The sequence below is a fragment of the Paramacrobiotus metropolitanus genome, unplaced genomic scaffold, assembly GCF_019649055.1.
Source record: "Paramacrobiotus metropolitanus isolate TYO unplaced genomic scaffold, Prichtersi_v1.0 Parri_scaffold0000065, whole genome shotgun sequence".
NCBI classification, from domain to species: Eukaryota; Metazoa; Tardigrada; class Eutardigrada; order Parachela; family Macrobiotidae; genus Paramacrobiotus; species Paramacrobiotus metropolitanus.
Window position 1 is genome coordinate 200,815 of NW_026570285.1, and position 60,948 is coordinate 261,762.

The following is a 60,948-nucleotide window of genomic DNA, read 5'->3' on the forward strand; positions in this document are numbered from 1 at the left end:
TTGTCCTGTCAGTTACTACTGAACATGAAACTGGAACTTGGGTACAGATTAATACGGTACTATACCCAAACGGTGGCCATCCAGCTCATGCAGTCTCAATACCGCAGCGTTCTCTTGCAAACTAACCACTCCGGTGTTTTCTGGTTCTACTGAGTGTTTTTGTTGTGTTGGTACTGGCGTATTCATTTTGCCTTCAAATATAACGTTTCCGATATCGTTTTCCTCCTCCTGTAAATTGTGGAAACAAAGTGACCAATAATTATCTAAATTATTTTTAAGAAGGTACCCGGTACCGTCACATTGTATTTATTAAACTTTAACCCTCATTATGTAAAGAGTTTGTTCGCTGTCGAAAGAACAATTCATTTAAAAGTAAAGTTACCGATGTGCTAGACTCGTCTGGCGCTGCATTGGACGAACGGGCACCGGCTTTCCTTCCATCAGCCTTAACGGAAGAACGTGTACTTGGTTTGGGAGGCTGAACAGGTTTTTGCAGGGACGATTCGGTAGCTGGAACAGCGTTTGCTGCTTTGAGGACAGTCTTCTGCTCAGCATAATGCTTTTGCAGTTCTTCTGTCAGGTATTCGTCGCAGTCGGGATGGTTCATGTTGATATAAGCAATTTCCATATCGATGAGTATACCAACCTGCAAACCGTTTTCCGGCGTTGCGTTTGTATGAATTATTGTATGAAATAAAAGCAGGTCAAGCGCGGCTTCACCATTCGTTTTGTTTCGTCCTGTCGGTCCTGTAAGAACTTGGTAGCGTCCTGATCCAATCGTCGCATCAAATTGGGAAACCGTCCCTGCTTAGCCTGTCATCGTACACCTTCGTTATTAGCTGGGTCAGAGGAGTTTTAACTACATGCTGACCTTTAGATCCTTGCTAGCGTCCTCGGCAAATCGAAGCATCTGCCCCGTGGGGCAGGGGATAAAAGGTGGCAGTGGCACCTGCCAGTGGCAACTGCCACCGGCAGTGGCAGCTGCCACGTTTTATCGCTTGCCAGAACGCGTAGTGGCAACTGCCACCTTTTATCCCCTGCCCTTTCCAGTATGCTATGTAGCGAACTGAAAAATTCATTTGTTCCTTTTTTACTTTACAATGCAACTCGCGCCACATCCAATTCCATCCCACCCGTTTTTAAACCGAACATGATTTAGCTTGTACAGAAAGCTAGATTTGCATTAATATGTATCAGACGTTGTTTAATCCGAACACGTCGAACATGCGAAGCAACGAAGCATAATATGCGAAGCAAACAGTTTGCTGTTCTTCGAAGAAAATCTTAAATATTCCAGGTTGTCCCGTTTGCCTTTCTCGAACAACACCTTGCCTTACTGTATGTATTGAAAAGGAAAACGTACCAAATGTGGCTGTTCTGCAAGAAAGGCAATCGCGCCCGCCCGGAAGGGCACTTTACAACTCAATGTTAATCTCCCTAACTGCGACGCAAGGAGGTCCGAAAGTGTGTGGGCTATCTGAGCGGAGGCTGAAGGGGCACCCGTTGTAGTTAAGCGAAAACTACATAAACCACTGCGGGGCTCAGGTACGTTCTTAAAATTAGACTTTAGAACCGTCCCACAGTTGCAGAATCTTCGCGGTCATTTTGTTTTCTTCTTTCGTTTTACTTTCTTTCTCAAAACTAAAATTTGAAGATAAATTAAGACGATGGAATATTATCTGATATGGAACGTAAAGTTCCACCCAGCTGCAGCGAAACTTTCAAAAAAGCGTGTTGGCTGTTAAGACAGTGAGGGGGTAGTCGGTTTAGCAGTGGTGGGTTCTCAGCTTTTCCCATACACTTTGTATGTTAAAGTTTTTGAAAGTTTTCTTTTAAACTTATTTTTTTCTTCAAAAACTGATTTGTGATGGCTGATCTACACGTTAAGGGCTATGGAATGCTACATAGTCATGGCAGTTTGGTCCAGTGCATCGAGCTGGCGAACTCAACAAAGATTAAGGCTTATGCGATTATTATATAGAGATAGTCTACCTCAAAGATAATTTCAAATTTTTTTAAACAGTCAACCGTGGATGGTTGCATTTCCAACAACTGAACAGCAGTCAGCCGTGGGGGGTTGCACTGTTTACGTACCTATATGCATACAGCACTTATTACTTACGCATACAGACTTTACAGTGCATATGCATATCATTGTATACAGAAGTACACGTTTACTCTATGCATTTCGATGACGTTTTCGACTCCAAACGTTCAGGCTTTTGTTTGCTTGCAACTGAAATACGAGGATGGTTTTTCTTAACGTGTACAAAATCTTATTTGCATTCTGTATATTTATATTATGTATAATTATAAAAAAACGTTCTTATATTATAAATTTATAATTATGTATAATTATAAATTATATCTATTTTAATGCGGAATGCAGACTATCTACAATCTCGACAATCTACAATCTGCGTTTATGGGATTCCACTTAAAAAGTCTGCGTTTATGAGATCTCCCAATTTCGGCGTTCAATTTCCCTACGCCGACCAAATCGGGGTAGGAACCCTCTTGGTCTGAAGGGTGGCTTGGAGGATATAAACGTGCTCGGGGGCTGCGCCGCAGAAGGGGACCCGTTCGCACGCTTCGGGTTTCGCTGCTTGCAGCGGCCCGGTCCTTCAGGCATCCTGCCCGCTCTCCGCCTATTCAGGTTAGTCGCTCTCCGTTTGGCCATTTTCTATGATGAGTAACGTCAAGGACCCCTGCTCGTACTGTAAGAAGCTATATTGCAGAGGAGGAGGGCTCAAAAGGCACATGAACAAGTGCCCGTCGCGCCCAGCCAGTTCCTCGCCTTTGCCTACTACACCAGGTACCGCGGGCAATTCTGCGGGCGCCGCTCCGACGCCACCACCGACGGAATGCTTCAAGCCGTCCACAGAGCGTGTAATGCGTCGTATTCCTCATGGGGCACGTGCCACAGCAAGGGATTCATTGAGAACGGTCTTGCAACAGGTCGCGAGCAAAAACGACAAGCCTTCGTGGTTGAATCTGTTTTCCTTCGCCCCCAACGCACTCCGTGTTCCGCCCAAGTCAAAATCTGAACGAACGGAATCCTTGGCTACGGTAGTGAAGAAAAACGTAGGGCTCAATGACCGTGGGACCGAACAGCCCCCAACACCACCCCCGCCCGCCCCCAAGAAGAAAACCGTGCAGGAAGAGCTAGTGCGCCGCGTCGGACAAAAATCGACGACGGTAGCATCTCTGGAGCCATGCGTCTGATCCTGTCAACTGACGCCGTTATAGCGCCGTCTCCAGGTGTTCTGCAAGAGCTTCGGGAGAAGCATCCAGAATGTCCTCTGCCTCAAGCCACGGCTCGACTCGCCCCGCCCGCACACGCAGCGCCACTTATGACAGCGGCCGAAGTTTTCTCTGCTATCCAGACGTTTCCTCGTGGTTCCGCAGCCGGCCCTGATGGCTTGCGTCCGCAACATCTCCTTGATATGGTCGGCCACAAATTTGATGAACAGTGCCGTCCATTTTGCGAAGCGCTTGCAAGTGTTTTGAATCTGGCCCTAAGTGGAAGTATCCCAGCTGAAATTCGGCCAGTATTTTTTGGTGGTAAGCTGCTCGCATTGAGGAAAAAAGATGGTGGTCTCCGACCCATAGCGGTTGGACTAACCCTTCGCCGCCTCGCAGCCAAAATTATATGCCACCGAGTAGCAGAGCGCATGGCACCCATCTTGTCGCCTCAGCAGCTAGGATTTAACGTACGTGGTGGTGCAGAGGCAATAGTGCACGCGGCAAGAACGTTTATTGAATCATCAGTAGCGGAGCTAACGGTTATCTTGAAAGTGGACTTCAAGAACGCCTTTAACACCGTTTCAAGAGAGGCCGTTTTAGCTGCTGCGGAACGCCATTTACCCGAATACACAGCGTTTCTACGAAGTGCATACGGGGATCATTCTTCGCTTTTCATCGAGCAGCTGATCATGTCGTCGGAATCTGGAGTACAACAAGGCGACCCACTGGGCCCGTTACTGTTCTGCCTTGCACTCCAGCCGCTTGTAGCATCTTTAAAGGCGAATTTAAACGCCTGGTTTTTGGACGACGGAACCTTGGGCGGTAAGCCAGCGACTGTAGCGCACGCTTTTGGCCAGATTATACTGAAAGCCCGCGAAATCGGTCTAGTGGTGAACGAAGCAAAGTGCGAGCTTCACATCTCCGGAGGAACCCAGCAAGAACGAGATGATGTCGTTGCAGATTTTCTGGAGATGTACCCGCGGCTTCGCATTCTCACAGATGCCGACCTTTTACTGTTAGGTGCACCGGTTTTGGACGATGCTATTGGCCCAGCCGTGGCCGAAAAGTGCTCGACCGTGAAAACGGCATGTGAGCGGTTGGAGCTCTTGCCACGTCACCACGCTCTTTTCCTCTTGAAAAACTGCCTAGGCGCCCCGAAAATTATTTACATGCTGCGTTGCTGCAATGCCTGGAAGCAACCAGCTTTATCAGCTGGATGAAACCACGCGGCTATGCTTCCAAACTTTGTGCAACGTACGCACGGCTCACAACGACTACCCGTGCTGGCGGCAGGCGACGCTACCAGTAAGCAGAGGCGGTATTGGCATACGTCGGTCGGAAGAATTAGCGCTACCAGCCTTTCTGGCTTCGATTCATTCCGTATCCGGCATAGTGTCGCTACTGCTCCCTGACCATCCTTCGGTAGATGTCCTGGCCGCCTCCGAGTTGTGGAAGTCAAAAGCGCGCCTTGATGAACTACCTGAGCAAAACTTCCGTAAGACACAACGAGCATGGGACCTTCCGCTGTGCAACGCATCACTGTCTTTACTTTTGGAGATCTTTCGCGACGACGATGTCAACCGGGCCCCCAAAACTCAGTCGACGCCAGAATGGGACCTTCCGCTGTGCAACGCATCACTGTCTTTAAGATCTTTCGCACGACGATGTGGGCCCGCCTCCTGGCAGTCGACGCCAGAAGCTGGCTTGTGGCTGAATGCTTGCCTTTGGCAATCATGACGACACGGTAAAAATTTCAGTCGGTTTGAGACTAGGCGTTTCCATCTGTGAGCCGCATTCATGCGCCAAGTGTCACAAGCCCGTTGATGCATATGGCCACCACGGCTTATCCTGTTCCTTCTCTGCTGGAAGACATCCGCGTCAAGGCGGCCTGAACAGTATCGTCTGCAGAGCGCTGGTGTCAGCGGGCATCCCTGCCAAACTGGAGCCGCGCGGAACATCCCACACGCCGGATCGTCGCCCGGATGGGTGCACGACCTTCGCCTGGAAACGCGGTATGTGCTTGGCGTGGGACGTCACCTGTGTCGATACCGTCGCCTTGTCTCACTTAAAATCCACGTCAGCTTCTGCTGGATCCGCCGCAGCACAGGCCGAAGATAAAAAAGTGCGACTGTACTTGTATCTGTTGGGAAGATACATCTTCGCGCCTTTAGCCTTCGAAACTCTCGGACCGTGGGGAAAGTCGGCCATCGCTCTAATTAAAGAAATTGGGAAACGACTCCAGCTCCAAACAGGTGAACCTCGTTCCCATGAGTTCCTGCGCCAGCGAATATCGTTGGAAATTCAGCGAGGCAACGCCACTTGTGTACTTGGAACAATGGAAGGAGCATTAAATGAGATTCTGTTGCTGTGAATTCGTGACTAACTATTTTCGATATGTAATGTACCCGTATTTATGAAATAAAACTGGAATTATAAAAAAGTACAGTATAATTATAAAGTTTTTCTTCTTCAACGATGTTACGAAACATTGCTGTCCGTAAAATATGTGGCTGGCTTTCGTTAGTCTGTGGAATTTCCACCTACCCTTCAAATTCTAAACTACTGCAGCAAAAATTTTGAAAAAAATAGTTTAAGCTCATTATATTATTGTTATTCTACGATATGAATTCCAACTCCGGCAAAAAATTCCTTGATACCTCGGGCATTGCCGGGTTAATATTACGCACGCAGCCAAAATCCAACTTCGGGTTTACCGAAGTTTTTTGAGAAAGTTTGAAAGCCAAACCGTTACACAGTTTACACCGTAAAGGTCGGCCGCGTCTGTGGCTGATCAGAACTACATATTGCCACATTCTACGCACGCATGCACCATGCCTACTTTTGCGGTGTGACAAATTAATGAGATTTTACTTCAATTTGGTTGATGCCTGTACTGTCACGTAACTACAGGTGCTGATCGACTCGGTGGATATGACCTTTCTACTACCGCTACAACAACGTTAAACAACCGCGGCTGATCCGACCCGATGACCTTTTACTTAAATTAGCAGACACAAACAACTCGAATGCTAACAGAATGCATGCAATGATAAAAAGGCAGATATTCCAAGGGAAGTTGGTCCGAGGCTGGCTGGTGATGTACTAAGGTCTCGTCCCGAATTCAAAGCGAATCTCGTTGCGATACAGCAACTCCACCTCGCGAGGTGGCTTCGCGTACCGTATCTGTAGGCGTGGCCACTGCACACAGCCACCTCGTGCGGTTGAGCAACCGCACCATAGCGAGATTCGCTTTGAATTCGGGACAAGGCCTAAATCATTTGACCACTTTATCGCACACTACTTTTTTAGCCAGGCACTTAATACATGTTACGAGAGATAAAACATTGCAGACAACAAAGACACACTATTGGTTTGCACAATGATTCATTCCTTTCTTCACGCTCAATCATTTGCCTGTTATCGTTCAAGCCACAACCTCTGGCTTGCTTACCACAACAAGCTATTGTGCATCAAACCGCATCCATAAATGTATACAATGTAAGCAAGCCCGTTATGGCTATGAATATGTACGTGATTCATGATGCATGCTGCTCATAACCAACAGAACACGCTTGCGCTATAGATTTGCGCAACAGTACGTAAAATCCCGATTCTCGCGTCCACTGGATGGGACAGCGAACTGAGCAGTGTAGCCATAAAAAATAAAGTAGCATAGAAAACATCGCATCTCAGCATTCATATAATGAAACAATTAGCAACCACCTGGCAAGCTGATAGATAAAATTATTCATCCCATTCACTAGGCCATTCCTCTGTACCGGAATTCTCACCCGACTCGGTCCGGAAATCCGCATCTTCTTCATCCGACGAATCGGAAGTTGCTCCGTAAGCATAGCAAAACTTTGTCCCAGTGTACAGATACGGCGGCGGCGGGTTGTAGTTAAGCTGCAGACCGAACGTACGCTGTTCGTACTCTCCGCCGGCTATCTCCGCTGCCAGCTCCTTCGAACTCGACACTTCCGTCACCGTCCACGTATTGTCGGCTTCATCGTACACTTCCAAACTCAGCACAGCGACGGTCTTCCTACAATCACCACTCGGTGTGGTCGTACCTCCGTAAACACACAGTTGACCGTTTTTAATGAACGCGCAGTGATGGTAGCGCGCCACGTTCAGATCACCAATCCGCTCCGGCCGCGAATGCGGCGTTTGCAGCGACACTCGATAACACGCCGCCATTGCCTTGTTGGCGCCTTCTATACGACCTGGATATTCCTCGTTGGCGATGCCGCCGAGGGTGTACACGTGCGTTGAAGACGATCATTTCACACAACAGACTGAAGTCCTCTTCATCGCCCCATTCAGCCTGCTTGGTCCACTTTCCCTCGCGGATATCGTAGATTTCAATCATACTTCGCGCAAAACCGTCATGTTTGCATTCAAAGTACCCCACCGAACAAAAGATGAGGTTGCCGGTCGCAGTGACGAAGCCCATCACGGACTCCCTGCAAAAAGTAAATTAAGGTTAACAATACTAATTAATAATTTAAAGGGGTGGCAATAAACAAGTACTAGAGAAGCACGCACGCATCCAGGCTGTCGTGCATCAAACGATTTATGCTTACCGGTGGTAGTGATAATCAAATTCCGGGTATCTTCCCTCCACGGTATAGTTCGGCATCTGTGATATGTGACTCAGCTGGTGTGTCTCAATATTGAACCCGAACAAACGGCCGGACGCCAAACAGTACGCCGTTTTCCCGGCAGTAATCATGCAGTCACACCACACAAAGGGTGACTGCGTGGCAATCAACGTACGGCAACGGCCGGTTATACAGTCCATGGCGACCACTTCATACTTCCGGTCTTTTCCGCCTATCGTGTCCGTAGTAACGACCAGCTCGCTCCCTATACCGACGGCATGACTCCATCCGCCAATGTACTTCTCACGCGACAAGAATGGTTCCCAGACTGGCGAATCCAACTTTGTCAGCTCGTTGCGCGCAAAATCGTACCGCAGGAGCAAATGAGGGTGCCCCTCTCGCCGATGGTAGAAGACCATCTCCGTTGTAACAGCACGTTTCAGCATGGCTCCACTGCCCAGGTGGCCATGCTGTCGACTTTCCATAATCTGCATCAAGACCTCCCGCACACGCCCCGTGGCGGTCACCATCAGAGACTCGAGATCCAGACGATCCCACACGATACATCTGTCCAACAAAACATTGTTACCCGCCCAGCGGCCACTGACCATATAACCGGCACACTGTGCCAGCGGTCGTCCAAGGACGTAATAATCGTATATATTTTACTGTTACAATTTGTATTTTTGTGTTTGTGCTTGACTGCGTCTTAACGATTGTGTTTTATGGTGTTATTTGGCGGATGTGCTTAAATGTGTTGGCATAAGCGTTTGTTGCGCGTTTTATTGCATTGCTTTGATGTGCCGATTGCATGGTAGACTGCACTTTCGAATATTTGCTGCAGTTTCTAACTTTGGAAGTTTTTATTGGTCAAATCGAACTGAAATTAATGAGAGAAAAATGAGTAATTAGAGATTAGGAATCACTGAGCATCCTTGAGCATCCTTGCTGCAGTCGTGTTTTCCATCAAATATACGCGTTTGCCTTTTCCTGTTACATTAACTAACTTTTCATTCGTTTTCCCTTTCTGTCAGTTTGTTGAGTGTTATTAAAAGCATAACGATAACGTATCGTTGATCGGATCCGTACCGGCACACAGCATAGGTTTTATTCGCTTTACGTACACACGTGCGGCACTGAGGTTTCAACATGCAAATGCTCCAGTCGCTTGGTGTCTTGCGTACACCAGCGCATCACCGCCAAAAACCAACGCCGTTAAAATTTGGAATTAGTTTGGCAGTTATCAATCCAAATAATCTCGAACAGAAAGCTAACTTTTAAGCAAGTAAATTAGTCTTACTGAAACAGTTTCCGAAAAAAAAGTTAAACCGTTACGCTATCACTACCGTTTCAGTGCCTCGCCGAAGACCTTGAGCAACCATTTCAAATTTTTTGCGCTTGCGTATGGCACAGTTGCTAGCCACATAATCAACGCTTAAATAATTATAAAATACCAGACCGTTGCTAAAGTTCTCGTAACTAAATATTAAAGCAGAGACCTGATAAACCGTGGCTTCCGAATCTGGGGCGAAGTTATCATGGGTCAGCAGATCGATGATTTCTTCCACACCACACTGCATAAACTCGTTCGACTTGGCACTGCGAATGAATTTCTTGAAAATCTTCTTGGCCAACCGGGTTTCCAGCTCGAGCAGTCTGTTTTTGCGGGCCACACGCCACAGACGAAATGCATTTTTCGGCCGCTCCGCCAGACGTAGCAAGAAACCCATCGCTTTTTCCTCAACTTGCTCCATCTGAAGGTATCTCGCTGCATTAAAATACTTCACGGTGTCCTTGGGGTCCCACGTTGGCATTTTATCCGGATGGGATAAACTGCGAATCAGGATAATCATAGTTTCCTGGTCGACGTTCTCGGGAAGATGCAGAGTGATGGAAGTCGAGTGACCTTCCTGGAAGGATCCCTTGAGCATGGCAGCAAAGAACGGTGATCCTCGGCTCAGCGCGCCGCGGTTCACAGTTATAACGGTGTCCCCGATAATCACGTCCACTTCACCACGATTCGCTTTCTGCCGCATCGCGTAATGGGCGCGATTCACTCGACGCGAGGCCATTGTGGCAACGATCACATTAGAATCTGAGAATTCCCAGCAGACAGTTGATTTGATTAGATACAAAAATTATGGAAGAAATTTAATTCCATACGCGTACACATACACCAGCGGTCCGAATCTAGAATGACTGGCATTTCATTATTAGCAGCATGGAACGTTTTCCAACCGGCCGGAACGCCAGAATACCAAAGATGGCGGCATTTTTTCCTCACATCAATCACACACCAATGAAAGCTGACCGTGAGCAGTAAAGCCCCTTTCCAATCAGGAACACAAACATAACAGCCGAAATCTTTGGTTTCGGAAAGACAGCTGTGCTTAAACTTGATGCAGAATAGTATTACGTCCATCCAGCTAGCTGTTGCCAACAAGAAAACAAGGGCAAACTGCCAATCTGCTGCCGCAATTGCGCATGCAGAAAATGCTCATCCCTTAATTCCAGTATACCAGGAAAATGCACGTTTGTGTGCATTGGTAAAAGTGCTGCAGTTTTTCTAAGCTTTAAATGAAAGTGTGCATGTAAATGGTCGGAGATTCAGGAAAAAATTTGTAACGCGGCTTTTTTACACAACGTTTCATTTCGGATTTTGCAAATAAAATTGCCACGGGTGAATTTAGTACTTTGCCTGTATTCCTTTAACATTTGGTCGTTAATTTATAAAATACGAATAACACGTACCTGTATAACTGCCCTTGTCATTTTCTTCATGTGAAGACGTACCAACTTTATCTTACTATCATTTATATATGCCAGTGATCTTTTTTGTGTGTTAGTTTAGTTTATGAATGATGGCTAGTAAAACAGCAACATGCTCAACGGTTCTAACTTCTACGATGTGGCACGTTACTTCGGTAGCCATTTCCTACAAAGCGAGAACTACGAATCGTTACGCTCTCGATCTTCCTATACACCGCTCATGATGAGCGGAATCCAGATTCCAGATGTATTTCTGTGCAGGAAGTAAATCCCGGATGACCAGTGTGAAAGCGACAAAACAATCTTACCTTCGCAAATCGATCAATGCAATTTTGCACGTGAAAAACGTTCCTAATAACCTGGTGATATCCACTGTGTTAACATGTTAAATATGACATTTGCGGAGTTGCTTCGCGGTAGTGTTCGAGATTGTTCTTGTTACTGGAAGACCACGCGTTCCGCAATGAAGAAAGGGAGCAAGATTAAGCCGAAAGCTTCGTGCATCACATGTCCACTTATAGACATTCCTAGTTCATCATGTGCCACACATGTGCGTGTACAGGAACGTCTCCTTACGCCATGTTCGCCTACAACTGCCAGCCGTTGTTTTGACAGTTGCGTGCATTCCCGTAAACAACGCTATCGGCCCGGCGCGTGTTTTGTCCAGCAAAAGCAGGCGCATCCGCTCATCGTAAACTGCACGCAGATATCGGGAATATATTATGATGGATGCGCGCGTACCGGCAGTTTATTTGGCCGGCAGTTAACCTCCAGCTGATCGGGTATCGAGCGGATATACTGGGCGCACACAAGTCTCCCTGGAGTCAGCAAAATACATTGTAGCGTGTGTTTTCCCTCCGTTTCCTGTTGACATTAATTTTCTCCGACCTTTAACGCAACCAGCCAACCCACCATTCCCGGCGTCCTGACGCGTAAGCAAAAGCCGCTGAGAAATGTACGGAAACACTGACATCTGGATGCTGTGTGTTTGAATTGTGCATCCTGTGTTATGTTCTCCCATCACAAAAGCCGGTGCGATGTGTACGCAGTACCGGCAACACGGTACGTCGATATACAACGGCCTCTCGCTCAGATTAAAGTAATCCGCCTTAATCTGCCCCGCTCTGTCTTCCATCTGCCGGTATTGCCAGGATTGATTAATAGGCTCGCCGATTACAATTACCTGTGTTGTATATCTGTGAGCCCAGCAGCGCGATACACGGAAGGCAGCTGAAAAAGATGTTACCACTGTCGCAGCTGTGGCAGCGCTCACAGCATTTCTCCATTTTCTAATATGGACGCGGTAAAGATGTCTTTATGGACTGTGGCATGATTAAACAATGTGCAGCGCGAGCGCTCTCCTGTTCTACCTGATATTAATTTATTTCCACGGACCGACGGCGTGTTCTGGCCTGAATCTGACGGTGTGCTCGGTGATTGAATCGGGGAATGATATGCTGGTGTATAACTATCAGCGGGCGGCTGCCGCTATTGACCTGGCCATTGAGTATGCCAACGAGGTGATCTTACCTGCTGATCTCCGCTTGATTCTGCGGTATAAAAACGGGGGAACGGTGTGCGGCGCCAACAATGTGGCGGTACGGCGGGCCTTGGAGTGGATGAAAGAGGATGTCCAGTGTCATGTGTACATTGGCCCAGGTAAACGCTGCCCACGTTCGGATTACGCAGACAATACCGCCTTTTCAGTATTACAGATATTTATAGCACGTAGAAACAATGCACTCAACATCGAACATTTCTTTAGTGCGTAATACAACTTTGCCCGAGGCTTTCTCAGTTTTTTTAAAAATAATTTAAATGCTCTTTTTTAAAAATAATTTTAATTTTTTAAATAATTTAAATAATTTTTAATAATTTAAATGTTAACGAAACAGCAATTACTGCTGTTTCGCTATTTTGAGCAGGATTTATGTAGCTGCATTATTACTGAAAATAAATATGCCTGCCTTTTTACCGGTTGTTTTTTTAACTGATCTATGCACACATATCCTGAGCATTGATGTTACTGGAAAATGTTTGTTACAGTATGTTTGTCTTTTTATCGGCTTTTTTGGCCTTGTTTTTCGAATCAGCAGTTTTTGCATCGGCGATTAGTATCATCAACGTAATCATCAGGAGAATTAAATATAGCACATCCAGCATCCAACAGAATTGACGCAGTTAATAGCGCGTGGCTGGCTGGTTTCTCCAGCGAACGTGATTACCGTTGTCATACTTCATTACACCATCGACATCACCGGGGATTTCCTCACGATTACTGTTTATTTGCCGATTGCACATTAATCAGTCCTATTTCCTGTACCGTCCAAACTGTGCGCGAATTCTCATGATGCTTTGGCCGTAGGTTGTGACCGTGCCGTGGCCGATCTGTACAGCATCGCCACCTACCAGAACATCCCCATCATAGGCGTACCCGCCGGCAACGTGGTGGGCATCACGAAACTGGCCCGCCAGCAACTGCCGCTCCTCATTCGCACCGCATACTCCTTCACGGACATCTCCCGCCTGCTCATCACCTTCCTGGACTTCTTCAACTACACCCACACCGCCGCCCTGGTGGACGAGTCCAACAGTTTCTTTGCGGAGATGGGCGACATGGTCAGTTTGCAGTTCCGCACTGTCCGGTCGGATCTGCACGCGCGGACGAAATTCGAATCGTTTAAGAGCGACGAGACGACGACGGATGGCTACGCGGCGCTGCTGCGGGCGGCCAGTTTGTCGTCGCGGGTGGTACTGCTGTTCGGGAATGCGTCGGTGGTCCGGCAGATCATGGTATATCCCAAACGATCTGTTTTCTACCCGATATATTGGCTAGACGCTTCCGTTGTATTGTACGGGGGTATCTATTGCAACATAATGATTGATTTTTCAGCTAACCGCCCGCAAGCTGAGCATGACTACCGGTGATTACGTAAGTGCACAGTTTATGTATGGACGTATTGATTTAAGGGAATGTAGCACACCAATAAGTTTAGCATAAATTTTAATGTACCTCCTTTCCACAAATTTCAATTTTACTAATGTCATTGTCTCCAGTCACGCATAAATTAAGTTTTAATGTCATGTGCATAACGTATCGATTAATTTCCTGTTATTTGTTCGGTATCTATCCCTCGCGTGTAAAGCGTTCTCTTCTGTAAATGCTTCCCGTCGGATAAATTCAAAGTTTTCAAATTAAAAGAGCCGGAAATATTATGTAGAATGACAGAATGCACTTTACAATAAGTATAAGCGTCAAGGCTGTATTTTCAATAATAATTAGCTGTTTTACGATGCTTCTTCAATATGTTTAGCATAACACAGTAGACCAGTCTGTCAATACAGCCCTAAGGCAACCGTTTTACTGTAAAACCACATGATTAAAATTGTATTAGTACCGAGTCTATATTGACAATGGTGGTGATCCGTTGTGTGTACATGGAATGTCAACAGTGACAAGAGGAAGACGTCCTATATTATTGACACTAACCGGCGCGCACGCATAATCACAGGTCTACATCGCCGTGGAGCTCTTCAAAAGCAATTTCTGGGGGGACTTTACGTGGAAATTTGATGATGCCATGGACCGAGTGGGTTTATTAATTCCCCTTTGATCCACTTTCTACCAATTAGAATTTGCCGGTGTTGTGCCATTTTGATAATATTTTTCTCCAGGAAAGCCAGCTAGCCTACCGATCCCTGGCCATCATCGGCCTGTACGAGGAGACCAATCTGGAGTTTGCGGAGTTTGAAAGACAAGTCCGCCAGCGCGCACGCGTGAATTACCACTATAATTACGGTGCATTCGAGCAGGTGCATTAATCCAAAGCTGCTTATTGACCAGGCAAATACGGGATGTTGCTCTTTCTTTCGCAGATCGATCCGGTTGTTGTCAGTTTCTACGACTCCTTCATTTTATACGCCACCGTGGCCGGTCGTATCTATCAGCAAGGCGGGAATCTGACCGATGGCCTGGCGGTGGCCAATGCCATGAAGAACGTCTCCATACCCAGTCCGTTAAAATACAACATCAATATTAATCCCAACGGGGATCGGTCGCGGCCCTGCGCGATTAAGGATCTCAGCCGGGAGACGGAAAAGTTTGAGGTAGACGATCGAAGTAATTTCGATCTTCATTACTAAGTAGCGGAATTAATCCATAGTATTGAGGTGGTAATGTATTTGGCACATTTAAAACTACCGCAATTTGCGTCACACAGAGCAATTAGATAATCGCTCGATAACAAGTGACCCGATATGTTGTGTATTTTGAGTGGATTTGCAGACGATTCTGCGGATTGATTATCTGAGTAAGGAGGAAGTGTGGTATGGGAATTTCACGTGGCCTGGTCGAACGGGACTGCCGCCTGATGTGCCACGGTGCGGATTTGATGGCAAGGCAGCCGTTTGTCAAGAAGGTGTGGCTTTCCATCCACCTGCTTCCTAATCTGGGCAACTGCTTCCATTGGGATAACATTAGTTGTTCTGTTACAGTGGTTGTTTTGCCAAGCGGTGCAGTTGCCGGTATCGTTATAGCCTGTACCGTATTCTTCGGTTTAGTTATCGGCGGATTCGTCTTCGTCGTACGGTAAATACATAACTGCGAAAAAAAGGTTTCCTGGCTACAAAATCCGATTATTTTGTATCCCGTGTGCAGAAAGCATCAAGCCGAATACGATCCGTATTGGTGGCGGATCCGTACCAGCGACGTGCGTATCTTCGACGCCAACCATCCCAGCGTGTCGCACGCTAGCTTAAAGGTTAAGCGTAATTTGTTAGCACTTTGTGCGGTGTAAGTTACCGTGTATCTGTAATTAGAAGGAACATTCCACGAGTATCAATTTGTCGACAACGAAGACGGTGAAAACCGTCATGACCCAGCGCGCCTATGGTGTACCGGCGTCCTACAACGGCAATGTGATCTCCCTCACTGAGCTTCCAAAGAAAATGTACAAACCAACCAGTGCCTTAATACAGGAAATGAATCAGGTTGGTGACCTTGTATACACAGGAGAATGAGGAAGCGTTTTTCGGTGAAAATCCACCAGGGATCGATTACACTTTAGTTTATTAAACGCCAGTTTTGGCCTACATTCAAAATAAATCATCCAGGAAAGCGAATACCGTAGTTGCGTTACAAAATAATTATTTTGTTATTGGGTGGAATTTATTTTCATACTAGGTTAGATTTATTCGTATCATACATATTACGCAGATCGGAAATCGAAACGTACATACAGTATCTTAGCGTTACTGATATCGTTATTCACCATCACGGAGAAGCTGCTCGCAATACGAAGGGACTATAACCTGTCTGTTATGTAATACGATTACATCGCTAATCGCCTTGATAACTTTTTCCAACAGGTGCGCTTGTTGTCGCATCAGAATCTCCACCGTGTCGTCGGTATCTGTCTGGATGAGCAGAGCTTTTGCGAATACATAGCCGGTGAGCTGTGCACCAAAGGAACACTGGAGGATGTCTTGGAGGATGAGCATATTAAGCTCGATTGGTCTTTCAAGAATTCTCTTGTCAAAGACATCACAGAAGTAAGCAACTTAAAGCGATGTAACGTATCGATTGCACCGCTTATGCGCACAATCCTTCCAAAACGTTTTCCCTAATTTCTTTTGACTGCATTTTCCAAAGCATTCATTCACAAGGGATGCGAAGCCTTTCTTAAGATCATACTATTTTTTCCCCATAAATGTTTCAAAATATGAAACTTAGAAACAAATTTACCCGGTATTAATTAATTTTACTGTGAAAAATACGGAACTTGCGGTACCGTAAAGTTCTAAAGTTAGATAATATATTTATCCAAACCAGGGAATGAATTACCTTCACTCCTCTCAAGTTGTCTCCCATGGCCGGCTGACCTCACACGCCTGCGTCATCGACAGCCGGTTTATGGTGAAAATAACGGACTACGGCCTGACGGCCTTCATCGACTCCAAGACACTCCTTCCGCCCAACAGCAGCGAGGAGACACGGGATTATCGGGAATTACTGTGGCGCGCACCGGAACTCCTGCGGCAAGTTATGCCGGTGCGCGGCACACAGGTAATAGGCGTCCTAAGCCCTTTATCTGCTTTATTACGTTTACTAGTCGGAGAATAACTTCCTCACCCTCTTTGCAGAAAGGTACACAAGGACGGGACCTGTCGGAAACATTTTTCCAGTAAATCAGCCATCCCTTTGTAGGCGATGTGTACAGCTACGCCATCATCCTGCAGCAGATCATTCTACGCAGTAATCCCTTCTCCAGCGGAATTTCCGAGAATCACTCGCTGATTGAGATGTCGTTTTCGGACAAGGATATTGTCATGGAGGTGCGGCTGTCACCGTAATAAACCCCTGATTATTGTCACAACTTTAATCCCGTAATGCGTTATGTAAAGGTCAAGCAAGGCAATATCCCTCCGTTCCGGCCCAACGTACCCAAATCCGCGTGCTCCAGCGAGATTTATCAGTTGATGGAGCACTGTTGGGCGGAGCGGCCCATTGAGCGGCCGCAGTTTAATAAAGTCCGCGATTTAGTCAAGAAGACTATCGGCGGCGGGAGTGAGAATATCGTGGAACATCTGCTCAACCGGATGGAACAGTATGCGAATAATTTGGAGGCGCAGGTGGCGGAGAAGACGCAGCAGTTTATGGAGGAGAAACGCCGATCGGAAGAGCTCCTCAGTCAACTGCTACCCAAGTATGTTTATCCGGTGATGCTGATAGAATTTTTACGTAGGACGATGGTAATGAGTATTTCGTGCAGGAGTGTCGCAGCAGCGCTGACCAAAGGCGAGAGCATCGGTCCCGAGTCTTTTGAGAGCGTCACCATATACTTCAGCGATATTGTCGAGTTTACTACATTGTCGGCAGCCATTTCGCCGATGGACGTGGTTACATTGTTGAATAGCCTGTACACGTTGTTCGACGGGATTCTGGAGCATTTTGACGTGTATAAAGTGGAGACCATCGGTGATGCCTACATGGTACGCAGTCCCTACGAAAGCAAAAGTATATCGGATGAAAAACACTTTTTGCACCTTAAAGCTGTGATATAACAAATTAGCATTTTGAGGTGACGAAAAAAATTTATGAATTAGATGTCTGTTCAAAACTAAACCGAATAATCAATTCACCGGGATTTCTCAAAGTCATGAGCATTTTTGTCGAAGAAAACAGCTCTACAAGCCGACAGCCACTAGACTACGACATTAGTGTACTGCAAAGCTTTAGCAGTCGGGAAAGAGTGCACGTTTTCAAAACGCCAGAAAAATCTCTCATTATTCATCGTACAAACATTCAAAACGTCGTTTTGAATGTTTGTGCGATGAATAATGAGAGATTTTTCTGGCTCTGGTAAAGCGAATAAATCAACCGACCTCTACTTTTTTTACTACTCTTGTTGTTTTATGTGGCTTCCATGAATTTTGGAAGGTTTCTGTAGAGTCAGATTACGGTCGCACGCAACGGTTGAGTGACCTTATGCGCCATCATACAGATGAACTTAAGCGGCCTACAGGTTTAACGTTCCCGTAGGTAGCTAGCGGCCTCCCGATCCGCAATGGTAACCGGCACGCCAGCGAGATCGCCAATGTCTCCCTACGGATCCGAGCGGATATTAGCAACTTCACCATAACCAGCCGGCCCCAGGAGAAATTACGCATCCGTATTGGCATGCACTCAGGTAGGCAGATTAACCTTTCCCTTATTACTGACCATGGCATGCACCCGGAACTCTTGAAGGCTCCTGTGTGGCGGGGATCGTCGGATTAAAAATGCCGCGGTATTGTCTGTAAGTAACCTTTACTAGGAAAATTCTGGTTGCTGTTAATCATGTTATAAACCGGGTTGTTTGCTGAGTCAGATTTGGAGATACAGTTAATACGGCGTCCCGGATGGAGTCGACCGGCGAACGTAAGCAACACCCTTAACAATTGTGGTATCTGAATTTGTTAATCATGCGCGTGTGCTGCTACCATTCACAATATTTAACGATGGTTATTTTCCATTATCGCAATTGTTCATTTCGTAGCGATGAAAATTCAGATTTCGGAAGAGTGCAATCGTCTCTTAATGAGCGTCGGAGGTTTCCTGACCACGGAACGGGGTCAAATAATCGTTAAGGTATTAACAGTTGCAAACTCTAGATTATCTGCAAAACTGCATGAATAGTAGAATACGCCATCAATTGAATACGCAGGTTATCCAAAATAAAGAAAAAGAGTAACTGCTTTACGTTAATTTTTTTATTAACAATTTTGACGCTATTTTTGACGAAATTTTTAAATTCCTTACAAAATTTTCCGAATTCCTACAAAATTTTACTTGTAGGAATTTCGTACTTGTTTCTAAACATTTACCTCTTTTAAAACTTTTACTAAATTATACTTATTTATTAGATTAACTTAGATTACGGATTTCGTTCTTTGCGTTTTGCAGGGGAAGGGTACATTAGTAACTTACTGGCTGCTGGACAATGTGAAACGTGATCGACTACAGTCCTTTACCTCCCGAGACAGGCTGTACTCGACGACATCCGAAGTTGCCCATTCGACCACATCCGCGGAAGCGAAAAAATAACTGTGATTCTACATATACATATTGCAATTATTCTATTATTTTAACGTTGCATTACTGGGTGGACCGTTAGCCGTGTGGCACACGTTTGACTTCCATATTTTTTAGAATGAGCGATTATGATTATTGATTACGGTGCATTACTGTCGACTGTCAAAACGCTGGTTATCACATGCACCGGCACTGCTATAAAAATCCGCTTGAGGAAATATCGATGACTTTAAGATTTCTGTGCTTTTGCAAATGCTCTTGTAAAAGTACGTATCTACGGTTGGAACAGCAAAAGACGTATCATTACAGCAAGATAACAGACGTACCAGTCTTATATACACGTACAACATCTGTCCATCACGAAACACAGTTTGGAAAGAGTTTCTAAAAATTTTTACCTGAGGCAGCAGCAAGGTACTATTTTGCAGATCAAACTGTACATGTAATGTGCATTGTTGACACCAAACACCGCTCGATTTTTTACAGGTCTTAACATTCCAATTTCGTTTCACATTCTTGACTTAATTTTTCACATTTTAAGTTAGCAAACCAGTGCAATGGAGACGCAACCGTTGTAAATACGTTATATCGCATTCGTATTTAACAAGTTATTGGCATACCGTTTTTTTCGGTTTCTTTTCGAAATGTCTCATAAAGAACAGGAAAAGTCAGCCACAACAGATGAAACAAATTCTCCACCGACATCCGCTGGCAAGTACAAGTTGGGCGATGAAGGGTATCTGTAAGTCACCTGTCGGTTGGCCAAATAGTGCATACACTAACAATTTAAGGCGATGCCTTAACTACGTAGACTGGACTATCATGGTACCAGAGTGCCATATCCGTTGTACGAAAGTCTTCCCGTTGTGGAGCAATTCAAAGCGGATCCCAAGGATATTTGCATAGCCACATTCGCAAAAGCAGGTACAAATATAATATTATAATCACCCATGCGCGGCAACGAAAAAGCTGCTACTTCAAGTTTTTTAGCACCCGTGACACTCTGCTTGTTATAACTGGCTTGCGTGTGTTAGCGAATTTTTGCGCAATATGCGTTGTTTTACTCCTACACTACTCTTTACGCACAGCCGCTGTATTCTGGACTTGTGATCATAGGGACCAAATTCATGTCCGCTGTAGTTTGGATGATTATGCACGACGGTGATCCGGCTTCGCTGCTAAAGGGTGACAATCTAGACGGCAAAGTTCCGCATCTAGAGTTTGCCCTGTCGGGAATGCCAGCGGAAGCCATGCCGGCGTATTGGCTCAATCAACAAACGCCGCCGCGCATCTTCTTTACCCATCTGAGCTTCGAAGCGTTACCCGAGAGTATCAGAACGAAGGCAAAAGTTAGTAATCAGCCATCTACGTCAAGGGATACTTTCACAAGGTCGGCTAAGAGGAGATCAACGAGAAACGCTCATTTTGTGTAGATAATTTACGTGGCTCGGAATCCGAAGGATGTTATTGTCTCTACGAATTACTTCTCCCGCTCGCTGACATTTACCGGATGTAATCATACCATGGAGGAGACGGTCGAAACTTTCATCAACAATACATGTGCCCATGCGCCCTTCTTTGACAATATCGCGGGATATCGGCGTCACTTGTCCGAAATGCGCAATTTATTCTTCACGACGTACGAAGATATGCTACAAGTACGTGTTATACGCTAGAAAAGTCGCCAGTTGTATGACTTAATTAAATGTAAACTCCGTGGCCTTAAGGTATAGCACGCATAACTTTTAGAGGACCCTTAACGATGTCGAGCAAACGATCCATCAATGCGCATATAATTTTTAAACACAGCATCATAACTATCGTCATGTACACTATCTCGCAGCTCTATGTTATTCGATTTTGGGGAGGTTTGCACTTGCAGGATTTAGAAAGCGTCGTGAAAGATGTAGCTCGCTTTCTTGGCAAACAACTGGATGAAGCAAAGATAGCCAGCATTCTGCAGCACTGTTCGCTGGATAAAATGAAAAACAACAAGCTGACCAATCATTCCAATCTCCACAACGCAGGCCTGATGGATTTTAGCGTGTCACCATTTATGAGAAAAGGTTTAGATCTAGCAAGTTTACTGAGACAAGAGATTGTTCCTGAGGGCACAATTTCACCTACGGTTCTTGGCTTTTGCAGGAATTGTTGGTGATTGGAAAGACCACTTCACACCGGAACTCAACCAACAAGTAAATGAATGGATTGAACGTGAACAGCGCCGCCTCCGCCAAGACCTGCAGGGATTTTGTTTCCGCTATGATTAGACAAGTACTGTGTACAACGTACGTAGCTGTTTAACGACCGTCACAGTTTCTCTCTTTTCTTTGACGTGGTAAATCTTCGTTCAACATGCGACCAACTGAGCTTCCTGGTGGCTGTTTTCGGTTTGAATATTTGAAGATTTCGTCGTTTAAAAAGTGTGATTTGCGAGCTTGAGCAGATTGTTAAGCGCCGTAAAACAGAAAACCTTTTTAGAATTTTTTTGCATTCGGTGCCGGCTCATTGCAGACACAATTAACAAAGCTAAGAAAATAATTTCGCTTACCGTTATGGAAAGATTGTCATCAGCTTTACTGCGACGTAAGAACCTGTGTAAGGTACGCTGAAGACTCTTCCATAGAAACCCGCACACAGGAAGCTGCCTGTGTCGAACTGTGATCGTTCGAGCAATCACCCAGTAAAAGTACAAACGCCCGCGACGGGCCGCGAGTATTCCTTGCCGGGAGCCTAATGCCTTGGTTTAGTTCACACTACACATTACATACGGGTTACGGCTATGGAACAACTAGAAAAGGACGGAATAATGGAAGACAAATTCACGAATGGAATATTTTACTAAAATTCAACCGTACCAATCGCAGCAGTCAGTACCACTCTTAGTTAATGTCTCACCAGTGCACCCATCTTTCAAAATATGAAAAGCAACAGAAGCATAACGTAATCCGTATCATGTAAAAATAAATCAGTATCCCATATTACGCATAATAAGCAGTTATTGTAGATTTTACCACGTTAACGTAGAAATCATCGTTTGTGGCGAGTACTGCCGAGTGTCGACTTGCGATCGAACGGTGCATGAATGTCATTGCACCGAAGCACGGTGGTGATAGGCCCATTAGGAAGATGCACTTGTAACAATCCAAAAGAATACAGTGCGAAGTCGCCCATCAGCAGAGTCGCCGGGTATCGTTTCCACGAACCGTCTCCTCCAAAACTCATGACTGCCTCCGCCACGAATTCCTCCCCCTGGTCTGAAAAAAAACTTGAAGTACGGTCAGATGGTAGAACAACCGCTTGTACAGCCGTACATAACCACTCTTCAATTTCGGATGGGAAATTATACGGATCCCGATGAGAGTACCCACGCGTCTGGGCATGTGAATTTCACACTAATTCATACAAATAAGTCATAGAATTTGCTGCGACGTTTTTCGCACTCCGGACATATTTCAATATTTCACAATATACAGTACATCTGCGTATCGCACACCACGGACAGGATATTCTCCACTTTATTCCAATGACAAATCTCTTAAAAAATCGATTATTTGATAAAATATAATGTTTTTATACAAGCTTGTACACGAGATTCAGATATTTTCATACAGCAAATTATCAAGTCTCCTAATGTGGAACAATGCAAGGACTTCCGGGTGCCCGGTACGCGAATTCATAGTGTGGAAATGCCCGGAATACGAAAATACGAGTACGTCAAAGCAGTTTTATATTGATAAGAACACAATTTATTATTACATAAACAACGTGATATTCGTGAGTTTTTACGTTTTCGAAATCCTGCTGCATGCTTTTCCGACGTGTAATCTTCAGTGCGTATGAAGCCCCTCATTAATACGAATTCGCCATTTATAGGTGTACTGTTTCCATACCTATTGAACGGGCATACGGTTTGCCGATCTGACCTTCTGCGCACAACAGGTTCTGATTCTGGCGGAGGTAAATGCTGCCAAACGGGAAACGGCCACTGTTCTTGCGGCCAAATACAATGCTTAGCTCCTTTTCGGTGGTGCACGTATCTCGAACTTTTCCGCTGAATATATCGTCTCCAACCATAATATCCACCGTCGTAACGCTGCTATCACCGCGTCGCCGAACACAGCAGACCTTAGGTAACGGAGCACCTTCCGATTTGCGCATAACGTTCTTACACTTGGGTCCACAACCCCCGTTGCGTAGTGGAGAACCGCGCGATTTGCGTGCAAAACACTTGCACTTGGATTCACGAGAGTAATGAGTTTTTCATGGTTGTCAACGTGTGAGAGTTCAGTGGGAGGTGCACAACGTGACTCGATAAAAGAGGAAGAAGCGCAAGTCGCAAGATAAATGTGCTATCATTTACTGCGCAAGATCGCGGAAGACCAAACACGTGCTTATTGGCTCGTTCTAACATGCAGAAAGTCTGCAGACGGTTTTAACTTTTAACCGATGCGGAAGTGCTCTTGGGACTGGGCGGTCCACGTTGCGCGAGGCGGAATGTGGTTAGTGATCAGGCCAGAGGGCGCTCTAAGCGTTAAATGCGAAACTGCGCACGCTGAGCGGTGTGCCACGCGACCCTCACGACCGTGACAGATCACTGAGACCAGTGCTCAAGAAACCCACGAGAAAATGTGTTGCAAACGTAGCACTTTTAAGCCGTTGTACATATTCGTAATTCGTATTTCTTAGTGACTGAAAAAACGAAAGTCACTCTTCTGTTTCAATAGACAATAAGTGCTGTCCTAATCGATTTGCCTAGACTCCCACCTGGTTAGACTCAGAGAGGTAGACAGAATGAATCCGCTTGCTATGCTACAGGCTACAGCACAGACATATTCAATAAGCTCGAAACAATCCGCTTCGTTTTGCCCATTTATTCCCAAATATTTTGCCGCTTTGTGAATATGTCAAGATCTGTAGGCAGGTCATGCATCTAAGACAAATGGAACAGAATCGAATAATAAAAGCTAAACCTGGCGTTTATACTATTGACAAAGTTCAACTTTTTCGGCTACCAAAATAGCTTCACAAAGGCAATCACTTTCCAATGGATTTCTTCCAGTGCTCCTTTGAATGTCTGTAGTGAACGGTAGAACGACACATCCAATCCAGGTCGTTCCAGGTAATACTATGTCCATTGTTCACCGTCAAGTTTAGCCATCGTGCCGGCACTATTCATTGGCATTCAATGAGGAGAAACCCGAAAGGTATCGTCAGTTGTCATTTCCATTAGGTACTACATACTGTATATAGTATGCTTAATTTCGTAAAACATTTTTCCATACGAGCGTGCCATTATAAAAAATGGTCTGTACTTTTTTTCCCATTATAGTCAGTGACTTCACTTGCATTGAGATTTCACAAGGCTGTAAATGCACTGTTGTAGAATTGAAAGAAAAAAATTATTGAGCAACTGTGTCAGCCTGTGTCAGCCGCGCGGCACGCATTCCATTTCCGATAATAATGGAAACCAATCAGGTAGACATCTCAGATAGAAGTAGTGTACTTTAGAACTATCATCGGCAATCACCACCTCGTAGTTATTCAGTCTTATTGCACGAGCACATAAATCTGCGATGCGGTGGGCGTCGTTCAGTATTCCTGCCTACGGTTTTTATTTTCATTTCATTTTTCCGTGGACGGAACTGTTGGACAATGTCATGCAGCCTGCACTAACCAGAATGACCGCAACCAGCCCGCCGATTACCGCATATGAGTACAAATTTGGCGACGAAGGCTACCTGTGAGTAAACCAATTCATTCAAATCAATTAATTAAGTCCATTCATTTCATTAAAAAAGTAGCTACAGTTGTTTGCATTTTCAAATACATTTACAATGTGCAATTAGACTGGATTACCATGGCACGAAAGTTTTCTACCCGATGTACAAAAGCCTGCCGGTTGTGGAGCATTTCCAGGCCGATCCCAAAGATGTTTGTATCGTCACCTTTCCGAAAGCCGGTAAAGTGTACTGCAGTTGGGAGAAGCTATGAAACTCCTATTTAACGCGAAATATATACAGAACGGGCGATTATCTTGCTTTCGAGAGACGCAGTACGCTCAAACTGTTGTTTTTTTCCAAGGTACCAAATTCATGTCGGCAGTCGTGTGGATGATCCTGCACGACGGTGATCCTGCATCACTGCTGGAGGGCGACACGCTAGAACGGAAGGTTCCTTATCTGGAGTTTTGTCTGCCGGGAATGAAAATGGAAGCAATGCCGGCATATCAGATGAACCAGCAAGTGCCACCCCGCGTTTTTTTTACTCATCTGGGTTACGATGCTTTACCCGAGAGCATCAAGACTGGTGCAAAGGTAAAGAAAGATGTTGAATCGTTGATTACAACTGGAAACTGTGCAACATGTACATACAGTTTTGGAAATTCAGGACATTATGTCCTTTCCGTCGGACCACCAACCAGCTAATAAAACATTTGATGGTAAAGCCGTAGTCCGCTATACACCGCCATCATTAAACCGGTTTTTGGCTTTCTGCAGTCTTGCCAAAAAATAAATCCTAAAACCAGTTTCGCTTTATATGGTACTGACTGCGACATACGTCCGCTTTGAAAGAACAGAGAATGAATCATCTGATTATACAGACTGTACTTTAAGCGACAAAAATCGGCGTAAAATGGATGTTATTCTTAATACGAGTACCCCAGTGCTATTCATGCGCACATCAGCGCTGCCCTTTTTCCAATCATGCCAAGAGCTATGTTGGAAACCGAGAAGCCGATGTCACAAATGCACTTGATAAATGCACGGTAATTATTGAGTCGCAGCAATTCCGTCGCAATATAATTTTGTAGGTTAGTGTACTCGGCCGGACAAACCCCCCAAAAAAAGCTGATGGAATGTTAATTCTGCTAGGATTTGTTTAAACTTTAAAGTTTCTCGAAAACAACCCTAATATTATTGTCAAAGCGGAAGAGGATATAGATTGCCCGAGCTGGGACAAAACTTTTTTTAGTGCGTCATAGCAAGAGTTGTACACAATCAAGCACCTTCAGTTTTGTCCCAACTCATGCTCACTCTCGAAGAGGAATATTACCGTTGACATATTTTCGCCGATTGCGCAATGAGAATAAACGATCGTTTCTTACAGATAATTTACGTCTCTCGCAATCCGAAGGATGTCATGGTTTCCACAAACTACTTCTTCCGCTCCATGCCGTTCGCCCAGTGTAGCAGCACAATGGAAGAGACTGTCCGTTCGTTCATTGATAACACGTGTGCGTATGCACCCTTCTTTGATCACGTCGCCGGATACCGTCGCCGTCTGTCAGACATGCCAAACTTGGTTTTTACAACTTATGAAGAGATGTTGCAGGTACAGGCTAAAATAACACCGGCTCCGTAACTTGGTTCGGCCAAAAGATGGCAACGTTTGGCTGCTATTCGTGTTGTCTGTTTTGCAGGACTTGAAAAATGTGGTCAAAAGAGTAGCGCGGTTACTTGAGAAAGACCTGGATGACGTTCAGATATCTAACATCGTGCGGTACTGTTCCCATGAACAAATGAAAGATAACCAGCTGACCAACCAATCGCATCTGCACAAAATGGGGCTGAGGGATTTTAAAGTATCGCCCTTTATGAGAAAAGGTAGCGGCGACTCAAAAATCTTTAACGCATGTTCTGAATAAACCCCTCTATTTCAGGAATTGTCGGTGACTGGAAAAACCACTTCACCCCGGAAGTCAACCAACAAGTAAATGAATGGATCGAGCGGGAGCAGCGTCGTCTCCAGCAAGATTTGGACGGATTTCAATTCTAGTTTCAAGAATAAAATTTCGCATTATCGTTTTTATTTTACGCTGATACAATTTCTTGTAGCTTCTAATGGTCACTTAGAATAAATTTGGCAACTGTGACCGTTCAGTTATTTATGTCATGTTTGAATTCTTTCCTTCGTAATGCTGGATGCAGGATCCCCCTACGCTTCTTTTATTCAGTTTTTTAGCATTTGTTGATACTTGTTCATACTGCGATAGCAGCAATGTTAATAATTATATTGATAATCGTATGCAACCAGCGCTTTGAACCTAACTGTTAGTGTTAAATGATTGCAATTAAGGTGCGTCAGTAGTACGAGTTGCTCTAATTTAAACTAAATTTTTTCGTAACTGAAGTAGCCAGATTTAAGCGCTTGAGTTACCGGCACCGGGTAAAGTTTGTTAGCACACCAGAAGTCACTTGGCTCTGCTGGCGCGTCAACTACAGTCAGCAGATAAGTACTGTGCGCGACCCGATGATGACTCCGCCATACGTGACCTCCGTCCCGTTTCCCTGATCGATGACAGACAAAGGTCTGCCAGCTTACCACCGAGGCGCTGGCGTCCGTCGCCCTGATACTGCGAGGCTCCCGGACCGCTGCGAAATTACGAGCTGCAAGGATAATCCGAAGGGATCGACCTGGGTTAGATGCTTCCGATATGAGCCTTTTGCTACACTTTCAGTAGTCGCGGTGGCAACGGACGCTGCTAATGGATTGGGAAAGCTCTGAATGGTAAAGCTTGGGGCGCATTTACTGATCGTGTGCAGCAGATCATGCACAACGTTCTACTGCTTGCGAAACTTTTGGAACTTGGTAGTTGGTACGATGCGGTACTTAATGTTTTGTAGAATGCCGGAGAAGCTGTTTATCAGAGACGGAGAGAACTGCTCCGCTTTTTTTGCTGTTTCAACGCTTACGTTTGGAAATAGTGCGTGGCAATATTAGGAGTGTAATACGTTCTTTCTCACGTCAACTAAAACAATTTTTACTATTTATAAAAAGCAAAACAAGAAAACTAAAATCGCAGAAGTGCGAGTAGCACATCATCGAACAATCTAACAACAACAAATTCCCGTATTAGAAATGGAGGCTTAAAGGAGATTACTTAAACTTCTATTCCAATCAAACTTCTATTCCAATCAAATTCCTTCTATACCATCAAGGGTTAGTATACCATCAAGGGTCTTCTATACCATCAAGGGTCAATAACTGAAATTACGATTGTTACGAGTAAAAGAGTCGGTACAAGTATAAACAAAAGGGCAACCTCGTGAAAAATAAATCAAGGTTCTATCTATATGCGTGACAGTTTCATCTGTGCAGAAGCCGAATAAAACCATTACCAGGACAGCTCGATCGTTGGCGCAAATCGTCGAAATCGCACTTCACTCAGCAGAGCGTGCACCGTGAAGCGCGTCAGTTTCTTCACGTCCAGGCGGGATAGGAAATCGAAGTTCGTCTCTGTCGGTGCCGGGAACAAAGCGTTGCTGTACTGATTGCAATCGCGTGGATCCGGCATTTGCACTTTCGTCAAAATCTACAGAGCACAACGCATGAAGTTCAATATTTCAGTAAATTAGTGCTGAAAAAATATGAACGTTTACCTGCATGATGCGTTTATATCGCGAGACATTTTCCTCCTCAATCGTCTCCCGTATCCAGATCGCAATCAAATTCAAAACATCGGCTGTCGGTGCTGAGAAACTGTCGTCAATTAGATCCCACCAATCGTTCAAGCTCAGAGGCTGACCACCACAAATGCGTCCCTGGACAATCACCACTTGAAACTGCTGGCTTTTGTTGAGACTCAGCAGATTGACCGTCAGGTTGCGGAGTACCAAGGTTTCACAAACGGATGCGAAAGCAGTTAACTCGGAGTGCAAGTCGAAAATAAACTCAGAGATTACGCTTTCCTTAAATTTTCCACTACACACATTCCACTGCTGATTATGCAGAACGACCTTTTGAGCAGGCTGGTAGTCTTTTTCTTGTAAAATGCGCTGGAAAACGCCGGCATTGGCGGTTGGCTGTTTGTGTTTGAAGTGCACCGATCGCGGACAGTTCGTGATGGTGACCAGTTTGCCCCAGCGGTGGAAGATGCTGGCAGCGTTCAGGAATTCTTCTTCGGCCGCTTCTTCAGCTGACATATATCCATATTCCAGAGTGGTCTGATTGCTTAAGATGGGCAATTCCAAAAGATCATTCCAAGTGCTGCAAACGACGCTGATTCGGCACTGTTGCGCGGTATTCAAATAATGAAATATTTCCGTCAGGACAGCTATGGTCAGCGAACTCAAACCGCGCTCCGACGGCTCCGTATCATCCGTTTTGCGGCGCTTCCCCGCGCCGACCTGTTGCTTCCGTTTGCGCGTTGGGCATTTGGCTGAGCAGCTCTTTGCTCCAATGGAGTCATAAAACCCCCAACGCTATATTAATACAGAAGAATTATGCAAAAATTCATCGCTCTAAATTTCACACAACCTGTAGTGAAAGAGATAAGAAGATTTACCAGGGTATGGTAGAAGTCGCCATCTTTGGCCAGTTTTGCCGAACTGCGATCAAAAGGTACAAGAATGTTATGTCCACGAAGAATAGTGGTGAACGGCCCATCTGGAAGTGTCACTCGCACCAGTCCGAATGAGCACATGGCAAAGTCGCCCATCAGCAGAGTGGCGGGATATCGTTTCGACGGTTCCCCTTCTTCATAACGGATCAGCGCTTCCGCCACAAACTCTTCCTTTTGGTCTGTATAAAATGCGGTCGCTTGTTTAAATAAATGTGGTTGAAACTGCAAAATTTTTCAAATGCGCTTTTGATTATTTATTTTACTAACTTGTTTTTTCCATTAGTGTGATTTACAGTATATTAACCAGCGAAGGCTTTTTACTTTGTGAACGGGATATTAAAAACTGAATTTCAGCTGATCGGTTACTTTAACGATAGCGGAGAAAATTTCGGAAAAGTCTTACCGAGCCGCTCAGACCATTGAGAAAGTACCGTAGTTTGATATGCCCTGTTCCCAAAATCTGAATTTTTTCAACGCGAGCTCATATGGGAAACAGTTGGTTCTGATGAATATCGCTGGTATCGGATAATGTGGCGTAATACAGCAATTATAAGCAACAAGTGTTTTGTATGGTCATCTGTGTGATACCAGCAGTGTGTGTTACGTCGTGATGCAACAAAAACTAGTCTTGACAGATAAAAAATGGAATCGCACCTAATTTTCAAACCCCCTTCTGTTGAGAAACGAACCGCTTTTTGAACCTGGATAAAGATTGCACCAGCAAAAGGCGAGGCAGGAAATTCGCTGATTTCAGCCCTGTTGTACAGTATGTCAGCTAGACAAAGCGCACTTTGTCCAGTTCTGATCTTGAAAGATAATTCTGGAAAGACTCCTGAACCGGGACGAAGTATGAGACAGCTGAAGCCGCTTGCAACTTTTCATTTACCAAAGATTAAATTTATTGGCAATAGCCACCAAGATGACAATGAATGCAGGCGCCGGTACTTGATAGTTAAAATTTAAACATTAAAATAGCAGCCAACATCCCTGTCTTCTCTTGGGTTAAAAGGTAACGTGCTCACGACAGCCGTGGCATCTCCTCTAACAACAGCGAGACTAAAGCGCTGCTTAAGAAAAGCAGTGGAACGCGGAACCAAGGACCGAATAAACTTACTAAGAACTGACTGTATACGCAGGCAGGAGGATTCCTAGATTTTTGTATACGAAATCTGTTTGCGCGCGCAACATCCGGTTGGAAAGTTACGGGTGAATCGAATTCCGGAAAATTTAAATGCATTCAGATGCACTAAAAGTCTCATCATAAACCGATCCCTTTCAAATTTTGCAAATTGCAAGTAAATTCAAGTAAACTTCAGCCCTGAAGATAGTTGTTACACCGAACCACAGTTGTTCTGAATCATTTTTTTTCAAATTTTAAAATAATTTTAAAGTTTGAAAAAAATGCTGCAACTTTGGTTCGATGTAGAAACGATCAGTTACATTTACGAGCAAAATTTGAAGATGATCGGTTTATAATGAGACTGTTAGTACACCTGAATGCATTTAGACTTTTCGGAATTTTCATTACCCATAAGGCCATAACTTTCCAACCGGAAGTTGCGCGCGCAAACGGATTCCACGTCTACGTACAGAGTAACCGAATCCTTTGGCTTAACTGGCTACAAAATATCCTAAAGCAAATAAAAACGTGTTTGGGAGTGCGCGACAGGGAAAGCTCCCGTGGATGTACACGAATTTGGTCCTATGTAGCGGGCAAATCCCTTAACCACCACTATCTCGACTAGCTGCCACTTACGTTGTTGATTGATACTTTGTATATGTTGACACTTGTGCACACGTTGATTGTACACGCACATACCGATAGAACGCGCATACAGTCTTCCGCTGGGGCCTTCCTTGCACAACAAACTCTGGCGGAGATAGATGCTGCCGAATGGGATCAGGGGAGCTCGGCCGTCTCGGCGTTCAGAGGTCTTGGCACGACCAAAATCAATGTGCAGTCCATCTTCGCTGACTCCGGTCTCCCTCACCTTTCCGCTCAACAATTCTTCACTCTCTTCATCCATCACATCCACCGTCGTGATAGTGCTACCGTCACGTCGCAGAACGCAACACACCCACCAACAAGGCATGGATTGCCATTTGTGACGTCGTATCAGTTGCCGCGGGAATGCCGACTTCCGCATAGATTTACCACGGTGAGAGTACCACATTTTCAACTACAGGCAGTGCAGCCGCGCAACTCGCAAGTAACGTTTCCCAATTTGACGGGCAGCTAAAATGCACCCGTTATTAAAGACTGGAGACGTTTCCTTCGTTAGCACGCTTAAAAGTATCAAATACTGTGCGCGTGCGCCAACGATGCAAGCATGATGCACCGGATAAACAGCGCTGGACAACACTTACATGAGCAAAAAACGAAAACCTACTCAGTACTCTTGGGTCTTCGGTTGCACAAAATCTGCGCGATGCAGTAAGCTTATATGCACCTGTTGTATGCCAGTATGCCATAGTGTTTTGGACTGATAGATGGCGCGTAAGTCGAGACAAAAACCGATCCGGCTTAGCCGATTAAAAACAGACAAACAGGCTGAGACAGAGAGACAGAAAAAAATGATTGTTGAATGCAGTCAGTGCACACAGCGCAGCAAAAGCCATTGCGTTGGCGTTTTTCCAGTTAGATATTTTCCAGGATTTTCCAGTGATTCGGACAGTTTTGCAGCAGGGATGCACCGCTTTGGTAAGCAGTAGGCCAGAAGCAAAACATCATGCTGAGAGCAATATTATACTCGCTCGATTTTCTTCGCCAGCGCTTTTCATTTGAAATCCGAAGTGGCAGCGCAGTTTCCGTACTCGGAACCGTGGATGGAGCCGGGAAAATTAAGGTAAATACGTGTATTTTTGTTGTAATTAATTCTGCTCTCATTTTAAACCTGATGAGTGTTACTGGTTTGTGCTAATGAAGACATGTTTTACAAGCGAGTATTACAAAAAAGACAGGAGTCATCAATGATTATTAAGTGCGCACGTATGGCCAGATTCTGTTACAAATTAACACAAGTTCTACTTATAGAATTAGAATTACAGTTTACTGCGATACATGATGGTTTAAAGTGCTAATAGTTGTGTCTGGTTGTACAGACTTCCGTCTTCCGCTAATATCTTCCGAATCGATGTATTACATAATAATTTTATACTGCTTATTCGTACTATAGTATTAATGCCAGCAATAAATAACTTTATTTGCTCCTTACGCAGTTACGAACGCTTTATCACAAAAAGCGGGCACATTGTTGACCTCATAGCTATCTCATTTCCGCCAAAGGAAATGGCAGCCGGTCTATGCTTTTCGTCTCACCTTAATGCAGGATTTGAAAAATGTCGCTCAGAAAGTATCACGCTTCCTTGAGAAAGAGCTGGATGACGCTCAATCGCATCTAGACAAAATGGGACTGAGGGATTTTAAATAATTGCATAATCTGGTATATTTGTATATTTGTACTCACAAATATAGCAGTATGACCAACCTTATTCAGGCAATAAAGATGGAATATATTTTGGATGTACAGAAAAGGGAACACACGCGTGAATATTAGCACTAATATTTTCTACACACACGGCGTAAACACACTCTCAGGATCCTGCTAGGACGATTTTGTTGCCCTAGATTTTTGTCGAATAACGTTACTTCCGAATCACAAACACTGACTATTCCGCTCACAAGCAAATATTTTCGGAGAAGGTATTCTGGAGAATACATGAAACATACCATTCTATAGAGAAAAATCGGCTCTATAAAGTATTATTTTTTATAACGGGGTAAGTATTTTCGTTTTTTTGCAATAACTATATAAATTTAGTATTGCAAAACGTTCCGTGACGTGTACCCGCGCACATCAATGATGCCGCCCATCGACGCAGCAGAGATACGGATCTTCGCTCAAATTTGAGCGCTGTCCTGCCTCCACCGCAGTTACTTTGGCGGCTTAAAAAAATTTTTTGTTCCTTCTCGTTTTGCATCCACATGGAATGCTGACGGGTTATAATATTGTTTACGTGCATTTGAGATGAAAGATCTTCAAATAGTAATTTTGTGAGTCCGTGGAACCAGAAACGAAAATTGTGCTGGGAAAAGATGTTCAATGCTCAGAAGATACAGCAAGCTTGCTCACGCTGAATCCCGAGATGATCTGGCAAACTGATAACCATGCGCTGCAGCATATCCGCGATCAGCGCTGGCGAAGATCGGTATCTTCACATGCGCGATGGGCGGCATTTTTGATGTGCGCGCGTACACGTCACGGAACGTTTTGCAATACTAAATTTACATAGTTATTACAAAAAAACGATAATACTTACTCCGTTGTAAAAAATAGTACTTTGTAGAGCCGATTTTTCTCTATAGAATGGTATGTTTCATGTATTCCCAAAAATACCTTCTCCGAAAATATTTGCTTGTCAGATAACTATTCCTAGTTGTCTTTACGAAGGTCACCGCAAACACATACCAATATCCGGATATTTAACACAAGTTTATTCAGTTCTTATTTCGCTAGCTTACATCTCCATCGACTGATTCTGCCTCCAGAATCAGGTAAACTCACAGAGCGTCACAAACATGGAATTTCTCGTAGTAATTCACTTAACACAGGACAACCTGCACCGTCGTAAAGCCGCGTGCGGAAACTCATACAGGTAAGCAAAACAATAGTTGTACCAAGGTTGTACTGTACATACATGCGCCATACATGTTGATGTCGCCGTGTATGAAAAAACTCAGGAACCATCAGCGTGTGTTGTGAGTAAGGCCTTCTAATGCTGGAATTGCCGTTCACTGGAAAAGCTATTTCACCGCGGAAGTCAGCCAGCAAGTGATTGAATGGATCGACCGGGAACAGTGCCGTCCCCGGCAGGATTTGGACGAATTTCGCTTCCAATTTTAAACCTCAATTCTGTGTCATCATTTTTGTTTTACCCTTTTTACAGTTGCGTGTTAAGATGCCCTGTAGTGTCTAGCCGTTAGAAGCTCCCTCTGTGGTAGCAATACGACCTAATCCGATTGATGATGTAATTGGAATGCCCATCGGGCAGTCGTCCGTATATAAGCGATCACTTGGCGAGTGGTCAGCGCATTTGGCACTGCCGTAATTCGGCGCTTTCTGATTTTTCTTTTTTCTGTGTTGTTTTGCCCTCGCGTTGTGTTCGGTCATTGAGAAATAAATAAACTTCCTTTCAGCTGTGAAGTTACACCGGAAACAATATGCGTTCTATGAGTGACTTTGATGCTACGGATGCTACTCGATTTAGCAACTGTGATCACTGAGTAATTTATTGCACGTTTGAAATGTTTTTCTTCATAGTGTTGGATATTGGATTATTGATATTATCTAATGCTGCCATTTTTGAACTTCCTTTCATTTTGGTCATACATAGCTTGCGATAGCAGTTCTGCTCTTGTCTCAATTACTTTCGACCACACGGTATTCTAACAGACAACAACGCGCCTCCTATTTCTTTCCCTTGTTAATCATAAAAGTCGGCATTTTTCATATGTCGCTTCGGACTTTCGACCCACGATCTGTGGAAGCTTCGGACGTAACCCACGATCGATGGAAGTCATAATTATTATTGCCGTCATATCTTTACACAGCCGTAACCGAAGAAAAAAATGTGTTTTTAAAAGGTTCTATTATAGAATGACTTGCTTGATTATGCTGTTTGTAAATAAATCTCTTAGTTGTACAGTAATACAGTAAATGGCTACCGGCAGCTCGATTTTTGATACAAAAGTCTGAAATTTATGGACGACAGTGTTGTCATGACTCGGCAGGCCACCGTTATTGTCCGCGTGATTTAGGGAAAGTATGTCGACGCAAGAGCCATATTAAGACGTATGGCTATTGCGTCGACATACTTGCAGTAACGATACGGGTCAAGAACTCCCCACGAAACTACCTCCAGCTCTACTCTGCAGGGAGTCCTTAGTGTCGATAAGCGGCTAATGATCATGCGATCGTTAATTGTGATGACAATTTACTGAACCTGTCAATTGATCTCCCGCGTAATCGCTTTCGCGTGGCTAATTAATCGTGTAATGTGTGCACCAGCACCACAGGAGGCCCCGCATGCGGAAATGGCCAAGATTTTATGTGATTTCGTCGTTTACAAATGATTATCGGTAGTACTGCGTCATCAGATTTATTACGCCTTTCCACTACAACCGGCACAAAACTGCCGGTACCATCAGGAAGTAACCGGAGTATACCGTGTCGTCTGCAAATTATACACAGATAAATCAACGGGCATATGCCGAAAACGTATCACCAGAACATCATTTTTGTGATATTATCACTCCGGGCAATAACAAGAAAGTTGAAGAAACCAATGCGCAGCTTATTACGCACTGGTATAAAACCCAGGCCCGGTTTTGCATCACACCACAGTTATTAGCATCCAAAGTACAGATTTCAAAGTTTAACTCTTTGCATACGACGCATCGGATACTCGGCACTCCGGTATTTCTCTACAATACCGTTTCCACGGGTCACCCTTCCCGCCATGTCGCTTGCGAAAGTTCTGGAACAACCCGCTGTCATTCCTTGTACGCCACCCGTAACTCCCACTCCAACTCCTCCCGCCATATCTGCTTTCAAATACAAATTTGGCGATGAAGGATACTTGTAAGTGACCCGCTCAGAAATCATCCAATCATCCATACGATATGACTTTAAAGTGCATAATCTGGTATACAGACTGGATTATCACGGTACCCGGGTCATGTATCCCATGTACGAAAGCCTGCCGGTTGTGGAGCGCTTTGAAGCGGACAAAAAGGACATCTGCATAGTGACCTTTCCTAAATCAGGTAAGTACGCGCTGGCTCTTACGCATGAGCGATGTTTCGTTAGACAAGGCTGCAGTTTATACGCTCTTCCTTTCGATCGATGGCAGGGACGCATTTCATGGGAGCAATCGTCTGGATGATTCTGCATGACGGCGAACCTTCTTCACTGCTGGAGGGCGATGTGTTAGATGGAAAGGTCCCTTGGTTAGAGTACTCGATGCCGGGAATGAAAGCGAACATGCTGCCGGCTCATACAATGACCGGACAAGAAGGGCCACGTGTCTTCTTTACTCATTTGGGATACAATGCGCTGCCGGAGAGTATCAAAACCCAAGCCAAGGTAAAAAATTTTATAGCATTTGATAGTAACTACAGCTATTTAATTTTACCATATTTTTCGGATTTAAAGCCTCCTCTACCATATAAGCCTCCTCATTTTACAGTATTCCTCCTTTTTTTAAATGCTCCATGATTTACGTACGCCTCTCCTACTATCGATAAAAAATTAAAATCCCCGGGCTTCTAATTCGAAAAGCACCATGACTCATCAGTGACATACAATGACATGGCCGCATTCAGTACAGCGAGCCCTAAATAATATGACAGTGCATAAATAAAAATTGCATAGTGTATCCAAGTAGATTATTCTTGACGTAATTTATTACATTTGTTTTTCCGAAACGCAATAAATCTACCGCTCATATAGTATCAATTTCTTTCTAATAGGTGATTTATGTTGCTCGCAATCCAAAGGATGTCATCGTCTCTGCGAACTATTTCTTCCGGGCGTTGACCTTCACCGGGTGTAGCCATACCATGGAGGAGACTATCCAGTCTTTCAAGAACAACACCTGTGTTTATGCGCCCTACTTCGATCATGTCGCCGGTTACCGACGAAAGGTGTCCGACATGACCAATTTATTTTTTGCCACTTACGAAGAGATGGTGCAGGTAAGAGAGCTACGCAAATTACCTGCATTTAATTCTAAGGTTGTGTGTCGTATATTCTCTCCCTTTATTTTAATATATTTTAATATGAAACACAATAATTCGGAACCCTCGTTTTCTTCGGTCTCTCCTGATATACTGAATTGTTCTGCAGAATTTAGAGAATGCTGTAAAAGGAGTAGCTGGTTTCTTGGGAAAGCAGCTGACTGACGCACAGATAGCCAATATTGTGCGATACTGCTCGCATGCCGAAATGAAAGTCAACGGTGTGACCAGTCATATCCATCTGCACAAACTGGGCCTGATGGATTTCAACATTGCCCCTTTTATGCGGAAAGGTAACCCGTTGAGTGCACTGCGAAATAATGAGCCCAGGAAACTTTCAACCTATCCGTCGTAGGTATCATTGGGGATTGGAAAGAACACTTCAGCCCGGAGTTAAACCGCCAGGTGGATGAATGGATTGAGCAGGAAGAGGACCGGGTCCAGCACGACCTCAAGGGATTCCGTTTCCAGTACGAGGCATAAAGTATCGGTCATGATGAGTTTTTGCTTTGCTGCATATACTGGATGCTTCTCAATACCGCCTTTCACTCTGCAATGCGCAGATAACGCTGTACAGCTCCTATATATCACTGTTATCAATACGTATTCAAATACTAAAAATCCGTGAAATTTTACTGTGAAACTGTTCGCCTGTGTACATACTACATGCCTGTGAATAAATTCAACCAAATCATACAAAATTTCTTCCGGATGACCGAACTTGTACATACAAGATATACATATATAAATTTTAACGATAAAATATGCATGTATATAGGGGGCAAAAGTAAACGTGTTCCACCGTTCCCCTGTACTGCTGCCGTCACCCGGCTGGAGTTTGACGTTGTGGCTGAACATGGCGCTTATGTACCGCGCCAGATTTAACCATATATGTTGCCGTAACGCCACACTCCAGGCGGGTCACTTCCTTATTAACTGGTTTGCATGGTGCAGATAACGTCCAGGAGATTAAACATTTCGAGATTTGTACCTATTTGTTTTTGTAGTCCAACGCTTTATTTGTTTTTCGCTCCCTTTTCGATCAGTTTTAGCACTTTTCTGAAGGTCAAATTTTTTGCAAACAATATCACTCGATAATGTGTGAGACTGTGGCACTGGATACAGATAGCCATACAGAACAACCCGGAAATGTCGACTTTATTGGCGATATTGTCGCCAGATCTACAACAACCAAACCAAAACAAGTGGATTCTGCAGCCATCTTAGCCGTGCTGCAGATCCGTCAAAAAGCATGAAAATTCGAGAATGGGAGATCTTCCAGAAGCTGGAAAGCAGAACAGCCAACAGGTAGTCATGAGGGCGTTCGTTTTGGCCGGTTACAACAGTTTTTGTTGTGCTTTCAATAAAACAATTATTGCTTCCTAGAGCAACACGCAAAAATTAAACGAAACGCTATCCGTAAATTATGATAATTTTATTGACCAATACATGTGTAGTGAGGTTGGCGAAGTTGGATATATTTTTAGTTTCCTTATTGAAAATTTAACGCATTCATTTTCATCTGTAATGCCAATTAATCATTGGACTTTCTACCGAATTTCATTCCTTGTATTTTACTATTATTTTCTGTGCGATGGAGAAAAATATGTGCGACTTTATTTAGTAAGTAATATAAAATAAGTAATATAAAATAAAAATAAAATAATAAATAAATATAAAAAAATATAAAATAAGTAATATAAAAATGTAAGTGTTGCATTTCTTCACAATATTCAAGCCAACGTCGCTTATACTTCCAATAATAATAATATCAATTTCGATAACAGTTTAACGCTAACGCACTCCATATACGCAAGCATTACAATACTTAACATTTGTGCAAGACGAATCAAGTAAAGTTATAGACAAACATCGAATTCGAAGCATCCAAGCGAAGCTCTTTAAGCCGCGATATTGTATGTTTCGTACTGGAAATGAAATCCCTTCAGTTCGTTGTGAAGACGTTGCTGTTCCTGCTCAATCCATTTATCCACTTGGCGATTGAGTTCCGGGCTGAAGTGGTTCTTCCAGTCACCAATGATTCCTAAAAGTGTTGAAATCTTTAAGTTCCTCATATCACATCATATTTTACTCGCAGGTTTTCGTTACCTTTCCGCATGAATGGTGACACGTTAAAATCCATCAAGCCCAATTGGTGCAGATGGGCCAGATTGGTTGTATGGTTGTTTTGCATTTGCTCACGCGAACAACATCGCATAATGTTAGATATCTGCATGTTATCCAGTTCTTTCCCAAGGAAACGCGCAACTCTCTTTATAATGTTTTCCACATCCTGGAATAAATTCAGCATAAATAACACCAAACAAATGGAAGACAGGAGTGTACGTATCAAATTCGGATAAGAGCTATCGTGCATAATAATGCAGGTATCATAATTTATCGCATGTACGGTATATATCTGTACTTCTACACTAACTGTACATGCTGCCGTATTTAATGATTAGCGCAGCGTCCTCACCTGCACCATTTCTTCGTAAGTGATGAAAAACAAATTGGCCATATCGCTCACGTGTCGTCGGTATCCGGCGACGTGGTCGAAGTACGGACCAAAGGCGCAGACGTTATTCATAAACGACTGGAAGGTCTCCTGCACTGTACCCGTGAACTGTTTAAATTTCAACGCCCGGAAGAAATAATTCGTGGAGACGATGACATCTTTTGGATTGCGCGCGATATAGATTACCTGTTGGAAAAAACTCAGTGTGATAAACTAGCCTTTTATCTCTACGTACATCACAAAATATTCAACACGTGCGTTTCTAGCCGCATTTTAATGCTTAAATTATAATTGGAAAAATGCTTAGTGCAACTGAAAAATGTACAGAGCTTTCACCAAATCGCCTTGGTATGATATTAAGCGATATACTGCTTTCGGGTAAATCTATTCAAATGTCTCGTTGGCGATTTAGTCACAACCGCGTACAGTTAGTAGAGCTACTTACCTTGGCATGGGTTTTGATACTTTCCGGTAGCGCATTATATCCTAAATGAGTGTAGAAGACACGCGGTCCCGCTTGCTTGTTCAGCGTATTAGCCGGCAACATGTTGGGTGGCATTCCCGGCAGCGCATACTCCAGATGAGGCACCTTTGCGGTTAAAACATCCCCTCCAGAAGCGAAGCAGGATCACCGTCATGCAGAATCATCCAAACGATCGCTGCCATCAAATTCGTCCCTACCATCAACAAAACCCGCGCGTACATTAACGGGATATACTTGTTTGAAACATGCCAATATTTATGGCTACTTTGAAAATTTTTTCTGTGCCTTGCTTTGGTCCGTTTTAGAAGTGTATAGGCTCATTAGAAAGCTCAAAAATCGCGCTTTTTAACAGATAGATTTTCAAGAGCAGCGCTAAAAGCACAAATGTTAGAAAAATTTTTATGTTGCGTTTGCCTTTAAAAAATCCCATCCAAGCAGTAAATGGAACATCTTCAGGTTTGATGTTTTCAGTTGAAACATAAAATTATTTTACCTACTGGGTTTATTTGAAAACAACTTTGAATGAAAAGCTAAAAAGATGTGAATTTTTAAACATAGAACTAATTGTTCTTACCGATAAAACCACTGAGCGCTGGAGTTCGAAAGATTCTATCGCAAAACCAAGAAAACCCAGTATGTAGAATAATTTTCTGTTTCCAATGGTACCAAGAACATCCAATTCCATTGCGGCAATGGAATACAAAACGCGTAGAACTGTCCAAATATTATTCCTAGTAAATTAGGGTCTTCGTGTTTCGAAAATGGTCCGCTGCATCGGTGACGAGTTTGAGGAGACAACCACGCTACCTGCAGGCTGCGCATGGCGTTCATGAAATCGCAGCCTGCGCACGGTCATAGCGCTACGCAGACACGCAGCCCTCGTGCGGTTGGGTACACTTTGATTCGAAATGTGGTGGCAGCTACGTGAATCGAACCGTGCTGCTGCACCCGTGCGTCATTTTAGACCCCCGGTACTTTTTGGTTTTAGACAGATTTCTGTTTCTTTTCAGTTTCTATGCTTTTCAAAAGATCTCTCATTTTAAAGAGCATTTTTTTCTATTCTATAAAATGTAGTTACTGTAACTTCTCTAGGAAAGAAGCAAAACAAATAGATCGCCTTAAGCAAGCAACACAAAAAGTCCTCTTCGGATAAAATCTCATATCCACTGATGGTAGCAGCCTCCTAGGAGGTATATATGTCGAATGCGCTTACCGGATTTCGGGAAGGAGGCTATGCAGATGTCCTTATCGTTTGCTTGGAAGCGCTCCACAACCGGCAGGCTTTCGTACATGGGATAACACACTTTGGTACCGTGATAATCCAGTCTGTGAATAATTTTGTACGCTTTGTGTGGTAACGTTTAAATGATCTGGTAGTTTCTCAATTCGGTACCACTTACAGGTACCCTTCATCGCCAAATTTGTACTTAAAAGCGGCTGTCGCTGCAGCAGTCGCGGCGGCGTTGATAGTAGCGGTTGTTGTACAGGGAATTTCAGCTGATTGTCCCACAAATTCCGTATGCGCCATGTTAAAGCGGTCACTTGGGGAAGAAATATCGGAAAAGAATACCTGAGAGCAGGGCAGCGGAAAAGAGTTTGACGTTACCGTTATATTTTGTCACAAATTATTTCAAAATTTAATTGTGGCTTTATGCAAAACATGATGCGGTTTTTATAGCGATGCGCGGTAAACCGCATATTATGTCTTGTTATTGCCTTCTTGTTATTACCTATCGTACAAATAGTGTGCTGGAAAAGCGCTTCCATTGTGATATGCTTGTTAATATGCGGCTGATTTCCAGATACGCACCTGGCTCAGCCGGCAAGTGCGGTTGTAACTGGAAAACCGCAACAACTTTACTGACGTATTGGCCTGGTTAATAATTACTTTGCAAAATTGTTCTGATAGTGTAATCTTTCATTTCTGCGTGATGTGTTTATTGCGGTGCTGGTGCATACATATTGCCGAGCATCATTTGTGATGAGTTTAATTGATGAACGAGCAAGATAACGTTCATAATATTAATCTGTGAATAACTGGAAGAGATGGTGATTATGAAGTACAGAATACTGATGGATTATGGTCTGTCAGCTGTCTGATTGCGCATTCACCGTTATTTCAATCATGGTCAGAATCAAGTGACCAGTTTAAGGAATACACTGTGGTCGCATAGTCGGTATATGCTGTAACATTAGACAGTGTAAGTAGAGTCTGTTGCTTGGAAAGAAAGCTTTTTGTTCTCGCAGATAAAAAAAAATACCTAAATACAGTTTGAACTGAGCCTTTTGGACAACAACCGATGTGGCACACATTTTGGGCTGAATCATCACCAAAATTTGCAGAACGCATTCGAGCTAGTTTGTCATTGTACTGAAACGTTCATGGTCACACTCTGCCTAAAAGCCGATTTTATAAGAAACTTTGTAGCAACTGTCCACACTTGATTCAATAACCCTCTGCACCTTGAATATGCGTCCTACCTAGGAGTTTTGACGGCGATAACGATTTTGGCTGTTTTTTTAACGTTTAAATTTCTATCATTTTAAGTAGTATTACGCGAATGCACTTTTGTTACATTGATGGCCTTTGCCCAATAAAAGAAAGTAACCCTCTGTGCATATGGAAAATTCTTACTAACTTAATTACGGAAAATTCACACGAATTACTTAATTACGGAAAATTCACACGAATGAACACGCTCCAAAGACGCTTGGATCGCTACTGAAGTATTCACAATCAGTAAACAGCGCAAAACAACCGTGAAAAAACACCGGTCACACAAATCGTTAATTTTTGTATAACAGAAGGATTACGGCGTAAGCAAACTGCAGGATGTCAAAACGGACAGGAGCTACGCATACTGGGATTTTACTCTACTGGTAATAATATTGCTTCCGCCGGTTTATTCTGTCCCGGTGCTGTTAAATTCCAGTGCTTAATTAGTAGAGCGCAGGTTCACCGTTGTCTCTCCATGTTCGTTCCCAATATTTCACGACCATCAGCGTGTAACTGTCCTACATGCAGTGCGCTGCATCAGCATAACCGGTGCTCCATTATTTTCCAGAATTAATGAGCGTGATTATTAGGAGCTGTGCAAGCTCTTTTGACGCTGCCAGTACACGCCACATTAATTTTTCTGTAGTCAGGTGACTTTTTGTGCAAAAACTGACCCCCGGGCCCTCGATCGAGTGTACCAGCTATGTTAACTGGATGAACCATGGACCTGATTCGGCATTTTCCAATAGTACTATGCCAACAGTACTACGTAGTACTGGCAATCCGATTATACACTCATTATCTTGCGAACCAGTTAAATGCAGTATACTAAATGCTGCATGCCACCGTGCACCGACCGGCACCGCATTAAACACCGCTCGCGGAAATTGATAATTACCCTACCGGAACCAATTTGGCAAACAAACTGACCACTTGATTGTTGTAATATGATGGCATACCGGTAGATGCACAAGCAGACCGTAATACAGTCAGTACTGCCAATCCAAAAACAGTAAATAACAGAACCGTACTTAGTGTTCTTGGCAAATCCCCATCTCTTCCAATTGTACATACGTAGGTTATGCACCTTATCTTGCTCGTTAATCAGTTAAGTTCAACGCAAATTATTATTAGCGTGCACCAGCACCACAATGAGCGCCGTACACGGAAACGGATGATTACATTGTCAGATATATTTTGCAAAATAATTACATCCAGGCCCCTACGTCATTAAAATTATTGCGGTTTTCCGACTGTCACCGCAAAATTATTGCGGCTTTCCATTTACCACCACAAATGACGGCTTACCCAGGTGCGCGTAGAAAATCATGCGCACATAAACAAGCATATTTTAATGACAGCGTTTTTCTACCGCACTATTTTTACGATATTTGTACCCGAGGCATAAACAAAAAAATATGCGGCAAAATGTATATAAAACCAGTATCAAATTCTGCATGTAATCACAATCAAATTTTAGAAATAGTTTCTGACAAAGGACACCGGCTACGTTACCAATTTTGCGCTATCTAAGGTATTCTTTCGCGATACCACTTCCGTGAGCGACCGTATTAACATGGTGCAATCAGCTAGAATTTCCTGTGCGACGACCGCAACTGTCAACTCCGGCGAGACTACTGCAGCGACGGCCTCTTTTAAATACAAGTTTGGCGATGAAGGATACCTGTAAGTGACTTTTCGAGCAATCGTAAGAAATTTCAAGCGTATACTGTATTTAAATTATTCTCATAACTATATAGCCTGGATTATCACGGCACCAAGGTTTGTTATCCCATGTACGAAAGCCTACCGGTTGTGGAGCGCTTCCAAGCGACCACCGAGGACATCTGTATAGCCTCATTCCCGAAATCCGGTAAGCGCTTTCATCATACATCTACTGTAGAAAGCTATTACCATAATATGTGCCTATGATATATCGTCAGAATGGAACATCCGTTGTTACTTACCTAATGTTTGGCAGGGAGCCATTTCATGGGAGCGGTCGTCTGGATGATTCTGCACGACGGCGATCCTGCTTCGCTGTTAGAGGGTGGTACTTTAGGATCTAAAATTCCTCGTCTGGAGTGGGCGATGCCGGGAATGGCGGCCCACATGCTGCCGGCTTATAAACTGAGCCAGCAAGCTGGACGGCGTGTCTTCTTGAGTCATTTAGGATATGATGCGCTACCGGAGAGTATCAAAACCCATGCCAAGGTAACCTTAACACGGTGCTGGCTAATTGCCAGCTAAAGCATCTAAACACATAAACCCAAAAGCATTAGAATATCAGTGTACAGCGAACTGATATATGATACGATACGATGTATGATAATATGTAATACGCGCGAAGATATGATACGGCTACTTGGTAGGAGCTTAGTACATTAAACATTTTTCGGATATTATTTGAAGCATTAAAATTAGACTGTAAAAAGCACACATTACATATTTTTTAGCGTAACTGAGCATAAGGATAAGGGAGCAGTTTAGTACCATTTATTCCAACAGGTAATCTATGTCGCGCGTAATCCAAAGGATGTCATCGTCTCCTCGAACTATTTCTTCCGAGCGTCTCCATTTATGCAGTTCAGTGGTACAGTGCAGGAAACTGCCCAGTCTTTTCAAAACAACACCTGCGCATTTGGTCCGTTCTTCGACCACGTCGCTGGATACCGGCGACACATATCTGATATTTCCAATTTGTTTTTCGTCACTTACGAGGAGATGCTGCAGGTGAGCATACGCTGCGCAGCGCAGCATGTAAAACACCTATACATACCGTACATTCGAAAGGGATTGCCTGCAAAGATATACCTTTATAATACCTCATAATACCTTCAGAAATATTTCTCGAAACAACTAGCCGAATAAAGCAATCGCAAAGTACGGCTGCGTTTTTGTATAAGGCAGGGTAGCTTTTATGCTATTTTGATACGTATCTACATAAACGTTTTATGGAAGTAAGCACCATTTGAAAATGGCGAATTTTGAAAAATTAACGCTTGCCTTTGTGTGGTCTTTCTTATCTTGAACTTGATGCAGGACTTGGAAACCACAGTAAAGAGAATTGCAGCTTTCCTTGGAAAAGAACTGGATGAGGTGCAGATATCCAACGTTATGCGATACTGTTCGCGTGAACAAATGAGAGACAACCATACAACCAATCTGGCTCATTTGCACAAATCGGGCGTGATGGATTTTAACGTGTCACCATTCATGCGAAAAGGTAGCGAGAATACGCGACTGCATGGTGAGGTGGCAGTAGAATTCAAAGCATTTCGACATTTCCAGGAATCATTGGTGACTGGAAGAACCACTTCAGCACGGAACTCGATCGCGAGGTGAATAAATGGATTGAGCAGGAAGAGCAGCGTGTCCAGCAAGATCTAAAGGGATTGCACTTCCAGTACGACCACGAGCTCGCAGCATGAAATGTTGCATACTGTGCACTTTATAGTCTCAGATTTGTCCCCACTTTATATTACTCCGAGATCAAACATGCACGGATGTTATTGCAATGATCGTGTATGGATTAAAGCCATTGTAACATGTAATTATGCATTAAATGTACAACCCGGATTTTTGGACCGTTTTTGAGAAAATTGACAACTGTTAATGTCCAGGTAGAACAAGAATCTCTTTATACAAAAATTCTCCCAAACTTTACGAGTAGGTTCACACCGTAATTCATGGAAGAAATCTTAGAGGTATTTGACATTCGTCTTATTAAACAGCCAGTTTTCCAGATTTCTGAAGTAGCTCCATTGTTTTTTCGCCCGTGTGCCCGGAATCGCTTTCCTGGTTCAGGGTGAACTTATCTCCCTCCGCTGGCTGGAGTCGTGGAAGACCTTTCTCGACCAACCAACCTTGAAAAACGGTCTTAAGGTTAAGAGAAACGCTTCGTGAGTTATATGCTTCCACTGTACAGCATTTTATCTGCACAATTAAGCAGACACTAATCCAATAGTACGAGTCCGATGGGATTAAAGCCAATCCGATTATACAGATTTATTATCTTGCAAACCAATTAACTGCAACTAAATGCCGCTTGTTTACGTGCCTCGGCACCGCATTAAACGCCGTACGCGGAACTGGATGGTCATATTATCAGAACCATTTGGCAGAATAGTTATAATCCAGGACACTTGACAGAAAAATTAATGAACTTAGCCAGGTGCGCGTCCGGAAACATTCGCTCATAAATTAGAAAAGTGCACCCGTATCTGGCGGAAACTGCACGACTAAAGCGTAGCAGGAATACAAAAACACCATAAATTTAAGAAGTAATTGCTGCTGCCAGTAAATCATAAGTATTTTTTATCTGCATAGCAAGAATTTTTCAATGACAGCGCATTCCATCAAACCTTTTTATGAAATTTCCACTCGAGGCAATAGCAAAAACATTAGGCGAATTACGGTGCATCAAGATATAAAAACAGCATCACGGTTTGCAAAAAAACGCATTCACATTCTCCAACATTTGTGACAAAGGACATCGGCAACATTAGCGGTTCTGTGCTACCCCGCACTCGGTATTCTTCTCCGATACCTATTCCACAAGCGACCGTTTTAACATGGTGCAATCAGCTAGAATTTCCTGTGCGACAACCGCTACTGTCAACTCCGCCGAGGCTGCTGCGGCCACACCAACTTTTAAGTACAAATTTGGGGATGAAGGATACCTGTAAGTGACCCTTTGAGAAATCATAAGAAATTACAAGCGTATAACTGAATTACTCTCATAATTGTACAGCCTGGATTATCACGGTACCAAGGTGTGTTATCCCATGTACGAAAGCCTACCGGTTGTGGAGCGCTTTCAAGCAACCGCCGACGACATCTGCATAGCCTCCTTCCCAAAATCCGGTAAGCGCTTTCGACATACATCTAGAAAGCTGTCACCATATGTGCATTTAATATATCGTCAGAATGGAACATGCGGTGTTACTTACCTAATGTTCATGCGGTTTCTGCTTGGCAGGGAGCCATTTCATGGGAGCGGTCGTCTGGATGATTGTCCACGACGGCGATCCTGCTTCCCTGTTGGAGGGTGGCACTTTAGCATCTAAAATCCCTCGTCTGGAGTGGTCATTGCCGGGAATGCCAGCCAACATGCTGCCGGCTTACAAACTGAGCCAACAAGCGGGACAGCGTGTCTTCTTGACTCATTTAGGATATGATGCGCTGCCGGAGAGTATCAAAACGCATGCCAAGGTAACGGTTCTGAGTTCTGATTAATTTATTATCTAGACATTTGAAAAGACGATCCGAAAAAATTACAATACAGTCGTACGGCGACTTGGTAAAAGCTGTGTATATTTGCTTCAGTTGCAATAAATATTTTTCTGATAATAGCTGAGCAGTTAATTAAGGCTGGAAAAGCACGCGCTGAATATTCTGTGGTATACTGTGTAGAAATAAAGAGTCGGCTTGTGGCACACAGATTATTTTTTCGACAGATAATCTACATCGCGCGCAATGCAAAGGATGTCATCGTTTCCACGAATTATTTCTTCCGGGCGCTAAAGTTTAAACAGTTTACGGGTACAATGCAAGAGACCGCCCAGTCTTTTATGAACGACACTTGCGCCTTTGGCCCGTTTTTCGACCACGTCGCCGGATACCAACGACAAGCGTCCGATATGGCCAGCTTGTTTTTTGTCACTTACGAAGAGATGTTGCAGGTGATACCGCTGAATTAAACGATTTAATTACGGCATTATGCACAAAACTATACGCATACCGAACATTCAATGTGAAATGTTTAGATTAATACACGATAGCCTTAATTATGCGAGTTTGATACATATTGTATATTCTTGTGCTTCTTTTATCTGGTCTTTCTGATGTTGAGTTTTTTCCAGGATGTGGAAAAGACCATTAAGGGAATTGCACGTTTCCTGGGGAAAGAACTGGATGAAGTGCAGATAGCTAACATTAAGCGATGCTGTTCGCGTGAAGAAATGAAAAACAACAAAACAACCAATTGTGAGGACCTGCACAATGCGGGTCTGATGGATTTTAAAGTGTCACCATTTATGCGAAAGGGTAAAGAAGACCTGCGAGTGCATGATGAAGTGGTGTAAGAAACTCGTAAGTAATTCCTCGTTTTAGGAATCGTTGGTGACTGGAAAAACCACTTTAGCCCGGAACTGAATCACCAGGTGGACGAATGGATTAAGCAGGAAGGGCGTCGTGTCAAGCAAGATCTAAAGGAATTTCACTTCCAGTACCAGGATGAATCTATTGAGCAGGAAGAGCGTCGTGTTAAGCATAAGCAAGATCAAAGGAAAATCAGTTTCAGCACGACCACGTGCTCGCAGGATAAAACAGCGTGTATTAAAAATTTTTTTTTGCCCTTCAGAACCTCTTGCTTGTCCACACTCTTTGTTTCTTCGTCATACACAGGCTTACCTGCAAAGATCCAGTACATTAACCATTGTTTAAATAGTACATTTGCAATAAACGTACAAGCCGGATTTCAAATGGGTTGCGTACACGAGCAGCGAAAAATACAAGTTTGTGGGTTACACACCAGTTACACCACATAATTTTGGCGTTTCTGGTACTTCGTATTCGGCACAGGCTCGTGCACGCCAAATGTTGATCTAGACACATTCGTTTAATTATTCCTTTTAATGTACAGGTAGTTATTCTTGAGCGTGCCGAATATCATCATTAACTTTACAAACATCATTAGTTTCCGTCTTTCCGATGAATATTTAATGCTTTCTTCTATAAAATTTGTGTGTTTCTTCTCGTCTTTGTAACTACATTATACCTCATACTTCCTCCGTCCTCGAGCACTTCCTTGATGTGTTATTCTGGAAACATCAAAACTGACATTTTCATAGTGCAGCGGAGTATCCTGTTTTCATATGCGTTTGTCGAGTGCTTTTTGATTACGGCACAGCCACATTTTCGGTGACTTGACAGCATATTTATAAACGTAAAAGTCAGTATCGGACAAAACGGAGAATCAATAAAACATTTTTGCAAAAAAATGGCTTTTGCCGTGTAAGTGTTGTACTATGATGTTTCTCGTAATTATCGAATTTACACCTCCCTCCATAATAAGACCCCCCTCCGTAAAAAGCGCCCTTCTCATACCTAGTTGAAAATACAACTCACTCAGCGCCCAGTGAGTGTTTACAAAATTTAATGTCGAGCGCTACAAAGTGGTGGGTACTGTACAAGTATGCGATTAAAACAAGTGCCGAAAAATGCTTTAGAATTACGTACTAGGAAAGAACACTCGCTTCTGACGGGCACTGCTTGAGCTTCTGACACTGCTTCTGACGAGCACTCATAAATTTATTACCTAGGTGCTGTAATAGCAGGTGCCTGTAAATTATAATAATGACCTATGTTTCATCAATACAGCAGCAAAAATTTGTAGAATCTGTGTTAGGATTATGAAGTGTGAGCATAGCGTAAGTGCAATCCTGTAACCGGTGAAACCATCCGGACAGATTAACATTCCGTTGTTGTAGGGAAATGACACAAATTTAGAATGGGACAGTTTGCCGGCCATCCTGAAAAATATTCTGTAAAACCCGATTAGATGAAAGTTGTTTTTGTTAAAATTAAAGTGGACGTACGTCCAAATTACGTCCAAATACGGTATTTTGCTTGTCACATCGAGCAGCTGTGACGTTTTCCGTGGCAATACTTCCAGGCTTGCATTGCAGTCTCATGGAGCGGGTGAATTGAAAAGCCCTTTAGCAATAAATACCCACGGTTACCATACATCGTGAGTATGCACGAGTGCACGACCACTAGTACTGTGCCTTTTATCCTTTTAAGTGAGGTGGCGGTGACGGACGGACGTAAACCATCGGTTACATGCAGTGTAACAGGGATGCAAAATGTCAACGTCAGACTCTCAAAGAACCATACTTTATCGCTGAAAATTCAGTACAACTTGAAATCGACGCTACAACCTTACATAAGCATAGCGTAGCATAGCATAGCATAGTTACGACCTTACATAAGTGGATTGGGTGGCGGTGACCGACGGACATTATAATTTACAGGTGCCTTGGGTATACCGCCAGCGCGCGTATGTGCATTTTAAAGTAGGAAAGCATTTGAGTGGCGGTGACCGCATATGTGCATTGAGTGGCGGTGAGTGTGACCGACCGGCACCACATTTTTCGTAAACGCTGAACACAGAGGACCTTCACTACGCTTCGGTCGATAATGTAAGCGGTCAACTTGTCAGCACATTATCACAGTCCAATGGAATCCATTGAAACAGCGGCTAACATCTTCTAGAAATCTCCTTATTATTGCTTGATGGCACCGATAACGTGAGTCAAGATATCAAGATTCTACGGGCAGCGATTCGCCGTCTTCTGATAGAAAGTTAGAAACCTGGTATCTCAGCTTATTACGGTTAACGCATTTGCGGCTTAGAACCAGCGAAATGAATCGAAAATCAGCAACAAAGCGCAGATATAGCTAAAAAAACATCCAGAAAATTCGATAGAACACTGCGCAAGAGTACTGTAGGGCATGGCGATGTCGCTGGCTAGGCGCACATTATCTTCGACGGCGGATTTTCGGACCACCGCGATTGCCCGTGGTCCGAAAACCAACTGACATGAACGGAGTTTGTAGCCAGCGTAACTCACAACCTAGCCGTGATAAAGCATGAAAATGCCCAGACAGGAAAAGACCTAGAAACCAACCAATGGCAGAGGTGCTGAATCATCAGATATGCGAAAGCCTGCCCTGACAGCGAACAGTTTACAGTTACCGATTTTAGACAACGGCACCAAAAGAATTTTTAAAACAATTCAAATATACAGTGCTGATACGATCGATGGGCTGAACCACTTTTGCCAGCTGGTTTGCTCTAGTTTTTATCGAACTATAATACAAAACAAGCTTTCAGCATGGAAACCTTAAATGCAAAAGATGTCGGACAAACAGGGGTCATATGGACATTTGATACTAAGTAAGTTTTTCTGTTGTGTCGGATGATCTATGGAAATTTTTGAGAAAAACTGTTCCAACTTAACCCGGCAGGGCTGTAGATACCGCTTGTTAAAGTGCAACGGCACCGCATTAAACGCCGAACGCAGAAATGTTCCAGAAGTGAACAGACTATTAATTGGATGGATTATGGTCTGGTACAGCATTAATTTATCTGCACAATTAAGCAGGCACTGATCCAATATGTAGTCCGAGTCCTACTGCCGATCCGAGTATACACATTTATTATCTTGGAAGCCAGTTAAATGCAATTAAATGCCGGTTGTTGACGTGTCCCAGCACCGCATCCAACGCCGTACGCAGAAACGTATGATCACATTATTAGAACCATTTGGCAAAATATTTTTTATCCAGACCACTATGTCAATAAATTAATGCGGTTTTCCAGCTACCACCACAAATGCCAGCTTGGCCAGGTGCGCGACTGGAAAGTATTCGCACTAAACTAGAAAAGCGCATTCGCTTCTGGCGAGCATTGTATGGCCGAAACTTAGCAGGAATACGAGCACATCACAAATTTATTAAGTAATTGCTGGTGCTAGTAAATTATAAATATTTTTTATCTTTTTGGCAAGGGTATTTCAGTGACAGCGCTTTTCCATCAACCATTTTTCCGATATTTCCACTCGAGGCAGTAGAAACAATACGCGACTTACCGTGCATCGGTACTGTATATAAACAGCATCGGAGTTGCAAAAAGCTGCACTTACATTCTCCGACAATTTGTGGCAAAGGACACCGGCAACGTCAGCGGTTTTGTGCTACCTCGCACTAAGGAATTCTTGTCCGATACCTTTTTTCGTGACCTTTAAACATGGTGCAATCAGCTAGAATTCCCTGTGCGACAACCGCAACTGTCAACTCCGGCGAGGCTGCTGCGGCGACATCCTCTTTAAGTATAAGTTTGGCGATGAAGGATACCTGTAAGTGACCTCTTGTCAAATCATAAAACATTTCAGGCGTGTAATTAAATTATTCTCGTAATTACGTAGCCTGGACTACCATGGTACCAAGGTGTGTTATCCCATGTACGAAAGTCTACCGGTTGTGGAGCGCTTCCAAGCGACCGCCGAGGACGTTTGCATTGCGTCCTTCCCGAAATCCGGTAAGCGCATTCGACACCCGTACCTCCTAGGAACCTATTAACATTTATATATGAACGGGAGTTCCCATTCTGGGAAGAATGGGAATTACTTACCAAATGCTCATGTGATTTCTGCTTGATGGCAGGGAGCCATTTTATGGGAGCGGTCGTCTGGATGGTTCTGCACGACGGTGATCCTGCTTCGCTGTTGGAGGGTGGTACTTTAGCATCAAAGATCCCTCGCCTGGAGTGGTCGTTGCCGGGAATGGCAACCAACATGCTGCCGGCTTACAAACTGAGCCAACAAGCGGGACAGCGTGTCTTCTTGACTCATTTAGGATATGATGCGCTACCGGAGAGTGTCCAGACGCATGCCAAGGTAACTTTAACACGGTTCCGACTAATTTGCCCGCTAGGACATTTGAACCGGTTGAGCCAGAAATGTTACAACATCTGAATACGACGATTCCTAGACACACTGCGCATTTTCTTCCGTTCCTTTTATCATTTTTTTTACATTAATCGAAGCAATAAAATGAGGCTGGAAAAAGCACATATTGAATATTTTGTAGTGTAGAGATAAAGAGCCAGCATAAAGAGCCCACTGAGTTTTGTTCAAAAAAGTTGACGCTTCCGAAGGTAGTAATTCTTTCTAACAGATAATCTACATCGCGCGCAATGCAAAGGATGTCATCGTCTCCACGAATTATTTCTTCCGGGCGCTAAAATTTAAGCAGTTCACGGGCACAATGCAGGAGACCGCCCAGTCTTTTATGAACGACACCTGCGCCTTTGGTCCGTTCTTTGACCACGTCGCCGGATACCAACGACAGGCGTCCGATATGGCCAGCTTGTTTTTTGTCACTTATGAAGAGATGTTGCAGGTAATTACTGTGCGCTAATCGATTTAGTCACGGCCATATCGTATGTACAATTTGGTTTGCATACCGGACTTTTCGATATGAAATGTCCACATTAATGGACGAATTTATGCGAATTTATGCGAATTTGATACGTATTGTATACTCTTGTCCTGCTTTTATCTGGTCTTTCTGATGTTGAGTTTTTTTAAGGATGTTGAAAAGACCATTAAGGGAATTGCACGTTTCCTTGGGAAAGAACTGGATGAGACGCAGATAGCTAACATTAAGCGTTGCTGTTCGCGTGAGGAAATGAAAAACAACAAAACAACCAATTGTGAGGACCTGCACAATGCGGGTCTGATGGATTTTAAAGTGTCACCATTTATGCGAAAAGGTAACGAAAACCTGCGAGTAAAATATGAAGTGGTATGAGAAATGTAAAACATTAACACTTTTAGGAATCGTTGGTGACTGGAAAAACCACTTCAGCCCGGAACTCAATCGCCAAGTGCATGAATGGATTGAGCAGGAAGGGCGTCGTGTCCAGCAAGATCTGAAGGAATTTCACTTCCAGTACCAGGATGAATCTATTGAGCAGGAAGAGCGTCGCGTTAAGCATAAGCAAGATCAAAGAAAAATTCAATTCCAGCACGACCACGTGCTCGCTGGATAAAACAGCGCGTATTTTGAAAACTTTGCTTTGCCCTTTAGAACATCTTGCATGTCCACACTCTATATTATATGTACTTCGACGCTTGACTAAAAACGAGAATACATACTTTGAACATTTCTAATAAATATTTTCTTCATGCGCATTCGTTCGGAATAAAAGTTTAAAATTTTGCAAAGCCGGTACAAAGTCGTACAAAATTTGAGGGGGCCGGTACAAAGCGGTACTCGTAACTGTGCTCTAGCAAGTGTTTGAAGATTGCTCCCAACTTCCCTAAAAAATCACACAGCCCGATAAACTAACGTACAAACAGCCCGTACTTCTAACGCACCGTATGGTTTAGGGACCTTGAAATGTCGTACAAAAATGCCGACAAGAAAGCCGTGAGGCTGATTTGTGAGTAATGTTTTGTGCTCGGTGTTGAACGAATATCAATAAAATTTATAATTTTCTTTTCAGTTTATTTCATGCGCTTAGTAATTTATAAGTTTTGTATCCATGCAAAAGTTTTCTAAGTTTCCAGGTCACCTTGAAAGTGGGCTGGATCGTTTGCGGCATCAAGACGATTCTGATCGAATGTTTTCGAAAACAAAAATCATGTGAGCCAGTTCTGGACCACGGTCGATCTAATGGTGTTGTCAGCTTTTTTCAAAATTTCCTGGTAAGCGAGATCTGAAAGTATGGTTGATCGGGCGTAGTATACAGATCTTCTCTTAATAACGAGCAATTATTAGTAACAAACTAAGAAGATAATGGAACCAAGAGAGCACTGCTGCTGTAAAATTCATCCTAATAGATTCCCAATACAGAAAATAAAGATATCACACTTCGTTAACACAGGAACGACACAGTTTCGCAGCTGGTTTCAGACGGAGGTGATCAGCTGCTGGGCTTCTTCCAAACTGTTCCGCATCCCCCTTCGTAATTGTTTAGAACGGTCCAGGTGAGCGGTCAGCGCTCGGAGGTCTTTGGCTTCGTTCTCTAGCGCTTTATCAATTTTCCACTGCATGCGTTGGAACCTTTCGCTTAGTTTGTGCTCTTTCCGCGAAGGTCGAATTTCTTTATAAACAGTTATGTGGGTGTCGTCAAAGGACCGACAGCAACATGTATCTTTGACAACATTCCACACATTTGCTCTTCCTTTGAGGTCATAAAGCTGCAAAGCATCATGTTTGAGCACATTTTGTCGATATTCAAATCAGCATTATAACCGCCGAGATACTAAACTTTGTCTCTCAAAGCTGACGAGTTGTTTCGGCTGGTCTTACTTGATAGCGCCTGACGCCAATATAGGCGCATAGAATACAACATCCACACAAAAATATTCCCAAGAAAATCGCAGCCGAGACGGAGAACAGTTCCAGCGTTTCATATGAGCGAATGGTGTCGTCCAGAGAATTATTTTGCGCGCTGGCTGACGTCAGTAGGTTTGGATGCCGGGATATGTGCTCGCATTTTGCGCCGTAGTACGGCGATAAGCACTGGCATTTCGGTCCGGTTTGCGTGGCGATACACAGTCCGTGGGGGCCACAGTAGTTTGTCGTACACTCGAGAATGACCTTTTCGCAATCGACTCCCTGTGAGAGCGAAGATTAATGTAACAGGGTAGCTCAATCTCCCTGCACACTAAACTGTGCCATGCTGAGAATCAATTCGATACCGTCTGTTGCACAGTAATGCTGGATATTGCAAACGGTTCTTACTTGAAAACCCAAGTTGCACTGACATTTGTAGTCCCGATGTTCTCCAGGAACAGTAAAACAACTGCCGCCATTCTGGCACGGATTATCTGCACAGTTCAGTTTGCGTACACACTCAAACTGCAGCATGGTCTGTCCCGGTGGGCAACGACAATAATAGGTCCCCGGGGCACTGATGCAGCGTGCTCCCGGTGGACAGGGCTTGGAAAACTGACTTTCGCAGGTGTTCTCCACTGTTTCGCAGTGCCGGCCCCGAAAGCCAAGAGGGCATCGGCATGTGTAATCTTCCGTTTCCGGGCCGTAAAATACACACGTTCCGCCATTTGAACAGTGGACGCAGGCGGCCATTGATTCGTGTAGGTTTACAGCAGAAGAGCAGATGGAACGAAATACGTTTATTTTGATGAGTTGAACAATTTTGCCATAATTTGTTAAATCCTTTTCTTTTTATTTGTTTTCCGTGTTGTCATAGCAATCATTATTGCATAAAAGCACAGAGATTAACACAAGCGGTGCCTATAAATCTGGTATCGATAACATTCTGTCCATTATATCTGCACATTAATTACTAATATGAAGAAACAGGCGCAATGAATTTACGAAATTCGATTTAACTCACTAAATAAACAATCAATGAACTCATTTTATGAAGCTTATTAACACGGTTTAAACGCTAACGTATATAAATTCACTATGCACTCGAAGAACAAAAACTCAATTCATGCGTGATAGTTCCATCCGCGTAAGAGACAGTCAGGCTCTGTTACCACGACAGCTCGCTGGTTAGCGTTAGTCGTCGAAATCGCAGCTCGCTCAACAGAGCGTGCACCGTAAACCGCGTCAATTTCTTTACGTTCAGGCGGGATAGGAAATCGAAGTTGGTCTCTGTCGGCGCCGGAAACAAAACGTGGCTGTACTGATTGCCATCGCGAGGATCCGGCACTTGAACTTTCATCAAAGCCTAAAAGGTTGTATTGGCACTTGGAAATACCGTACATATAGCGCACGCGTTTTCCATACAGTATACATTTGACTAAAATATTAGTAAGTTTTGAATTTCAATAGTAAGTTAAGCTTTTCGCGAACTGCAAACAGATTTCAGCCCTTTTCTACAGCGAACGTCGAGACCAAGTGAGCTGCCGTACAAAGGCACACATCTCAGGCAGTGATTGTTATATCTCTATTGAATAAATGTACAGAAGCAAACCTGCATTATGCTTCTGTATCGCGAGACGTTTTCCCGCTGAACAGTCTCCTGAATCCACGTCGCAACAGCCTTCAGATCATCGTCCGTTGGAGGAGGAAAACTGTCATCAATCAAATCCCAAAAATCGTTCAGACTCAGAGGCCGATCAGTTCCAATGTTCCCTCGGACAATCACCACTTGAAACTGTCGGCTCTTGCCCACACTCAACAAATTAACCGTCAGACTGCGGATCACCAGTGCTTTACACACCGAGGCAAATGCCGTCAACTCCGCGTGCAGGTCGATAATAAACTCAGCGATGACACTTTCTTGAAATCGCCCGCTACAGACATTCCACTGCTGGTTATGGATAATGACCTTTTGAGCTGGCTGGTAGCCCTTTTCCTGTATAATGCGCTGGAAGACGCCGGCATTCATGGTCGGTAGTTTGTGCTTGAAATGCACAGCATGTGGACAGTTCGTGATGGTGATGAGTTTACTCCAGCGGTGACAGATGCTGGCGGCGTTCAGGTATTCCTCTTCAGCTGCTTCTTCAACGGAGAGATATCCGTATTCTAGACTGGTTCGGTTGCTTAAGAGCGGAGACGTCAATATATCATTCCACTTGTGGCACACATTGCGGTTTCGACACTGTTGCGCAGTATTCAAATACTCGAAAATCTCCCTTGACAAGGCTATGGGCAGCATACAGAAACCGCTCTCCCGCGGCATCGTGTCCTCCGTTTTCAGCCGTTTCCCTCGGCCGAGATGGTCTTCGATGATCTTCCGCTTCAGCTTTCGTTTGCGGCATTTTTCTGAGCAACATGTTTGGTTCCCTTTCAGCTACGAATGATAACACCTGATTGTTACTCCATCAACTTTTGGAACACCGAACAAGTTAGATTCAGTAGAACTGCAGAAGTAATTATCGGACTTTTACCGTTGCGGTGTAGAAATCGCCATCCTTGGCCAGTGTTGCCAAACGGCGATCGAATGGTGCATGGATGTATTTTCCCCGAACAACGGTAGTGATAATCCCGTTCGGCATTGTTATTCGTGCTAACCCGAAAGAGCACATAGCAAAGTCGCCCATCAGCAAAGTGGCGGGATATCGTTTCCACGGTTCTTCTCTTTCAAGACTAATTTCCACTTCTGCTGCGAACTCCTCCTTTTGATCTGCATATACGAGCATTATACGATTATTATAGATTACACGAGTATTATTAAACAGTAAGTACAAAGATGCTGTTGTGAGAGTAATAGAAGCCACCAGTACGGTCGCTCGGTCGGGCATCTGTAGTAAAGGAATGGGGCAATGGTGGTTCGGTTGGGCAGTCGTGAATTATAATTCCCGTAATCCGATTTCCTTCCGGTTTTCGTCTTTACCTGATTAAGTATGTTGGTCGTACCTTGGTACAGAGTGCTTGGAATTTTTTGGTTTTTCCATTTTTATTCTGTGCACCAGTGCATGTGTCCCTCACACACTGCGACGGCGCACCCGCCCGTTTTTGGTGTGGCTTAAAAGTCTCGTAACTGTTTTTTTTAATGACGCACTTGCACGAAAACTCAGGCACTCTGTTAAGGCCGCGTTTTGCTTATTCACGTAATGAAAAATACCAGGACGAACTCGGTTTGTGCGGAATATAATTCATGAATGCCCAACCGAACAACCAGCACCCATTCACTTACTACCCTTTCCAACCGAGCCACCGTACAGGTAGCTGATGGCTGGTACGTTACGTATCTACGTAATACGTACACTGCACACTCTCATTCATTTTAATGAGCACATTATCTTATTGAAACATCGTATGTACACTGTACCAGTGTACAGTACATACAAATAAATCTGTTGTAATAAGAAAATGTGCTTACAGAAACCCTCGAATAGAAACCCTACAGAAACCCTACAGAATGAGCTTACAGAAACCCTCGAAAAAACCAAACCGACGAAGTTCAGAAAAGTATTGGTATATATCATCGACACCTGATTCTGCGCGTAATATCAGTACATGTAATGTTATTCACAAATTTTCTTTTCGTGGAATTTGCATTTTATAAATTTCGATGCAAATGTTTCAACGTTAACTAACTGCACGTAACCGCCACTACTTTCAGGTTGCAATACTTCGTAAGTCGCACCTATTGAACGCGCGTGAAGTTGGCCGGTTTGGCCTTTGGCCTGCAATAAGTTCCAATTCTGCCGAAGGTAGATGCGGTCGAACGGAATCCGGTGTATGAATGGACCGTGGCATTTACTCCCACAGTCAAAATCAATGTATATCCCTTCACCCATGCAACAGCAGCGACACGTTTGAAAGACGCTCCCGCTCAACAGTTCGCCATCAACATCCACAACATCCACCGTGGTGACGCTGCTACCACCGCGTCGCAGGATACAACATGTACGATGGGGCGGCGGAGGTGCACGGTCCGGACCACCGCGCGATTTGCTGTTGGCGAGCTGCCCGGTGGGTCCGGTCCGCCGTTTGGGACCTTCAGCCAGTGGTTTTGGCATTGCCAACCAGTGCAGGTAACTTTAAGCTGAGACAGTCTACTGGGTCGAAAAAATCATGCCACAAGTCACAAGATAATTGGGATGCACTGACTGATGCAATACCAAGAAAACAATCATGGTTTTGCAGATCGCCTCTTCACATCACCGCATCTCTAGAGTACAACGGCGATCAGATAAAAAACCGAGTACACTGGCTACTCTCCGAGGCAGAGTGTTGGTTTGTGACGAGGCCAGAGGGCGCCAATGGCGAAGGTGAAACTGCACACGGTGAGCGGTGTGCCATGCGACACTCGCATTGTCGTATGTGGAACGTTGATTTCATGATGGGACTGGGAGACGTTTGTAACTGCCGAAAAAATAATCTGGGCTCATTATTCTAGGAGCACGCACGAACTGTCTTATAATTCGGTTATCAGTGATCAGGCGGTACCGTAAAATTTGGAGATTGATAAACATGTCTGGCCCAGATCAGGAACGCCTCAAGTCCACGATAGTTGTGTATTGCCGATTAAGGATCGCTGGTTTTGTACGGTTTTCACCGTGCAAAACCAGCGATCCTCAAGCCGCCCATCCGCCGCCTAACCTGGTTGGCTCAAGCTCAAGCACAAATATCTTGATCTTCGCCAACAGCGGCGATGGCACAGTGGCTGTGCTACGTGGATCCCACTCGGTAGCCAGCGGTTCGATTCCGCTCCATCGCCATTTTTCGGAATTTCCTCAACAGACAGGACTTCATCTGACCGCCCTCCCTCGCTGAGATCACCACGGACAGCCGACTTATGGCTGACTCTGTGATAACAAGCATATGCATAAAGCGAGCGGTTTGGCTAGCAGTTATGCTGATCGGTCGTTTGTTTTGTAACGCCCGCCAACGGTGTTGCAATTACCCGGGTGCGCGATTGAAGGAAGGGATTGTAAGCTGGCTGCGGAGCGAGCCGCAGAGGAACACGCGTAATACGCGTTATGACTTTGTACAAATTCAGCAGTTATACAGGCATACTGCGTCAGCCGTCAAGTACAGTAAATACTGTTTCAATGCCAACTCAGTGTGCTCAACTGCTCATAACAGCATTGGCATTTGGCCATGGCGGTAT

At 44.0% G+C, this 60,948-nt stretch overlaps 10 protein-coding genes across 13 annotated transcripts; 6 read left to right on the plus strand and 4 right to left on the minus strand.

Annotated features, from left to right (window-relative positions):
• The first annotated feature begins 11,686 nt into the window (after positions 1 to 11,686).
• On the plus strand, positions 11,687 to 19,376 carry LOC129593984 (atrial natriuretic peptide receptor 1-like). The gene is made up of 21 exons (XM_055490524.1): positions 11,687 to 12,278; positions 12,985 to 13,412; positions 13,513 to 13,551; positions 14,132 to 14,209; positions 14,295 to 14,432; positions 14,496 to 14,726; positions 14,905 to 15,037; positions 15,114 to 15,207; positions 15,277 to 15,379; positions 15,438 to 15,608; positions 15,987 to 16,169; positions 16,450 to 16,683; positions 16,761 to 16,764; positions 16,825 to 16,952; positions 17,022 to 17,323; positions 17,390 to 17,609; positions 18,160 to 18,307; positions 18,367 to 18,415; positions 18,488 to 18,537; positions 18,656 to 18,747; positions 19,063 to 19,376. Exons 1-21 carry the CDS (start codon positions 11,960 to 11,962, stop codon positions 19,201 to 19,203), a joined length of 3,285 nt encoding a protein of 1,094 aa, XP_055346499.1. The 5' UTR covers positions 11,687 to 11,959; the 3' UTR covers positions 19,204 to 19,376.
• A 273-nt stretch (positions 19,377 to 19,649) lies between these two features.
• Positions 19,650 to 21,715, plus strand: LOC129593978 (sulfotransferase 1B1-like). 2 transcript variants are annotated; one of them, XM_055490516.1, is made up of 6 exons: positions 19,650 to 19,933; positions 20,003 to 20,115; positions 20,308 to 20,540; positions 20,625 to 20,849; positions 21,074 to 21,257; positions 21,337 to 21,715. In XM_055490516.1, exons 1-6 carry the CDS (start codon positions 19,836 to 19,838, stop codon positions 21,459 to 21,461), a joined length of 978 nt encoding a protein of 325 aa, XP_055346491.1. In that variant the 5' UTR covers positions 19,650 to 19,835; the 3' UTR covers positions 21,462 to 21,715. The 2 variants fall into 2 exon arrangements, with proteins under 2 accessions (XP_055346491.1, XP_055346493.1); XM_055490518.1 differs by having other exon boundaries at positions 20,332 to 20,540.
• Positions 21,716 to 22,100: 385 nt separating this feature from the next.
• On the minus strand, positions 22,101 to 23,551 carry LOC129593983 (uncharacterized). Its single transcript, XM_055490523.1, has 2 exons — positions 23,085 to 23,551; positions 22,101 to 22,448 (listed from the first exon to the last, which is right to left on the minus strand). The coding sequence occupies exons 1-2, from the start codon at positions 23,350 to 23,352 to the stop codon at positions 22,222 to 22,224; spliced, it is 495 nt and encodes a 164-aa protein (XP_055346498.1). The 5' UTR covers positions 23,353 to 23,551; the 3' UTR covers positions 22,101 to 22,221.
• Positions 23,552 to 24,755: 1,204 nt separating this feature from the next.
• Positions 24,756 to 27,167, plus strand: LOC129593976 (sulfotransferase 1B1-like). Its single transcript, XM_055490514.1, has 6 exons — positions 24,756 to 24,934; positions 25,041 to 25,153; positions 25,276 to 25,508; positions 26,302 to 26,526; positions 26,615 to 26,798; positions 26,855 to 27,167. Exons 1-6 carry the CDS (start codon positions 24,768 to 24,770, stop codon positions 26,968 to 26,970), a joined length of 1,038 nt encoding a protein of 345 aa, XP_055346489.1. The 5' UTR covers positions 24,756 to 24,767; the 3' UTR covers positions 26,971 to 27,167.
• An 8,776-nt stretch (positions 27,168 to 35,943) lies between these two features.
• On the plus strand, positions 35,944 to 38,016 carry LOC129593977 (sulfotransferase 1B1-like). The gene is made up of 6 exons (XM_055490515.1): positions 35,944 to 36,177; positions 36,250 to 36,362; positions 36,449 to 36,681; positions 37,068 to 37,292; positions 37,444 to 37,627; positions 37,690 to 38,016. Exons 1-6 carry the CDS (start codon positions 36,056 to 36,058, stop codon positions 37,815 to 37,817), a joined length of 1,005 nt encoding a protein of 334 aa, XP_055346490.1. The 5' UTR covers positions 35,944 to 36,055; the 3' UTR covers positions 37,818 to 38,016.
• Positions 38,017 to 39,042: 1,026 nt separating this feature from the next.
• LOC129594020 (sulfotransferase 1B1-like) lies at positions 39,043 to 42,065 on the minus strand. Its single transcript, XM_055490564.1, has 7 exons — positions 41,737 to 42,065; positions 41,550 to 41,662; positions 40,477 to 40,529; positions 40,298 to 40,444; positions 39,814 to 40,038; positions 39,444 to 39,627; positions 39,043 to 39,378 (listed from the first exon to the last, which is right to left on the minus strand). The coding sequence occupies exons 1-7, from the start codon at positions 41,862 to 41,864 to the stop codon at positions 39,236 to 39,238; spliced, it is 993 nt and encodes a 330-aa protein (XP_055346539.1). The 5' UTR covers positions 41,865 to 42,065; the 3' UTR covers positions 39,043 to 39,235.
• Positions 42,066 to 44,284: 2,219 nt separating this feature from the next.
• LOC129593974 (sulfotransferase 1B1-like) lies at positions 44,285 to 54,628 on the plus strand. 3 transcript variants are annotated; one of them, XM_055490512.1, is made up of 6 exons: positions 44,285 to 44,519; positions 44,594 to 44,706; positions 44,815 to 45,047; positions 45,342 to 45,566; positions 45,876 to 46,059; positions 46,125 to 46,457. In XM_055490512.1, exons 1-6 carry the CDS (start codon positions 44,410 to 44,412, stop codon positions 46,262 to 46,264), a joined length of 1,005 nt encoding a protein of 334 aa, XP_055346487.1. In that variant the 5' UTR covers positions 44,285 to 44,409; the 3' UTR covers positions 46,265 to 46,457. The 3 variants fall into 3 exon arrangements, with proteins under 3 accessions (XP_055346487.1, XP_055346486.1, XP_055346488.1); XM_055490511.1 differs by lacking the exons at positions 44,594 to 44,706; positions 44,815 to 45,047; positions 45,342 to 45,566; positions 45,876 to 46,059; positions 46,125 to 46,457 and adding exons at positions 52,826 to 52,938; positions 53,064 to 53,296; positions 53,577 to 53,801; positions 53,991 to 54,174; positions 54,239 to 54,628 and having other exon boundaries at positions 44,328 to 44,519; XM_055490513.1 differs by lacking the exons at positions 44,285 to 44,519; positions 44,594 to 44,706; positions 44,815 to 45,047; ... (1 more) ...; positions 45,876 to 46,059; positions 46,125 to 46,457 and adding exons at positions 52,526 to 52,756; positions 52,826 to 52,938; positions 53,064 to 53,296; ... (1 more) ...; positions 53,991 to 54,174; positions 54,239 to 54,628.
• Positions 47,290 to 49,420, plus strand: LOC129593973 (sulfotransferase 1B1-like). Its single transcript, XM_055490510.1, has 6 exons — positions 47,290 to 47,517; positions 47,587 to 47,699; positions 47,815 to 48,047; positions 48,293 to 48,517; positions 48,698 to 48,881; positions 48,948 to 49,420. Exons 1-6 carry the CDS (start codon positions 47,408 to 47,410, stop codon positions 49,382 to 49,384), a joined length of 1,302 nt encoding a protein of 433 aa, XP_055346485.1. The 5' UTR covers positions 47,290 to 47,407; the 3' UTR covers positions 49,385 to 49,420.
• Positions 54,629 to 55,114: 486 nt separating the features above from the next.
• LOC129593981 (fibropellin-1-like) lies at positions 55,115 to 56,576 on the minus strand. The gene is made up of 3 exons (XM_055490520.1): positions 56,154 to 56,576; positions 55,719 to 56,027; positions 55,115 to 55,606 (listed from the first exon to the last, which is right to left on the minus strand). Exons 1-3 carry the CDS (start codon positions 56,496 to 56,498, stop codon positions 55,316 to 55,318), a joined length of 945 nt encoding a protein of 314 aa, XP_055346495.1. The 5' UTR covers positions 56,499 to 56,576; the 3' UTR covers positions 55,115 to 55,315.
• A 337-nt stretch (positions 56,577 to 56,913) lies between these two features.
• Positions 56,914 to 59,854, minus strand: LOC129594021 (uncharacterized). The gene is made up of 4 exons (XM_055490565.1): positions 59,479 to 59,854; positions 58,277 to 58,512; positions 57,358 to 58,179; positions 56,914 to 57,111 (listed from the first exon to the last, which is right to left on the minus strand). The coding sequence occupies exons 1-4, from the start codon at positions 59,852 to 59,854 to the stop codon at positions 56,914 to 56,916; spliced, it is 1,632 nt and encodes a 543-aa protein (XP_055346540.1).
• Between the last annotated feature and the right edge of the window lie 1,094 nt (positions 59,855 to 60,948).

What these genes read in the sequence shown, in the direction of transcription:
- LOC129593984 (XM_055490524.1), top strand. Translation starts at nt 11,960, where the DNA reads ATGTGCAGCGCGAGCGCTCTCCTGTTCTACCTGATATTAATTTATTTC. An exon ending in TGTCGCACGCTAGCTTAAAG is followed by an intron (nt 15,380 to 15,437) that starts GTTAAGCGTAAT and finishes ATCTGTAATTAG; the next exon opens with AAGGAACATTCCACGAGTAT. An exon ending in TTGTCAAAGACATCACAGAA is followed by an intron (nt 16,170 to 16,449) that starts GTAAGCAACTTA and finishes TATCCAAACCAG; the next exon opens with GGAATGAATTACCTTCACTC.
- LOC129593978 (XM_055490516.1), top strand. Translation starts at nt 19,836, where the DNA reads ATGTCTCATAAAGAACAGGAAAAGTCAGCCACAACAGATGAAACAAAT. An exon ending in TTGGGCGATGAAGGGTATCT is followed by an intron (nt 19,934 to 20,002) that starts GTAAGTCACCTG and finishes TTAACTACGTAG; the next exon opens with ACTGGACTATCATGGTACCA. An exon ending in CGTACGAAGATATGCTACAA is followed by an intron (nt 20,850 to 21,073) that starts GTACGTGTTATA and finishes TTGCACTTGCAG; the next exon opens with GATTTAGAAAGCGTCGTGAA.
- LOC129593983 (XM_055490523.1), bottom strand. Translation starts at nt 23,352, where the DNA reads ATGCGCAAATCGGAAGGTGCTCCGTTACCTAAGGTCTGCTGTGTTCGG. An exon ending in ACCGTATGCCCGTTCAATAG is followed by an intron (nt 22,449 to 23,084) that starts GTATGGAAACAG and finishes GTTTTTTTTCAG; the next exon opens with ACCAGGGGGAGGAATTCGTG.
- LOC129593976 (XM_055490514.1), top strand. Translation starts at nt 24,768, where the DNA reads ATGCGGTGGGCGTCGTTCAGTATTCCTGCCTACGGTTTTTATTTTCAT. An exon ending in CTTATGAAGAGATGTTGCAG is followed by an intron (nt 26,527 to 26,614) that starts GTACAGGCTAAA and finishes TCTGTTTTGCAG; the next exon opens with GACTTGAAAAATGTGGTCAA. An exon ending in ATCGCCCTTTATGAGAAAAG is followed by an intron (nt 26,799 to 26,854) that starts GTAGCGGCGACT and finishes CCTCTATTTCAG; the next exon opens with GAATTGTCGGTGACTGGAAA.
- LOC129593977 (XM_055490515.1), top strand. Translation starts at nt 36,056, where the DNA reads ATGTCGCTTGCGAAAGTTCTGGAACAACCCGCTGTCATTCCTTGTACG. An exon ending in AGTGACCTTTCCTAAATCAG is followed by an intron (nt 36,363 to 36,448) that starts GTAAGTACGCGC and finishes GATCGATGGCAG; the next exon opens with GGACGCATTTCATGGGAGCA. An exon ending in GTATCAAAACCCAAGCCAAG is followed by an intron (nt 36,682 to 37,067) that starts GTAAAAAATTTT and finishes TCTTTCTAATAG; the next exon opens with GTGATTTATGTTGCTCGCAA.
- LOC129594020 (XM_055490564.1), bottom strand. Translation starts at nt 41,864, where the DNA reads ATGGCGCATACGGAATTTGTGGGACAATCAGCTGAAATTCCCTGTACA. An exon ending in GTATCAAAACCCATGCCAAG is followed by an intron (nt 40,039 to 40,297) that starts GTAAGTAGCTCT and finishes TTTTTCCAACAG; the next exon opens with GTAATCTATATCGCGCGCAA. An exon ending in GTCACCATTCATGCGGAAAG is followed by an intron (nt 39,379 to 39,443) that starts GTAACGAAAACC and finishes CAACACTTTTAG; the next exon opens with GAATCATTGGTGACTGGAAG.
- LOC129593974 (XM_055490511.1), top strand. Translation starts at nt 44,410, where the DNA reads ATGGTGCAATCAGCTAGAATTTCCTGTGCGACGACCGCAACTGTCAAC. An exon ending in TTTGGCGATGAAGGATACCT is followed by an intron (nt 44,520 to 52,825) that starts GTAAGTGACTTT and finishes GTAATTACGTAG; the next exon opens with CCTGGACTACCATGGTACCA. An exon ending in GTCACCATTTATGCGAAAAG is followed by an intron (nt 54,175 to 54,238) that starts GTAACGAAAACC and finishes TAACACTTTTAG; the next exon opens with GAATCGTTGGTGACTGGAAA.
- LOC129593973 (XM_055490510.1), top strand. Translation starts at nt 47,408, where the DNA reads ATGGTGCAATCAGCTAGAATTTCCTGTGCGACAACCGCTACTGTCAAC. An exon ending in AGCCTCCTTCCCAAAATCCG is followed by an intron (nt 47,700 to 47,814) that starts GTAAGCGCTTTC and finishes TCTGCTTGGCAG; the next exon opens with GGAGCCATTTCATGGGAGCG. An exon ending in GTCACCATTTATGCGAAAGG is followed by an intron (nt 48,882 to 48,947) that starts GTAAAGAAGACC and finishes TCCTCGTTTTAG; the next exon opens with GAATCGTTGGTGACTGGAAA.
- LOC129593981 (XM_055490520.1), bottom strand. Translation starts at nt 56,498, where the DNA reads ATGGCCGCCTGCGTCCACTGTTCAAATGGCGGAACGTGTGTATTTTAC. An exon ending in AGTGCAACTTGGGTTTTCAA is followed by an intron (nt 56,028 to 56,153) that starts GTAAGAACCGTT and finishes TCGCTCTCACAG; the next exon opens with GGAGTCGATTGCGAAAAGGT. An exon ending in TTGGCGTCAGGCGCTATCAA is followed by an intron (nt 55,607 to 55,718) that starts GTAAGACCAGCC and finishes GATGCTTTGCAG; the next exon opens with CTTTATGACCTCAAAGGAAG.
- LOC129594021 (XM_055490565.1), bottom strand. Translation starts at nt 59,854, where the DNA reads ATGCCAAAACCACTGGCTGAAGGTCCCAAACGGCGGACCGGACCCACC. An exon ending in ACTTCACGCGCGTTCAATAG is followed by an intron (nt 58,513 to 59,478) that starts GTGCGACTTACG and finishes TCGTATATGCAG; the next exon opens with ATCAAAAGGAGGAGTTCGCA. An exon ending in GATACAGAAGCATAATGCAG is followed by an intron (nt 57,112 to 57,357) that starts GTTTGCTTCTGT and finishes ACAACCTTTTAG; the next exon opens with GCTTTGATGAAAGTTCAAGT.